The sequence below is a fragment of the Chenopodium album genome, chromosome 24, assembly GCF_948465745.1.
Source record: "Chenopodium album chromosome 24, dcCheAlbu1.1, whole genome shotgun sequence".
Classification (NCBI taxonomy): Eukaryota; Viridiplantae; Streptophyta; class Magnoliopsida; order Caryophyllales; family Amaranthaceae; genus Chenopodium; species Chenopodium album.
In genome coordinates this window covers 14,950,804-15,022,892 of record NC_137857.1, presented here as the reverse complement: position 1 = coordinate 15,022,892, position 72,089 = coordinate 14,950,804, and the positions used below count along the sequence as shown (strand labels likewise).

Here is a 72,089-nt window from a genome sequence, read left to right as displayed (position 1 = left end):
AAACTCTAAAATTATCATCTTTCGATTCAAACTCTTATTAACATTTGTTAATCAAACAATTGATAAGGTTGCAAGATTGAAAATGTAACATAATCAATTGGAGAAATCAATAATTATAATATCAATGACATCAATCAAGATACATCACATTAACATGGATTGAAACCCTAGAATTAAAAATGAATAAGTATGAAATAAGTAAAACTAGACCTAAGATCGAAAACATAACTAAAAGAAAATAATGAATAAGCTATAGAGAAAAGAAAAATATAGCTCATTAAATAAAAATACGAAACTTAAGCAGAGTTCCATGGATTTTCCTATGAAAATCTAGGGCTATAGAGAAAATAGAGTAATTCCTTAAGTATTTATATTATCCTAAACTAATCTAAAGATAAAAAATAAATTTAATTAAAATAAAAAAATAAAATATGAACCGATGTTCGATGATTAATTGATTAAAGGGATCAAGTAGAATCATAGCTGATGAAGCGATGCGATGGTGGGAAGACAAGGCACATCACAAACTATAAGCTCAAACCAGCTTTAATAATAGTGTATATGGATATGGCCAAAAAAATCAACATATAAAAGGTGTCGGTTGCCATGTAAAATTTCACAAAACAAGATTGTTAAACAACCAGTTTGGAACTGCTTTTTGTTTTCAGTTTTCTTTTTTTTTTTTTTTAAAAAAAAACAAAAAACCAAAAACGGGAAACAAGAAAAAGGTGTTATCACTTTTCTGTTGTCAGTTTTCAAAATTATCATGATTTTAATAAATTTGTCTCATTTTTGTTTCATTATATGAAATATAACATATGATGTTGAAAAAAAAAACCATAAAAACAGAAAACCACAACAATGCCAGACGAAACATTATTAAAATTTGATTTTTGTTTCAATTGAATATTTTGATCAAAAGTTTGGGGATATGGGAGATGGTTGAGAGATTTTTTTTTTTTTTTTTTTTGACAAAGAGAAAGATTGGTTTAATGTAAGAGTATGCGGGCTTTAGGGTTTTAGGGGTCATTTTGTTCACAAAGTGGTATGGGTTTGGGACTAGATCGATTTTTGATAACACTAGTTGTTGGCCCGAATTTGGTGATCTACGCTCAGTGATTAATGTATAATTATTCGTTACTATATGTGTAGATTATTTCCAATCTTATATTGGTAACTGAGTTAGGTGTATTTGTTAGCGTTGAACAAAGATGAAATTTGATGGAATAGATTGCTTTGATAATGAATTAATGTATATTTGTGTGTATTAATTAGCAAAGTAATTTCAACAAATTACCCACGATTACAAAAGAGATATAAGTCATTATTAAATTGTTAACAATAAGCGTAAGACAGCTTGTAGATTTCTTTGGATACTTTATAACTAAACTTTTGGAAAAAGAAAATGAAATAAATTGTAAATAGTTTTAAAAAAAGGTTTAGGGCTGGGGTAAATGAACTTGTAAATAACCATTAGTATTCTCCCTCCTTTGTTCCCTCCCTTCTTTATCTAATAATATTATAATATACCAAACTTTACAAAGTTAATCGATGCTTACCACCCCATCACCCTTCTTCTCAATTACCCTGGCCTCCTCACTATTTTTCATCTTCATTTACATTTTAACACTTGACATGTATGGTTTTACAACATTTAGAATCTTTTTGAAAAGTAATATTAACCTAATCCTTGATAACATACAAAATATGGTTCTCTAAAGAGTTCTTTATTTAATTTTATTTTTCTCTTTCTTAGAAGCCCCTCACAATTTTTTATTTCTTCATTTCACATTCCTAATGTCTCTTCATTTTCCTCCTCCATAACCTTTAACTCTCTACCACAATTAAACACAAAAATAGTCTTTTGATAGCTTCTCACCTCTTTCTTCCTCTACTGCCCTAACCCTCTCCCTCTCTCTCTCTCTCTCTCTCTGGCATTGCCCCCCTGCTCCCTCTTATTTTTTTTAATGTTTAAAAATTATAGGTCATACTGCTTGCTTCCTGTGGGGAATATTTCAAGCATCCCAAACTTGAGCCCCACTATGATCATGCACTTAAGCATGGTGGCGTCCAAAGGGAAAGTAGCTAGAGAAAAAGAGTCGCCAATAAGCTTTAAGAACTTTTAAACCATTCACAGGGTAAAGTTTACACCTCTTCACGATCTTAGAGATCGCTAACTCCATAGTGGTTTGGAAGTATGACTAGATATTCAGGAATGAAGGTACGAATTCAACCTAAAAGAGATTGAACCCACATTAAAATAGGCATCTACATTGTTCTTCACATATTCATGTGCACAATCTGACTAACATACAATCATTAGGTTAACCATAAACCTGTTTAATCTATGTTGGTTGATTATTTAATACACAAAGAAATATATTATTGGCAATCACTTGAGTTAAAATCATATTAACCTAAATTAAATTACTAATCATCTTATTAGGCGTGCTTTCAAGTACAAATTCCCATTAAACTTGCAGAAAAGGCGTGATCAAGCAATAACAATAATACATAAATATCAAGAAAAAATAATTTATAGACACAACAATCATCACCATCATAATAATCTCATCAACTCATAATAATATTATAAGCAAGATCCTAGGCATGATACTAACATGATTAATAACAAATCCTAGCCTGTCACTAAACATTAAAGATTAAAGCTTTATCCCTAATATGATAGAAGAAATAAGAAGCAACCTAAACATGATACTAGAAAGCATTAAAAGCATCCTAACATGATACTAGGAATATTAATAAAACCTAAACATGCTTTCTAAAGGAATAGCGTAATTAAATTACTCACTTTGTTGCCTTGATATCTTTCTATAAAAAGAATACACATGTTAGTATATTTCAATAAAATATTAAATCAAAAAATTAAATTAAATAATTAAATATAGATTTGGGACCAAACAATCAGAAATTAGCAACCTTTCACGTCGAGAACGAAGGCAACTTCGAGCTTGGCTAGGTGTGTCTAAGTCTCGTGAATGCGGTATGGTGTATTTGAAAAAGCAAGGCTTACAAAGCCGCCAGAGGAAGAAAGAATAAACTTTGCTTAAAGAGAGAAGAGAGAGATGATGATTTTTCGTGAATCAAAAACGGGGAATAACGCCCCTATTTATATAGAAAATTGTCCGAAAACGATCAGAAAAGATCGAATTCGACTCGGAGTAAAACAGCTCCCATCGCGGCGCGACAGAGCTATCGCGGCGCGACAGAGCTATCGCGGCGCGATGGCTCTATCGCGTCTGCGATAGGCCTATCGCGACGCGATGGACCAGTTGCCTCGTGATGGCGCTGATATGATAAAAACTCTGTACAGAGTCCTTTCTCGAATATATTTGGATAATTAGAGTCCGTAATTATCATTACTTAAAATCAGATTTATCATTAAAACACTTGTTTTATTCCAAATAAAATTTTATATCTTTTGTAAAATTTAATTATTAATCCTAATTCCATTGGAACTTAAAAGAAACTTCTTAATTATTTTAGAAGAGTAAAGTAAATCCTAATGACTTTAGGAATAATAAGTAATGGACCCTCTACTTGATCATTGGGTTGTATATAAAATCTGGTTTGGGCCAGTGTAGTATTTTGGCCATAACTTCCTCATTATTCATTGGAATGAGCTTATAGTATGTCGTTGTAAACCTCTTTTCGAGCCCCATCCAACTACATTATTATTGGACCCATATCATCGTTTTCATCGTGCTCCATGTTTATGATTGGTTTATCAATCGCTTTGATTCTCATGGGAGAAGCATTGATTGTGACAGGCGTTAACTATTACCTTCACTTGCTGATGAAGGGATAAAGGGACGCCCCTTAAGGTCATGAAGCCAAGGGCGTGCCAACAATAAGTTGAAAGAAGATTGAATGTCTTCCACTTGAGAAGTATTAGTGTGTTCGACAGCTCCTCCTGTAACATTCATTATGATAGTTCCAAGAGCTTGGCAACAAGTGTTTTTGTAAGCTCTTATGCCTTGTGTAGATGGAGACAAGTCTTCATCTCTTATTCCTAACATCCTTGTAGTTCAGATTAGGCAAACATTGATTGCTAACCCATTATATACAAGAGTCATTGGAACGTTCATTCTCTTGCAGATTACTGAGAGGTTCAAGGCTTTATTATGCTAATCACCTTCTGGAGCTAGATCCTTGTCCGAAAAGGTGATTAAATTGATGGGACTAGGAAGATAACTCGTGAGGAAATTGGCTAATCCCTCAAGAGTTGTTTCCAAATCTATTCCTACCTTAAGCCAAGGCATCCATCACTGCGACCCTATGCTCATGGGATGTGGCTAATAGTTTCCACACGTTCTTCTTGACCCTAGTCTTCTTTAATTGTTTTACAACGTCGTTGTCTTCTATGATTGATATGGGAACTTGTTGAGTGGTAGGAATAGGTTGAGTTATAATGGGAGGTTTCATCTTCTTCATCCCAAATGTAATCAACAGGGTAGATTGATGAAAGTGGAATTTCTTCCACATCTTTGAGGTAGACATCCTCATAATCACTTTCCTAGACTCCTTAATACTCCTTTTCTGATTTAATTTTCACCAGTTTTTTTTTTACTATCAATCAATCCTTAGACTAGATCCTTAAACTTGAAGCAATGTTCTATGGTATGTCCTTTAGATAGATGGTATGGACAGTATTATCTGTTTGTCCTTTTCAATGACTCAAATGGTCTTGGCTCGAGAGGTTTCATCTTTCCATTCTCGAAGAGCATTTTGAACACATCTACATAGGATTTCCCAATGGAGGTATAGACTTTATTAGTCCTTTTTGATGGTTCGACTACATTGAAAGAAAGTGGTTTTCTTTTAGTAGTCTTTGTGGGCGTCATCTCTTCAATGACACGCTTGTATTGAACCGTCTTTGCATGGTTGAGGGCCTCGCGACATAGGTATATTGCATTCCTCATTGTATTTATGAGGAGCCATGCCTCATATTTAGTGGCAAGTTGTTCACCTCCGGAGCAACCACTCATGGCATCAAAAAAGGTTTCCTCCTCTTCTTTGATAGCATGAGTCTTTTCAATTGGTTTGATGAGGGATGATGGATCAACATGATTTTCCTCATCAGAGATTTCCAAGGAATCTGAAAGTGGAGCACTATTGATACTTGGTTTCTTACATGTAAGGCAATGGAAGTTTATTGCTATCAATTACGTCTTGGATAGCTTCTTTCAACTTCCAACAATTCTCGGTGAGATGGCCCCTGCCTTGGTGGTACTTGCAATATGCTTGGGGTTCCAACTAGCTGTTCTCTTTTCAACTGGTGGATCTTCAAATGGTCCAATAGGAGTTATGAGACCTTTAGCATAAAGGCGATCAATGTCGTGTCATAGGTCATGCCAATAGGTGTGAAGCTTCTCCTAAATGGCTTCTTTTGTCCTTGATTATTCATAGAAAGGAACTCATTCAAGTTAAAGGTGCTAATATTATTTGAGTGGGTAGGTTTGGAAGAAGAAGGATTGTCGTTCTTCTTTCCTTTCTAGCTACTACTGGAGTTGTTAGCAGCATTTTGTCTTACAAGGTCGTCTTCAATGTCGATGCCTATGTCATAGATGGCCTTAAAAGTACTCAAGTTGCTTTGATATTTGAGATTCTTTGAGTAATTTTCTTGGAGGTTCTTGATGAACGTTCTCACAGATTCCTTTTCAGTAGGAACTTCAACCATCTTAGTGGAAGTTTCCCTCTACTTGTTGAAGAAGGAAGTAAATCCTTTGTTCTCCTTTTGGTTCAACATCTCAAGTTCCCTATGGTTAGTTTCAACTTGAATGTTGCACTTGTATCTATCAATGAACGAGTTTGTTATAGAGTCCCAAGAAGAGATCTTTTCTTTATCCAAGGAGAAGAACCATTGTTGACAAACAGTTTCTAAAGATGGTGAAAACAGCGAATGGAAAACTTTCTTATCAATACCCTCATTATTCATTATAGTTTCGAAAGCTCTTAAATGAAAGTAAGGGTTGTCAGTTGGCTTTAACCTAGGGATGTCGTTGGCATTGAACTTCTGTGGAAGAAGTTCCTTGTCCACCGAGACCCCTTGTGAGCTAATTCCCTAAAACTTGTAGTCAATGGAAATTTTGCTCAAGCTTTCTTCCATGCGCTCTAGCTGTTGTTGTTTAACGGGATTGTTGACTTAAAGAGCGAGAATTTTGAACATCTCAGTCAATTTAGTCATGTTTTGCCTTAGTTCATTAAATTCTTCTTGAGACGCCATTTTCTTAGCTTTTCATCTTTGTCGAATTAGTTTACCAAAAAGTAGAACTTTGATGAAAGTGTTGTCCTAGATTATTTGCCCTTCCTTTCTTGACCAAGTACTGTAATATTAAACCATTTTTGACTTAATGACTTGACTCAAATTGACTTTGACTTTATTGGTTTTAAAATGCAAAAAACAAAAAATAGGGTGCATATTTTGGGAATCAAGTATGGGATTCAAACAACATGGTTATGTTTGGGAGGATTAATATTAGACTTGCCCCCCTACAAAAAATGACGGAAAATACGCACACACAAGACTCTCTTAGACATGATCATAGTGAAACATATATACAAAGTGTGTACTTTAAAAGTGAGTGAAAGTGGCATGCTTGACACTTGTGTAAGACCATGGGACTATGTATCTAGACTCAATTAAGTACTAAATATAACTTCGCTGATTAACAAATTGATTAATCAGACCAGGCATGAGGACTCAAGCAGAAAAATGAGGCGCGATATTGCTATCGCGTCGCGATGGACACTTGTGTGTCGCGCCACAAGCTAGACCTTTGTGTCATTACTGAAACGTTAGCCTGAACCTATTTCTAATGTTCTACCTTAAAAGGACAACCTTGTAGTCATGCTAAGTCAGGTTTAGTCAATTTATTAGACTTTAATTACTCATATTAATTAATTAATTAATTAAGCAAAGTCTTTTTGTCATTAATTAGTTTATTTAAACTTAAACACAAGTCAAACAAACAATTAGTGTAAACACACATAAGCTAAGCACAAGCAAAGAAGGCACAAACAGTCATGTAAGCACAATATGATGCAATGAGTTTGTAACCTAACATGACTCTAGTTCTCTAAAGTTCAAGGATAAGGGTAGTTAAAGAGGGACTATGGTTATGAGTCTGGATGCATCGCGCGGAAGCCTTACCTTTGGAAGGGTTGGCGCGTACGGATGGGACCCCGCAAGTTAAACTTGCTTCCACGGTTTGGTGAATTCACAAACTCGGATATACCTTTCGTTGCAATGAGCGTTTGATTGGGTAGTGTAGGGAATATTTCAAGCATCATGACCCCAAACTTGAACCGCACTGTGATCATACACTAAAGTACGGTGGCGTTCCAAAGGGAAGGAAAAGAGAGCAAAAGAGTCGCCAACAAGTTTTAGGAACTTGTAAACCCAAAAGACAATCTAAAAGGACCATCAACTCCATAAGGTCTTGAACCAAACAGGGTCCGGGGATGAGGGTACGAATCCAATCTACAAAAGAAAGGACCCGCCCTATAAAATAGGCCTCTACTTTGTTCTGCTCGTATTCATGTGCGCTTTTCGAATAACATACAAACATCATATTGAACCTAACCTGTTTATCTATGTTGGTTGAATATTAATGCACAAATAATACTATTATTGGCGATCACTTGAGTTAAAATCACATTAGCCTAAACCAAATTATTAATTATCTTATTAAGCGTGATTTTAAGTACAAATTCCCTTTAACAATCATAAAAGGTGTGATCAAGCAATAACAATAATAAATATATCAAGCAACATAATAATAAGCAATAAGCAATAATAATGATAATAGCATGATAAGGCATAATAAAGCTTAATAATAATAGCAAGATCCTAGGCATGATACTAACAAGATTAATAACAAATCCTAGCATGTCACTAAGCAATAAAGATCAAAGCTTTAAACCTAACATGGTACTAACATGCTAACATGGTATTAGAAAAGGGTAAAGGCATCCTAAACATGATACTAGAAAGCATAAAATAACATCCTAACATGATACTAGGAATCATAAAACAATAATAAGCATGCTTTCTACATTGTGAAAGAAATAGAGAGTAAGCTAATCTACTTACTTTGAAGCCTCGTACCTCTTTCTAATAACAAAATACAAAAGTTAGTAAACTTCAATGAAAATAATAAAGAACAATTAAAGAATTAAATCAAATTAAATAAAGTTTTGACTAGTTTTGGACCAAACCCTCAGAAATTATCAATCTTTCACGTCTAGGGCGAAGGCAACTTCGAACTTGGCTAAGAGATTCTAAGTCTTGTGAATGCGGAATATTGTGTAAAAAAGCTAGTTTAGAAAGAGAGGGAGAAAGAAAGCATATATTGCTCAAGAGAGAATAGAGAGAATTAAGGATGAGAGTTGATAGAGAGAATTGATGATTGAAAACAGAGATTCGGGACCCTATTTATAATGAAAACAGTCCGGAAAAACATAGAATTTGATAAGGAATAAAACTACATGTTGTCGCCAAGAATCGAGTCTGTCGCGAGGCGACAGGGTCTGTCGCGAGGCGACAAGGTCTGTCGCGTGGGGACAGACTTGTCGTTTGGCGACAACCTGTATTAGCGTGTTTTCTTCACGCGGAATCCGATCTTTAATCAACTTGATCTACGGAATCCGTACAGAAGATAAAATACGTATTTTTAAGATAATAAAATAATGTTTTACTCCAAATAAAAGTCTATTTTAAAATAATTAAATATTAAATCTAATAATATTAGAATTAAAAAGAATCTTCTAGAAACTTCCAGAAAATTATAATTAATCCTAATAATTTTAGGAATAATAATTAATATTGGGCCCTCCTCTAGATCATTGGGCCGTATGTAAACAATTAACCGGGCGCAGTTTAGTATTTTGGCCATAACTTCCTCAATATTCATCGGAATTGGGCTTATAATATATCGTTGGAAAGGTCTTTTCAAGCCCTATCTAACTACACTATTATTGGACCTTAATTATGGAACAAACTAAACTGGTTTGGCTATTTTCAAACAACTAGAGTTTTTTTCAAAAACAGAGAGAAGAGAATTTTTAAATAAAACTAAACCGCAACACTTGACTTTCGACCACTTTCACCTAATTAGATAATGGTTCGACGTGAAAGGCATTCATCACTGGGTTTGGTTTTGGGGAGACACAAATGGGTGTCTACAGAAGCCCCCACTTTGACTGAGTTTGAAGAAACTTATGTTTCGAAAAAACGAAAGTCAAAGTATCGATAGGGACGGAGAATGATTCAAAATGTTCTGCGATTCCAAATCATTCTTATAACGCCGATACCTGTAAAACAATCATTAGTTAAACAGATAAAAGAGTTAAGAAACGCGTATCTTGCACCGTCGCGCACACGTCTCTAGAGTAACCGTTTTGTTGCATTTCATTTTAACGACCTTCTACAAGCTAGAGAACGCCATCTTGCTGTTGTTGATGTTCACTCGTCTCTTAACAATGGAGTCTTTTTTGAGGAATGTTCACTCGTCTCTGAACAGTAGAGCTTGATAGAATGAGATGTCCACGCGTATCTGAACTATAGAGCTTTGATGATATGTCCACGCGTCTCTGAACGAAAGAGCTTGATAGAATGCCCACGCATCTCTGAGCAAATTAAAAGAGCTTGATGATATGTCCACGCGTCTCTGAGCAAATTAAAAGAGCTTGATGATATGTCCACGCGTCTCTGAACAAAAGAGCTTGATGATATGTCCACACGTCTCTGAACAAAAGAGCTTGATACTTGAATGTTTGTTGCGATCGTTCGGTTGGCTGCGAACTGGAACTTTGCTGAATGGTTGTATCCTGTAAAAATCAAAAGAATTGCCAAAAGACTTTGCTGGTGTTTTTCTTAGGGTTGACCTAAGGCTTGATGTGTTTCTTAGGGTTGACCTAAGGTGAATGATTGACTTGAGGTTAACTCAATGTGACTGATTGACTTGAGGTTGACCCAAGGTTAATTAACACGACATGACTCAATGTACATGACTCGTGTGTGGTGTGCGACTCGAAAATGCAAAAAAGCAAAAAACATTTTCGTCATTTTTGTGGAGGGTACCGACTTTCTCCCGAAAAAGAAAGATGCGAAAAAGAATCGAAGTGTTTGATGGTGTATGTTGAATGAGCGTAGTCAAGTATATGAATTTGATACTATCCCTCAAGGTGCAAGGATTAATTCCTTCTAAACTATCTTAGTTGACTCGATTATGAAAGTATTTAGGTAACTTAGGCACGGAGGCTAAGTACTTCATACTTTGATACAATGATGATTATAAGTGATGAGTGATTTTGATAAAGCATGCTTCAACGTTGTGTTAAGACTTCATGACAAAGGGTTCCTAATTGGAAGTCTATTTGGTCATGTATCCGTGCAGTGTGTGAAAGTGTAGACACCCATTTGTGTCTCCCCAAAACCAAACCCAGTGATGAATGCCTTGCACGTTGTGTTATTATCAAATTAGGTGAAAGTGATTTGAAAGCCAAGTGTTGCGGTTTAGTTTTAATTGAATTCTTTTCTCTCTGTTTTTGAAAATGACTTTATTTATTTGAAAATAGCCGAACCAGTTTATTTTGGTCCATAATTAAGGTTCAATAATAGTATAGATGGATGGGGCTCGAAGAGACCTTTCCAACGATATATTATAAGCCCAATTCCGATGAATATTGAGAAAGTTATGGCCAAAACACTAAACTGGGCCCGGTTAATTATTTTAATACGGCCCAATGATCTAGAGGAGGGCCCAATATTAATTATTATTCCTAAAATTATTAGGATTAATTATAGTTTTCTAGAAGTTTCTAGAAAGTTCCTTTTAATTCTAATATTGTTAGATTAAATAATTAATTATTTTAAAATAGATTTTAATTTGGAATAAAATATTGTTTTGTTATCTTAAAAATATATATTTTATCTTCTGAACGGATTCCGTAGATCAAGTTGATTAAAGATCGGATTCCGCGTGAAGAAAAACGCGCTAATACAGGCTGTCGCCAAACGACAAGTCTGTCGCCACGCGACAGACTCTGTCGCCGCGCGACAGACATTGTCGCGTCGCGACAGAGTTGGTTCCTGGCGACAGCGTGGAGTTTTATTCCTTATCAAATTCTATGATTTTCCGGACTATTTTCATTATAAATAGAGTCCGAATCCCTGTTTTCAGAATCATCAATTCTCATTCAATTCTTCCTTAATTCTCTCTTTTCCTTCTTGAGCAATATATGCTTTCTTTCTCCCTCTTTTTCTAAACTAGCTTTTCACAAACACAATTCCGCATTCACTAGACTTAGAATCTCTTAGCCAAGTTCGAAGTTGCCTTCGCCCTAGACGTGCAAGGTTTGATATTTTCTGAGGGTTTGGTCCAAAACTAGTCAAAACTTTATTTAATTTGATTTCAATTTAATTCTTTAGTTATTCTTTATTATTTTCATTGAAGTTTACTAACTTGTGTATTTTGTTATTAGAAAGAGGTACGAGGCTTCAAAGTAAGTAGATTAGCTTACTTCCTATTTCTTTCACAATGTAGATTGCATGCTTATTATTGTTTTATGATTCCTAGTATCATGTTAGGATGCCTTCAATTCCTAGTATCATGTTAGGATGTTATGTTATGCTTTCTAGAATCATGTTTAGGGTGCCTTTACTTATTTCTAATATCATGTTATCATGTTAGTACCATGTTAGGTTAAAGCTTCGATCTTTATTGTTTAGTGACATGCTAGGATTGTTATTAATCTTGTTAGTATCATGCCTAGGATCTTGCTATTATTATTAAGCTTTATTATGCCTTATCATGCTATCATCGTTATTATTTAATATTGTTTATTATTATGTTGCTTGATTATGTTTATTGTTATTGCTTGATCACGCCTTTTATGCAGGTTTAAAGGGAATTTGTATTTGAAATCACGCTTAATAAGATAATTATTAATTTGATTTAGGCTAATGTGATTTTAATTCAAGTGATCGCCAATAATAGTATAATTTGTGCATTAATTTCAACCAACATAGATAAACAGGGTAGGATCAATATGATGTTTGTATGTTATTCGAAAAGCGCACATGAATACGAGCAGAATAAAGTAGAGGCCTATTTTATAGGGCGGGTCCCTTATTTTGTAGATTGGATTCGTACCCTCATCCCTGGACCCTGTTTGGTTCAAGACCTTATGGAGTAGTTGATGGTCCTTTTGGATTGTCTTTTGGGTTTACAAGTTCCTAAAACTTGTTGGCGACTCTTTTTGCTCTTTGTCTTTCCCTTTGGAACGCCACCGTACTTTAGTGTATGATCACAGTGGGGTTCAAGTTTGGGGTCATAGTGCTTGAAATATTCCCTACAGTTTTTGGCGACTCCACTGGGGAGGATTTCTATTTATATTCCTGAAATTTATTTAATTTTGGCAATTATTTAGAATGAGCGGATGAGACTCGAAAAATTCTAAGTATTTCATGTGCGTGATTTGATTAACATTATTGTCATATGCATTAAAAGGTCCTCATGGGAGCACCCCATGAGTCAATCCATAGGAATTTTACACGTAAGAAATTTGAGAAATATCTTTCATGACTAGAATCGAAAAGATGATGCGAAATCTGGAAAATTCGAAGAACACAGAAACTTGCCAAGGCATGTAGGAACTAGCGTCTAGAAAACAGGGCTTGTCGCCCGTAAAAAGTTTCTGTCGCCTGGCGACAGTTCTGTCGCTTGGCGACAGGAGCTTTTTTGCGGCGACAGTCCCTGTAGTCTGGCGCCAAGTTCTTCCAATACCGAGCCAGGGGTCTGCCTTCTTGCTTTGACCATTTCTAGCATTGTTGGCTTGATTTTGCTTATTGATTGAGTCCTTTTCTCACTTTTCTGAACCCATATGTGTTCTACATATGGAAATAACCCTCTGGGGGTTCCTGCTTCACCTGCCCAATGGAATATCCCACTATCATGTGCAAAGTTCAGATTTGGGTACGTGCAAAGTTTGTGAATCCACCAAACCATGGAGTCGAGTTCGATTTCATCACGAACTCGCGGAATCCTGTCCATTCGCTCCAACCCTCCCGGTAGGCTTGTGTGCAATGCATATGGATTCATAACCATGGACCTTTTTGACTTAACCCATATCCTTGAACTTTAGAGAACTAGAGCCATGGTTAGGTTGCAAACTCATCATATTGTGACTATGTGAACTACTTGTGCATCCTTGTTTGTATATATTATATATGTGTTAACCGTGTGTTTGACTTGTGATTAAGACTAAATAAATTAACCAATGACTAAAGGACTTTGTTTAATTAATTAATTAATTAATTTGAACTAATGAACAAGCCTAAAATCGAGTCATAGTTCCATTAAGTCAACCCGGATTTTTATTCCCGTATACTGCACATGCGTCAACTTGTTTTGGTCATAACCGGAGTTCTAGGAAGAACCACGAGTCGTACAACCTATGGATCTGTAGCCCCGAGTTTTATCTTTAATTTGGCGTTGGTTTCGTCCCAATCAGATTCACAGATTAAAAGTTATGACTATATTACCACAGCCTGTCCAGTTTAATGCATATACGTGAAGTCTTAACTTAGTCTTTACTTGAGTCTAGTCACATAGTCTAGCCACATGGTCATGACACAAGTCTTAACATGTCACCTACACTCATTAGTCTTAGCACACACTTTGTACATGTCACCATGACCATGTCTTAGGTTCATGCATGAGTCGTTTTTCCGTCATTTGAGTCAGGGTCCATTCTATTCCTAATTCTTCCATATTTCTTCATCTACATCATCTTCCCACTCTCCACATACTCTCCCCACATATCATTCCCTTCATTTTTTCATGATCTCTTCCCATCTATGCATGTTGAATCGAGTCTGAGTCATGTGATTGACAATAATAATAATAAAAAAAAGAGTAATGATGAGACAAAATACAAGGCAAGCTTCTCACCAAGATTTCATGCTTTCTTCTTATTTTTTTTTTTGACCTTTCCCCCATAAGTCTAGCATAGGCACCCTTTGTCTACCTTAGATTTATTACATAGGTTTTTTATTTTGTTCCCCTTAATAAAATGAGCATTTCATTTCTTGCATATGATCATTGCATTGCATAATTCAAAAAAAAAAATATAAAAAAAAAAAGAAAAAAAATCAAGGTCGAATTAAGCACAAGGTATACCAATGATTTGAGGCACCTCTTGTAGCCATATCATATCTCTCACCCTTTAAATATATAATCCTTTTCTTGATAAACCACTTTGAGCCTCGTCTAACGATAGACCTTTCATTTTTCAACCCACATCTACTAACCTTGGGATGGGATGGTGTGTAATTTATGCAATTTACAAATATGAAAGCTTTAGTGATCTCAAAAGAATAAAATAAAAATAAGTAAATGAATAAAAGTGTACAAAGGGCAAGTGTTCCAATGTCTATGATATAAAAATATCTTTGATAAGAACATGTCTCAGATTGCGTCTCTTATCGAGTGCTCGGTACCGTGCCTGAGAAACATGAATGCCAAGTGAGTGATAGACCGCATGATCGGGATTGCCCACACTTATAAAAATAAAAAAAATGCAAAAGCATAATAAAAAGATAATGCAAAAATAAAAAAAGAAAGCTCAAAAGTGAGAAAGCCTCAAGCATAAAAATACAAAGATTCAAATTAAAAGCAAGGTTGCACACCTTGGGGGGCTTATTTAAGGTCTTGAGCCTTTATCTCCTTCTTCTCTAACCTTTAGCCTAACCACGTTACAACCCTTAAAAGACCTTTTTGAGGTATACATATACTTGTGCGAGGTTCGGCTAGAGCTATGTTTGGCCTGATTCCTAACGGATACGTAGGCAACCTCACATTGAGGTGCGGCCATAATAAAAATACATTCATTTTCACATTCACACACTTACACCATGATCATATCAAGGGATTTCCAATGCTCATCCCTATTTACTTAGAGCTAGACTTGGGGGGCTTGATCCTTACATCATTAGCCTACTTAGCCTAAGAGTCATCAATATTTGACTCTTATCAAATAATACTTTTCCATACACTTAGCCTTTGCTGCCTAACTTTAGTGTCACTTCCACACACATCACAGATACATGACCAAAAGACCTTCCTTTAGGAACCCTTTGTCATGAAGTCTTAGCATAACGTTGAAGCATGCTTTGTCATATCAACATCACTCATCACTTATAATCATCATTGTATCAAAGTATGAAGTACTTAGCCTCCGTGCCTAAGTTACCTAAATACTTTCATAATTGAGTCAACTAAGATAGTTTAGGAGGAATTAATCCTTACACCTTGAGGGATAGTATCAAATGCATATACTTGATTAAGCTCATTCAACATGCACCATCAAACACTTCGCGTCTTTCTTTTTTGGGAGAAATTCGGTACCCTCCACAAAATGACGGAAAATTTTTGCTTTTTTACATTTTCGAGTCGCACATCACACATGAGTCATGTACATTGAGTCATGTTGTGTCATATCACATCGAGTGGAGTCTAACACATGTGTCAAACGATTTGAGTCGAGTCATGTCAAATCAATGAGTCAAGCAACACTAAGCCTTAGGTCAACCCTAAGATAACAAAAGATTAGCAAAGTCCTATAGTCTGAAATATAGATGCAGGCACATTCCAGCGAGCAAGAATATTCCCGGATTTTTTCGAAAAAAAACGCGAATATAGATGTATGAAACTTTTCCAAGATGAGAGAAGTTTGAGCAAAATTATATGGAGATGAAGAGCCTTAATTCGCAAAAGATTTGAGCAGATTTGGTTGTAAGGAAACGACCAAATTGAAAGTTCGGAGCGATATCGCGGCGATAGGCACTTTTGGCTTGCGCTGGTGCGGCGACAGGTCACGTGACTCCATGATGTGGTCATATAGACCTGGCTCAGCAATTTTGGGTTCCTTGGTACGCCAGTTAGCCCCTCTAAGCAATTTGACATGATTTAGTAATCGGCTCGATTACAATCACAATGAGTGATCGACCTGACAAAAGATCGTCTCACTTAGCTTAAAGCGTCTAAGTATTGGCACATCGCAAGCACTAAAGTAACGGTTCACAACGATTTCCCAGGATGGAAGAAGATTTGAAGATTCAAGAAGGCGAAGCCTTCAATAGGGGGCTTTAAGATTAAAAAGAGTCTATTACTTGGATTTAAGAAGGACGGTTTGAGATGAAGCGACCTTCAATAGCTTTCACTATGATTGGGGAGGTTATTATTGAGAAGAACGATTCAAGATGAAGCGATCTTTGATAGCTTTCGCTAAGATTGTGAAGGTTATCACTTGATTTGAGAAGATAGCACGAGATGAGCAATCTTCGACAACGCCCGCTAAGATTGTGGAAGTTGTCACCAAGATTTGAGAAGATAGCACGAGATGAGCAATCTTCGACGACCTTCGCTAAGATTGTGGAAGTTGTCACCAAGATTTGGAAAGATAGCACGAGATGAGCGATCTTCGACGACCTTCGCTAAGATTGTGGAAGTTGTCATCACTTGATTTGGAGAAGATAGCACGAGATGGGCGATCTTCGACGACCTTCGCTAAGATTGTGGAGGTTGTCACCTAGATTTGAGAAGAGCGGTTCGTGATGAGGCGGTCTTCGACGACATTCGCTAAGATTGTGAAAGTTGTCACCATGATTCAAGGAAAAGCTCGAGATGTAGCAGCAATGATAGACAGCGTTCCCTAGGATATGGAGAGTTGTCACAAATCTTGGAGATGGCGAAGTAAGGTTACCTTCGACGGTCCCTCAAGGTAATGAAGAGATTGTCTATAGCGGCGATGCACTGCCGTGGCGATGTACGGCCACAACCTAGAAGATGACGACATACAGTTATTTTCGACGATGTTCCCGAAATACTGTGGAGGATTGTCACCAAGAATATTGAAGGCGACGACATATGGTTATCTTCAACAATGGCGTTCACGAGGCACTGTGGAGGTTGTCACAAACAACAAATGCAACAGCAAAATGATTACGTTCAGAGACGTGTGCTCGACGGTGCAAGATACGCGTTTCTCAACTCTTTTACTTGTTTTAACTAATGATTAGTTTGCAGGTATCGGCGTTATAAGAATGATTTGGAATTGCAGAACATTTTGAATCATTCTCCGTCCCTATTGATACTTTGACTCTCGTTTTTCGAAACATAAGTTTCTTCAAACTCAGTCAAAGTGGGGGCTTCTGTAGACACCCATTTGTGTCTCCCCAAAACCAAACCCAGTGATGAATGCCTTGCACGTTGTGTTATTATCGAATTAGGTGAAAGTGATTTGAAAGCCAAGTGTTGCGGTTTAGTTTTAATTGAATTATTTTCTCTCTGTTTTTGAAAATGACTTTATTTATTTGAAAATAGCCGAACCAGTTTATTTTGGTCCATAATTAAGGTTCAATAATAGTATAGATGGATGGGGCTCAAAGAGACCTTTCCAACGATATATTATAAGCCCAATTCCGATGAATATTGAGAAAGTTATGGCCAAAACACTAAACTGGGCCCGGTTAATTATTTTAATACGGCCCAATGATCTAGAGGAGGGCCCAATATTAATTATTATTCCTAAAATTATTAGGATTAATTATAGTTTTCTAGAAGTTTCTAGAAAGTTCCTTTTAATTCTAATATTGTTAGATTTAATAATTAATTATTTTAAAATAGATTTTAATTTGGAAGAAAATATTGTTTTGTTATCTTAAAAATATATATTTTATCTTCTGAACGGATTCCGTAGATCAAGTTGATTAAAGATCGGATTCTGCGTGAAGAAAAACGCGCTAATACAGGCTGTCGCCAAACGACAAGTCTGTCGCCACGCGACAGACTCTGTCGCCGCGCGACAGAGTTGGTTCCTGGCGACAGCGTGGAGTTTTATTCCTTATCAAATTCTATGATTTTCCGGACTATTTTCATTATAAATAGAGTCCGAATCCCTGTTTTCAGAATCATCAATTCTCATTCAATTCTTCCTTAATTCTCTCTTTTCCTTCTTGAGCAATATATGCTTTCTTTCTCCCTCTTTTTCTAAACTAGCTTTTCACAAACACAATTCCGCATTCACTAGACTTAGAATCTCTTAGCCAAGTTCGAAGTTGCCTTCGCCCTAGACGTGCAAGGTTTGATATTTTCTGAGGGTTTGGTCCAAAACTAGTCAAAACTTTATTTAATTTGATTTCAATTTAATTCTTTAGTTATTCTTTATTATTTTCATTGAAGTTTACTAACTTGTGTATTTTGTTATTAGAAAGAGGTACGAGGCTTCAAAGTAAGTAGATTAGCTTACTTCCTATTTCTTTCACAATGTAGATTGCATGCTTATTATTGTTTTATGATTCCTAGTATCATGTTAGGATGCCTTCAATTCCTAGTATCATGTTAGGATGTTATGTTATGCTTTCTAGAATCATGTTTAGGGTGCCTTTACTTATTTCTAATATCATGTTATCATGTTAGTACCATGTTAGGTTAAAGCTTCGATCTTTATTGTTTAGTGACATGCTAGGATTGTTATTAATCTTGTTAGTATCATGCCTAGGATCTTGCTATTATTATTAAGCTTTATTATGCCTTATCATGCTATCATCGTTATTATTTAATATTGTTTATTATTATGTTGCTTGATTATGTTTATTGTTATTGCTTGATCACGCCTTTTATGCAGGTTTAAAGGGAATTTGTATTTGAAATCACGCTTAATAAGATAATTATTAATTTGATTTAGGCTAATGTGATTTTAATTCAAGTGATCGCCAATAATAGTATAATTTGTGCATTAATTTCAACCAACATAGATAAACAGGGTAGGATCAATATGATGTTTGTATGTTATTCGAAAAGCGCACATGAATACGAGCAGAATAAAGTAGAGGCCTATTTTATAGGGCGGGTCCCTTATTTTGTAGATTGGATTCGTACCCTCATCCCTGGACCCTGTTTGGTTCAAGACCTTATGGAGTAGTTGATGGTCCTTTTGGATTGTCTTTTGGGTTTACAAGTTCCTAAAACTTGTTGGCGACTCTTTTTGCTCTTTGTCTTTCCCTTTGGAACGCCACCGTACTTTAGTGTATGATCACAGTGGGGTTCAAGTTTGGGGTCATAGTGCTTGAAATATTCCCTACAGAAAGTGACACTAAGGTTAGGCTGCAAAGGCTAACGGTGTGGAAAAGTATTATTTGATAAGAGTCAAATAATGATGACTCTTAAGCTAGGTAGGCTCATGATGTAAGGATCAAGCCCCCAAGTCTAGCTCTAAGTAAATAGGGATGAGCATTGGAGATCCCTTGACATGATCATGGTGTAAGTGTGTGAATGTGAAAATGAATGCATTTTTATTATGGCCGCACCTCAATGTGAGGTTGCCTACGTATCCTTTAGGAATCAAGCCAAACGTAGCTCTAGCCGAACCTCGCACAAGTGTATGTATACCTTAAAAAGGTCTTTTTAAGGGTTGTAACGTGGTTAGGCTAATGGTTAGAGAAGAAGGGGGATAAAGGCTCAAGACCCTAGATAAGTCCCCAAGGTGTGCAACCTTGTTTTTGAATCTTTATATTTTTATGCTTGAGGTTTCTCATTTTTGAGCTTTTTTTTCTTTTTTTTATTTTTGCTCTCTATTTATTTTGCTTTTGCATTTTTTTTTTATTTTTATGAGTGTGGGCAATCCCGATCATGCGATCTATCACTCACTTGGCATTCATGTTTCTCAGGCAAAATACCGAGCACTCGATAAGAAACGCAATCTGAGACATGTTCTTATCAAAGATATTTTTATATCCAAGACATTGGAACACTTGCCCTTTTGTACATTTTTATTATTTTTGTATTTTTTTTATTCCTTTGAGATCACTCAAGCTTTTGTATTTAGAACTTGCATAAGTTACACACCATCCCATCCCAAGGTTAAGTAGATGTAGGTTGAAAAATGAAAGGTCTATCGTTAGACGAGGCTCAAAGTGTTTTATCAAGAAAAGGATTATATATTTAAAGGGTGAAAGATAATATGATATGGCTACAAGAGGTGCCTCAAATCATGGGTATACCTTGTGCTTAATTCGGCGATTTGTTTTTTTTTTAAAAATAATGCAATGCAATGATCATATGCAAGAAAATAAAATGCTCATTTTATTAAAAGGAAAAAAGTAAATGAAAATCCTACAAAGTAAAAACTTAGGGAAAATGAAAAGTGCCTATGCTAGACTTATGGAGGAAAGGTTTGAAAAAAGAAGTAGAAAAAAAGAGGTCACGAAATCTTGTCGTTGAAGCTCGCCTCCTGTCTTGTGCTTTATCATCACCCGGTCTTCTTGCCGACTGGAGGTATAGGAAGCTTGTTATTATCGATCAAATATTGGATGGCCTCCTTTAGCTTCCAACAGCTCTCAATAGTATGACCCCTACCTTGATGGTACTTACAATATGCATTGGGATTCCAGCTAGCCGTCCTCCTTTCGACAGGTGGATCCCCAAACGGTCCAACGGGAGTTATAAGACCTTTTGCATGTAAACGATCAAATGCGGTGTCATAACTTATACCAATAGGTGTGATGTTTCTCATTTGTCCTCGTTTGTTCATGGCAAGGATCTCATCCAAGTCAAATGTGCTAACGTTATTTGAATGGGTAGTTTTGGAAGAAGAAGGATTGTCGTTCTTCTTTCCTTTCCAGCCACTGTTATCGTTGATGAGTGACATTTATAGCACTCATTTGGTCCCTTTTTGGATGAATTCTACTTCTTTTTATCTCTCTTTTCTTTAGTTTTCCTTAGTTTTATTCTAGTTTTCTTCATTTTATGCTTTTTGTAGTTAGTTTCTCTATTTTATGCATTTTCTAGCTTACTTGCTATTTTTCCCTTTTACTTGCTTTTTATCCTTTGATTGTAGGTTGTGATTGATTGTCCAAGGATTTACGAGCTTCCTCTCCATAGTTTTCCATTGACTTTCATGCCTAAAGCTTGTGCAAGAAGTCTCAAGTCAAAGGGAGGTCCAAGAAGCATGCTTCAAGGTCTTGTATATGCCTTCCTCATGGCTTATACCCTTCTAGAAATTCAAGAAAGTTCCTGCCTACTTTGTCCTCCATCACCATCATCTAGGATGTGTGCACCGCATGAGCTAGGACGAAGAAGAAGAGGAGGAAGCAGCAGCCTTGTGCGGGCGCACTCGAGGAGTGTGCGGCCGCACATCTGTCGAGTGCGGCCGCACACCAGGTGCGTGCGGGCGCACCTGTCTGGGTGTGCTCCCGTGTGCACCATTCTCTCTCCTCCGAGCGCCCGCACCGGCGTGGGTCTATTTTTGGACGACTTTCCCAACTTCCTCTTTGTATTTGATAGTTATTTCTTTCCTTTTAGAGGGGGAGTTTAGATCTTGATGAAGAAGAATTAGATTAGATTCGATTTTAAAGAGAGAAAAACACTAGTTCTTAGCTTTTTAGAGAGAGAAAGTGTGGGTTTGATGATTGATGATTGAAGATTGCTTCATTTGACTTGATTTCTATCAAGTTTGTAAGGATTCTTTACTTTTTAATGCAATTTAATGTTTGATTTCATTAGTATTGTTGTTGGATTTGGTTAATTGATAGTTTGATTGATTTTGATTGAATTTGTTGGTTTCAATTTGATTTCAATTGATGAATTTGGGAATGATGATTAGTTTAGCTTTGATTTTGATGTTCTTCATGGATTGTGAGTAGTTTATTTGCTAGGGTAGTGGTGAAGCATGTATTGATGATGAATTGAGATTAATTTGGGGGAAATTGATTGAGTTGATAATGTGATTAAATTGGTTGATTGATTTTGTGCATGTGTGTGCTTGATTAGGCTTGATCACCCTTGTTATTCACACTAGATTGCATTGTGAGTTCACATTGATACGGACCATTGATTTGTGGCTTACATTTACTCGATTGAGATATCTTGTCATGTTTCCTAGCTAGTGTTTGATGTAGTTGACGCTAATTAGACCTCTAGGAGAATAGCTTGATGTACTCTCTTGGTTGCAATTTCGGTTTTCCCTCACATTGCTTGACTTGATTGGTTGATTCCCCAAGTTGATTGAACTTCATTGTTGATGCATGTGGATCCATTCCCCTAGTGCCTTAGCATTCAATTAGTACTAGCCTTTTGCATTGCCTAGCTTAGCTCTAGTTTCTACCATAAACCCCTACTAGATTTCGGAATAGCTTAACTTAGGCATCGTGCATTCGACCTCCATTCCTTTGTGTTCGACCTTGACTTACCACTACACTTCATAGGGGTTAGTTGAGTTACAAATTTTGTTTGATTGGGTAGGGTGGTAGCCCAACGACCTACCGTTCTTCATCCCATCAATCATTGGTACTATTTTTGGCTTCCCGTTGCTAAGAGGAGTATGAATGTGATTTGAATTAATGAGGTTTTCCATGGTCCGTTTTGCCCGTGGCTTAGGAGCATTGAATTCTTCATTGAATCCTTGGTGAGAATTTTGTTCGATAACCATTATCCGACTTGCTAATCCTTCTACCACATTCAAGAGCATGGCAATGGCCTCTTGTAGTTTTCGAACGTCTTCTTTTAGACTTGACAAATTTTCCTCGATATTATCTAGGAAAGCCCCTTCGTCTTCCTCAATCATGGCTACTTCATCAATAGAAGTTATACAAGTCATATCGATCATGGGCTCACCTACAGGTGTGATAAGGAGTGAAGGATCGAAGGATGTTTGATCTTCTGTGATGGCTAGAATCTCGAAAGTTTTATTTTCATCAATCAGGTCCTGAATAGCTTCTTTGAGTTTCCAACACTCCTCAGTGTCGTGACCCTTTCCTTGATGATATTTGCAGTGTTTACTAGGATTCCACTTAGGTGGCCTGGCTTCGGGAACTGGGTCTTTGATAGGTCCTATGGGCATGACCAGTCCTTTGTGGTGTAGTTTTCGAAAGCTGTTTCATAACTCATACCGAGTGGAGTGAACACTCTTTTTGACCTTTGGATTCGCTGCTTAGAGGTGTTCGTAGTATGTACTTCGTTAATGGGAGAGGAAGAAAAGGGATGATCGTTCTTCTTTCCTCTCGCACTATTATCTTTCAGAAGGTCATCTTCAATGTTAATACCTATATTATACACAGCCTGGAAAGTATTCAAGTTGTGTTGGTATTTTAAGTGCTTTGCATATTTTTCTTGAAGGTTCTTGATGAACATCCTGACAGACTTTTTTTCACTAGGTACTTCAACCATTTTTGCAGTGGTTTCCTTCCATTTATTAAAGAAGGAAGTGAAACCTTCATTTTCTTTTTGCTTTAGAATTTCAAGCTCTCTATGATCAGTTTCAATTTGAATATTGCATTTATATCTTTCAATGAAAGCACTTACAATAGACTCCCAACTACAGGTCTTTTCTTTATCAAGTGAAAAGTACCACTGTTGACATACAGCTTCTAAAGACAAAGAAAATACAGAATGAAAAGCTTTCTTGTCTATCCCCTTAATATTCATTATAGTTTCAAATGCTCTTAAATGAAAGTAGGGGTTATCCAGAGGCTTAAATTTAGGGATGTCGTTGGGATTGAACTTCTGCGGGAGAAGGTTCTTATCCACCGAGACCCCTTGTGAGCTAATCCCTTGGAATCTAAAGTCGTTGCACAGCTTGCCCAAGCTTTCCTGGATTAGGTCCATTTGTTTTTGTCTCGCAGGGTCACTTATTTGCAGAGATAAGTTTTGCAATGTTTCAGTCAAGTTGGCTACCCGTCCCTTGACTAGCCATTGTCTTCTTAGCTTTCCTTTTCCTACTAACCGGTTTGTCAAAAAGTGCTACTTGAATGAAGGTGTTGTCCTTTATTAATCGCCCTTCTCTCCTTGACCAAGTACTGTAGAAAGGGAAATTAGGGATAAGTTTTATACCAATTATTTTGACTCAAGCTTTATTCAACATGCAATAGATGGGAAAAGATTATGGAAGAGTGAGAGGTATGATATGCATGGGGAAAGAATGTAGTGAGTGGGAAGATGATGGAGATGGAGAAATATTGAAGAATGTATGTGGAGAATAGGAAGAAGATGTAGATGAAGAAATATGGAAAAATTGGGAAAAGAATGGACCCCCAACTCAAATGACGGAAAAACGACTCATGCATGAACCTAAGACATGGTCATGGTGACATGTACAAAGTGTGTGCTAAGACTAATGAGTGTAGGTGACATGTTAAGACTTGTGTCATGACCATGTGGCTAGACTATGTGACTAGACTTAAGCACAGACTAAGTTAAGACTTCACGTATATGCATTAAACTGGACAGGCTGTAGTATTTTAGTCATAAATTTTAATCTGTGACTCTGATTGGGACTAAACCAACGCCAAATTAAATATAAAACTCGGGGCTACAGATCCATAGGTTGTACGACTCGTGGTTCTTCCTAGAACTCCGGCTATGACCAAAACAAGTTGATGCATGTGCAGTATACGGGAATAAAAATCCGGGTTGACTTAAAGGAACTATGACTCGACTTTAGGCTTTTTTTTTAGTTCAAATTAATTAATTAATTAATTAAAAAAAGTCCTTTAGTCATTGGTTAGTTTACTTAGTTTTGATCACAAGTCAAACAAACGGTTAACACATATATAATATGCACAAACAAGGATGCACAAGTAGTTCACATAGTCACAATATGATGCAATGAGTTTGCAACCTAACCATGGCTCTTGTTCTCTAAAGTTCAAGGATATGGGTTAAGTCAAAAAGGTCCATGGTTATGAATCCATATGCATTGCACACAAGCCTACCGTGAGGGTTGGAGCGAATGGACAGGATTCCGCAAGCTCGTGATGAAATCAAACTCGACTCCATGGTTTGGTGGATTCACAAACTTTGCACGTACCCAAATTTGAACTTTGCACATGATAGTGGGATATTCCATTGGGCAGGTGAAGCAGAAACCCCCATAGGGTTATATCCATATGTAGAACACATATGGGTTCAGAAAAGTGAGAAAAGGACTCAATCAATAAGTAAAATCAAGCCAACAATGCTAGAAATGGTCAAAACAAGAAGGCAGACCCTTGGCTCGGTATTGGAAGAACTTGGCGCCAGACTACAGGGACTGTCGCCGCAAAAAAGCCTCTGTCGCCAAGCGACAGAACTGTCGCCAGGCGACAGAAACTTTTTACGGGCGACAAGCCCTGTTTTCTAGACGCTAGTTCCTACATGCCTTGGCAAGTTTCTGTGTTCTTCGAATTTTCCAGATTTCGCATCATCTTTTCGATTCTAGTCATGAAAGATATTTCTCAAATTTCTTACGTGTAAAATTCCTAGGGATTGACTCATGGGGCTCTCCCATGAGAACCTTTTAATGCATATGACAATAATGTTAATCAAATCACGCACATGAAATACTTAGAATTTTTCGAGTCTCATCCGCTGATTCTAAATAATTGCCAAAATAAATTTCAGGAATATAAATAGAAATCCTCCCCAGTGGAGTCGCCAAAAACTGTAGGGAATATTTCAAGCATCATGACCCCAAACTTGAACCCCACTGTGATCATACACTAAAGTACGGTGGCGTTCCAAAGGGAAGGAAAAGAGAGCAAAAGAGTCGCCAACAAGTTTTAGGAACTTGTAAACCCAAAAGACAATCCAAAAGGACCATCAACTCTGTTTAGGGTAATTTTACCCCTCCATGTGGCCCAATCAGAGGGTGACACGTGTCAGTCCGGGGATGGTCCTAAATGGACCTATCCCTGTTTGACACGTGTCATTCTGGATATTTGGGGGAAAGTCGGCCTTCAGGCCCAAATCCCGAGAAAGCCGCAATACTGCGCAGCCCATTTCTGATTAGGGTTCTGTCACCTAATCAGGGGCACAAATCCCAATGACCCTATAAATAGGGAGATTCCCCTCTTTTGGAGGACACGGTTTTTCCATTTATTACAAATTGTCCCTTTGATAGAGACAACTGAGCTAGAAAACCTAGCAGATCCCCACCTAAATTTCCGCACCTTTTTTCTCTCCTTCAAGTTACTAACTTGAACGTTGGAGGCGGAGCACCACCCAAACGGTGTCTTCGTTGATTTTGCAGGTACAGAAGCCCTCCGGACCAGTCTTCGAGTTGTAACTCTCCCAAGGGACGAAAACACCCAAAACATTTGGCGTCGTCTGTGGGGAGAGTACCTCAAGATGGTTCAAAGTTCTGTACCAATTCTCAATTCTACCTCTCTACGTCCGGGTACTCAGACGGGTACCCCGGACGACATGCAACCGGTTATTCAGCCGGTAGGATTTGAAATCCCCCAGCCTCCACCTCAGCCTCAGCCAGAGGTATTCACTGAGGAGGAGGAAGAAGAAGATGATGATGATGTGGAGACCTACACATCTAAGGATGGCTCTCTCATCTCTAAATCCATTCGTTCCAGGGATCAACTGGAGCGAAATGCAGACCAGGCGGGCCCAAGCAGGCGCCCATTTGGAAGGCCAGAAGGGGAAACCCAGAAGGCCAAAGGTCAAGCCCCAGTCACCCAAGATGAGCTCATGAAATTCATGACCTCTTTCAAAGGTGAAATCAAGGCCATGATCAACAAAAACAAGGCAGGCTCTAGAAAGAGTCAGCCGGCTAAAAAGACTCCCAATGATGGGAAGAAGAAGAAGCCGGTCAAGGACAGGCAGCCAACTCCTCACCCAAAGGAGAAGGCAGCCGCAAAACTTGACTGGTCTAAGATTTTGATGCCTCGGAGACCCCAGCCGGAGGCCAAGAAGACGTCTACCTTCGATGCTAGAGAAGTCATCAATCGAAGAAGGCAGCAGCAGTCTGAGTCAGCTTCTACCTCAAGCTTTCCAGACAGCTTCAAGCAGGCTTCTGCAAGGAAATCTCTGTCCTTGCATGAGATTCGGTCAGGCGTAAATCCGTCAACACCGAACCTCAGCTGATGATAGGGTCTATGCCATACGCACCCCAGGCGCAGTATGGGCAATATGGCCTCCAATTCATGCAGCCACCTCCTTTTGGAGGTCAGGCGGCATATACTCCTGCCCAGCCTCTAGACTGGCAACTTCGGCTAATGAGGCTAGGCGAACAACCGTCTGCCTTTGCAGCCAATATAACCGAGGCGGCCCAGCCGGCCAAGGTTAAGAACGTATTGGTGGGCACCTATGATGGTACCACCAACCCAGAAGACCACCTGATGGCAAATACCAACCTCATGTGCTTGTAGGGTTGGGACGATGCCACCTGGTGTCGTTGTTTCCCGGCTACACTGAAGGGCATTGCCCAGCAGTGGTTTGGCAACTTGCCAGCCGGTTCTATTGATAGCTTCAAGAGGCTAGCCTTTTTGTTTGCTACCAACTTCTCAATGAACATTCCTGCCAAGAAAACGAGCCTTGACTTGAGCACCGTTAGGCAGGGTGAGAGAGAAGGGCTACGCTCATATGTCAGGCGGTTCAACCTGGTCAGAATACAGATCCAGGGACTGTCTGACAAGGTAGCTTTCACAGACTTTTTCAAGGGTCTGAAGGACGGGTCGGCCTTTAAGTTCGACCTTGTCCGAAAAGGGGCATTTACGCTACAGGCGGCCCTGAGGGAGGCGGAGAGCTACATTCAGCCTACCGACCTCTGCTCGCCTGGTAGCTAGTCAGACTCCAAGAAGTCTGATAAACAAAAAGAAAGCAGGTCTGCTCAGCCGGGTAACAAAAAAGAAGAGAGCAAAAAGAGAAAAGAAGTCTAGGCGGTTAGTGATTCTGACCAGCCGTCCCAGAAGAAAAAGAAAGAGTTTAAACCGTACGTCCCCAAGTACGAGTTTAACAGAGATTGCAACTCCATCCTCATGGAGGTGAAGGATCGGCTATCTATTGAGAAGCCGAATCCGATGAAGAGTTCCGTCTAGTCGCGGAACAAAAATAAATTTTGCCATTTCCATGAGGAGGTTGGCCATGACACCAATGACTGTTTCAGTCTACAACGGACGTTGGACCGTCTAGCTGACAAGGGGCTTCTAAAGTCCTACATCTCTAAGTCCCCAACCGGGGCAAAGAAGAAGAATAAGGGTCAGTCCTCCAAGGCTGGCCCCCAGCCTACTAGTAGTTCGGAAACCGACAAGGATCCGGTCTACACTATAGCAGGCGGATTTTCATGTGGTGGCCCTACCATCCAGGGCACCAAGAGCCATCTTCGAAAGATGGATAAGGATGATGATGAGCAGGCGTCTACCTCCTCCACCTTCCCAGACGTCCTCATAACTGAGAAGGATAGGGGCAGCGTCCGCCGTCCGCATGACGACCCGGTCGTCATTGAATGTAAGGTTGCCAACCAGCTGGTTGGACGTATCCTTATTGACACCGGCAGCTCGTCGGATATTATCAGCCTCCGGTGCCTGCAGAAGCTGAAATACAATGCCAGCAGCATGCATCCGGTTACCCACCCTTTGGTTGGTTTTGGGGGTGGGATGGTCTACCCAGCCGGCAGAGTTGACTTGCCCATCCGGCTGGGAGAAAAAGGCCAGGGACGGCATATTGTCGTCAGATTCTTGGTCGTTGAGGAGTTGACCGCCTATAATATCATCCTTGGTAGGCCAACCCTCAACGAAGCTAAGGCGGTGATCATCCCGTCTCTCATGCTCGTCAAGTATGAGCGGGATGATGGCTCTGTTGGTTCCCTAAATGGGGATCAGAAGACGGCTAGGGAGTGCTATCTCTCAGCTGTGAAAGATACTGTGGCCTCAGACGGCCAAGAGAAGGAACCAATAGACCTTGACGATGTCAAGGATGTCAATCCTGCCCTACCAGCCGTTGGTAAGAAAGAAAAGCGCCTCTGCTGGTGGAGGTGAAGAAAGAGAAAAAATAGCAATCACTGACCGGGGAAAGGTCAAACGAGCTCCGTCCCCAACCGGCTGGAGAAAATATTGATCTCGTTTTGGACGACAGCCGTCCAGAGCGTACGGTGAAGGTTGGGACGGTTGCTTATGCTACTCTGGGTGCAAGCTTGCACCTTCTGCTGAAAGAATTCAAAGACATTTTTGCCTTTGAAGTGGAAGAGATGCCAGGCGTCAGCCCGGATCTCGCTGTCCACAAACTCGCCGTGGATCCCAAAAAGAAGTCCATCCGGCTAAAGAAAAGAAACCATGGCGAGGAAAGAAGTCAGGCGGCAGCTGCCGAGGTCAAAAAGCTGCTAGACGCCAGGTTCATTCGGCCCTGTAATTTCCCCGACTGGGTGGCCAATGTGGTCCTTGTAAAAAAACTGAATGGGTCCTGGCGCATGTGTGTTGATTACACAGACCTCAACAAGGCGTGTCCAAAGGACAGTTACCCGCTTCCGAAAATCGACAGTCTGGTCGACTCTACAGCCGGTCACGCCTTGATGAGTTTTATGGATGCCTACTCCGGCTTCCATCAGATACCCCTCTGGAAGAAAGATCAAGAGAAGACGGCCTTCGTCACTGATTTGGGGTTATTCTGTTATACTGTGATGCCGTTTGGCTTGAAGAATGCGCCTGCCACTTTCCAACGGATGATTAATACGGTCTTCATTAATCAAATTGGGAGGAATGTGGAGGCGTACATAGATGACATGATAGTCAAATCCAAGCAACAGGCGGATCACCTTGCTGACCTCCGAGAAACATTCACCACCCTCAGGCGGTATAAGGTCATGTTAAATCCCAAGAAATGCGTCTTTGGTGTTGAGTCTGGGAAGTTTCTCGGATTCCTGATTGATCAAAGAGGGATAGAGGCTAACCCCAAAAAGATACAGGCGGTAATTGACATGAAGTCACCCCGTTCTGTCAAGGAAGTTCAGAGACTAACTGGTTGCCTGGCCGCCTTGGGAAGGTTCCTCAGCCGGTCAGGTGATAAATGCCTTTACTTCTTCCAAGCAATCAGGAAGAAGACCAGGTTCGAATGGGGAGACGATGCTGAGACGGCATTCCAGAAGCTAAAAGAGCACTTGCACTCTCTGCCTAGGCTGGTCAGCCCTCTACCTAGGGAGACGTTGTATATGTACTTAGCCGTCTCAGATCATGCTCTCAGTGCCGTTCTCCTTGCTGAGCGAGACGGCGTTCAGCTCCCGGTTTACTTCATTAGCCATGTTCTTAAAAATGCTGAACTCCGGTACCCCGTGGTTGAAAAATTTGGTCTTGCTTTGTACATGGCATTCAAAAAGTTGAAGCCTTACTTTCTGGCTCATCCGGTGGTGATTTACACCGACCAGCCACTCAAGCGGCCAATGTCTACCTTGGAGTCATCCGGCAGAATGTTAAAATGGGCTATTGAAATGCAAAGTCTTGAAATCACTTACGAACCGAGAAAGGCAGTGAAAGGTCAGGCATTTGCCGACTTCATTGTGGAAATGACCCGTCCGGTGGCTCCGGATAATCTCAATCAGGTTTGGAAAGTGTATGTAGACGGAAGTTCAACAAATAACGGCTGTGGTGCAGGTGTAATTTATGAGTCTCCTGAGGGGGACATATATGAGTATGCACTACGGTTCAAGTTTCAGGCCTCAAACAATGAGGCGGAGTATGAAGCCCTGCTTGCCGGAATCCGCATGTGTAAGGCGGCAGGGGCAACCAAAATTGACGCCTACTCAGATTCACAGTTGGTCGTTAGCCAATATGAGGGAACATTTGAAGCAACTCACCCGGCTATGATCAAATATCTTCAGGCGGTCAAAGAGGAGGCTGGGTCACTTGAGGAATTTCATTTGAATCAAGTACCCAGGTCTGATAACCACCAGGCGGATGCCCTCTCAAAGCTTGCATCCTCCGCCTGCCATGATACGCCTCGGTCAGTTTTTTGGGAAGTACTTGAAAAAAGAAGCATTTATGAAGATCTCATTGGAGTCCTAGACCGAAGCTCTACCTGGATGGATGGCATCCGGGCCTATCTCTCAGACGGGACACTTCCTGATTCGCCACAGGAGGCAGCCGTTCTGAAAAAGCGAGCTGCAAACTTCGAGTTAAGAAACGGAGAGCTCTTCAAGGCGGGGTTTCTTAAGCCTCTTTTGAAGTGTGTAACCCTAGAGAAGGGGAAGGAAGTTCTCGAAGACTTGCACTCAGGGTTCTGCGCCTCCCATGTAGGCGGCAGATCTCTAGCCGTCAGAGCCAGACGACACTATTTTTGGCCCACTCTAGAGGCAGACGCCAAGGAATTGGTGAGAAAATGTGACAAGTGCCAGAAATTTGGCAAACTTATTCACCGTCCGGCTACTGATCTGACGGCCATCCACAGCCCAATCCCGTTTGCAAAATGGGGCATGGACATTTTGGGTCCTTACACGCCTGCTCCAGGCGGAAAGCGTTACATCTTGGTGGTTGTGGATTATTTTACCAAGTGGGTAGAGGCTGAGGCGGTAAAGAACATCAAGACATCAGACGTCATCTCCTTCATCTGGAAGAATATCATCACCCGGTAAGGGGTTCCTATGTCTATGGTGTTCGATAATGGGCCTCAGTTTGAGACGCCTCAGCTTAAGACTTGGTTGGGAGATCAGGGGATCTCAAGTTATTTTGCATCAGTTGGCCGGCCCCAAGCAAACGGCCAAGTTGAAGCCTTCAACAAACTGATCTCAGACGGTATAAAGAAGAAAATTGAAATAGCCGGTGGCTTATGGGCTGAAGAATTAATTCATGTCCTATGGCCCATCCGGACAACTGCAAAGGGGGCAACCGGTGAAACCCCATTTCTCATGGTTTACGGTGCTGAAGCTGTCTTGCCCATCGAGCACTATGAGCCGACTCTCCAAGTCATGCTACATGATGAAGAGGCAAACTGGGAGGCAATGCGCCTAGCATTGGACTCACTTCCAGAGCGCAGGGGCAATGCCGCCTTGCGTCATGAGATTTACCGTCTGAGAATGACAAGAGCCTACAACAAGAGAGTACACAGGCGCCCTTTGAAAGTGGACGACCTAGTGTTACGGAAAATGGAGGCAACCGGTAGGGCCAATGAGCTTGGAAAGCTAACTCCTAATTGGGAAGGCCCCTACCGGATTTATGAAGAAGTAAGAGACGGCACCTACCGCCTGGAAACTCCAGACGGCAGGCGCCTGCCTAGAACTTGGAACGTAGATAATTTGAAAAAATACTACTTCTGAGATTTTGTAATAATTTTTGTAAACAAGAAGTATGTTAATGAGAAATTGCTTTTTGTTCGCACTTTTGATTGTCTTATACCCCGCCTGAATACCAGACGGGTTACGTGTTTGTTTCTCTGAGTTTGATACTTGGAAATTGAATTAACGTCTGATCGACGAGAGGCCAATGGCCAGATAATTAAGCTAAGCACAAAAACGCTTAGTAGCTACACAGCCGGTCTCAAACAAAGACCAGAGGCCAATGGCCAGACGGCTGATTTTCCCATAAATTCGTCTGTCCCTACATGGACTAAGGCGTCCGGCGACACCCCTCCGGGTGCAATCGTCGCAGAGAGAAGCCAACTTGCTTACTCTACGTACCAATGCAGGCGGCCACGATTGGACGGCTGAATCAGCCATTCATAGCCGTCTGCCTGAACAACTTGAAGAATGATTAAGGTTGGAAACCCGGATGTCCATGGACATCAGTCGGCGACCGACTGCATTCCTTACTTAGCGTTTTTCGCATTGAAATTGTACACATCCTCGTTTGGGGCAAAACAGTCGTCCAATGGCTATATGAACTTCACTTGGACGGACATTACCGTCTAGGTAGAAGCAGAATCGCCTGTAAATGCACGGCTGTGCACTTGGTTTGGGGCAATCACTACTGTGATTGATTGACTTACAAACGTATCATGCCTTTTGCAGCATCAGACGTTCCCAAGTCAATCAACCAACTCCACTTGAAACCAAGCACACAGCCGTCCAGGGGCAAGGACAGCCGCATACTTTTGATAAGTTTGGCAAAGATCGCCGCATGCTTTTCATAAGTTAGGCAAAAATTGAAAATTAAAGTGCAAACACAAGCGCAAAAAAGATCAAAACCGACTCAGTCGGTGCATTCATTAATTACCCACCCTACCAAACGGCTGTGGTGGGGCAAATGTTATCCGGACCCCGTCCGGGAAAAGAGAAATTGTTCAATAAACGCGGCTCCTTAGCCGGTAAATACACAGATACTCGGCACGCAGGCCGGAAAAGCAAGATAAATGGCATACTGCCGCAGAAAAAAATAAAAAACAAAGACTTGGCACACAGCCGCTGAAATTACTGCCCCGCAGGCGGCCCCTCCTGGTTCCTCTCGCCCTCCTCTATGATTTCAACCTCTGGAGCCTCTGGAGCTTCAGGCTCAGGTTGTTCCGTCTCAGCCCAGGCGAGGAAGGACTCCGGCTCTGGCTCACCTTTCTCTCGCAAGTAGACGACTTCGTCAGCATACTTGTGAGCCAGAGCCCAGACGCCATAATCCTTTTCAGGATACAAGGCTTCCCAAGCGATCCTCATCATAGCCTCATTGTCGGCGGCCATCTCAGCAACCAGACGGTTTTGCTCCGCCTGGAGGGTTGCTCGGAAGTTCTCCTGAGCTTTGGCCGCCTCCTCCTCCATCTTGGCTATTTTGCTCTTCAGATCAGCATTCTCTGAAAAGGCTCCTTGAAGAGCCTGGAGGTTTTCTTGGGCCTTCTGGAGGTCCTCCCTAAGTTTAGGGAGGTCCACCTCCGCCTGCTTCTGGGCCGACTCTGCAGCCTCAGCCATCTGGTTGGCCGCCTGCAGCTTCGACTCTAACTCTGTGATCCTGGCCGCCTGCGTCATTTGGGTTGCTTTAGTTTTAATTTCGTTAACTATAGAGGAGTGCAAAGCAACATCAGTGGCATTTGTGGCGGACTGCTTGGCCCGTCTTACCTCATCCCGTTTGCGGGTGTAAGGACGCTTGAGCCCGTCTACCCGCAGCAAGGCCTACAAAAATAAACAAGGTTAAGGATGCAGGCGGGGAAAGGGGCAGAAACAGTTATTGAAAAATTGGCTAAGTAGACTACCTCAGCCAGAATGGTCAGAATACGTTCAAGATTGAACGTCTCTATCCCTGGGATAGCGTCCTTATCCTGCTTGCCTACAGCATCCAGCATGGCCCTGGCATGCTTCTGGACGTCTGGCCAGCGAGGCGATTGATCTGCACCACAATCAGCATCAGATTGAGTTACTAAAGCTGCGCCTATCTGGTTCCGACCGTCTGAGGATGACGTCTGCTGGGAGTGTGATTTCACTCGCAACGGCCATCCCAGTTCAGGCGGGGATTCAAAAGGGTTCTTACCTGCAGAGCCGGCCAGGCGAGAGCCGCTGGCAGCCGTTGAGAACCCCCCGGTTGCAGGAAGAGGGTGGGCCAAGTCTAGGCCAAGGGAGCCTGACACCTGCTCCTTCCTCCCTCCTATTCTCATTTGCCTCCCAGACGGGGCAACAGGAGTAGCAGAAGAGGCGGCCTTCTTTGAGGACTTACTAGGGTTAGAGACGGGGGTCTCCTCCCTAGCCCGTTTGAGATTCTTCTCAAATGTCTTGTCCACCTTGCCTCCCTGAAAAATAACAACTTAATGTTAGCAGACGAAGAAAGGAAACTTTGAAAGTAAACCTCACAAAACAGGTCAAGCGTTTACCTTGGCCCTGAGGTCTCGCACCTGGGCCTCCGCCAAGTCTCGGCGGATCTGTGCTGAGGACCGTTTGGGGGTCTTCTCTTCAGGCAACATGTTTAATGCTTCTTCTGCAAGATCAGACGGGAAAACAGTTAGAACATTATCAAAAAATATATTTCCGACACAAAAGTACTACAGATGGAAGTAATTCAAGCGCATACGTCTATCAAACATGTGCCCTAGCCCGCAGGCGGCTAGGAAGCACTCGTCCCTGAACCAGGCGCTTTTGGGAATCCAGTTCTTAGGAACCTTTATTGTTTCCCCGGTTGACAGGGTCGCGTCTGTGAGGCCGAAGAGATCAGCCTCAATTATTTTGTCGAAGTCCTCATCCGGGATTCGAGGAAGACAACACTTCCGACCCATAAGGTCGGGCTTCTTATTGTACTGGCGGAGCTCGTAGTTCTCCCGCTTGGTGGGAGCCGTCAGCAAGTAGAACCTGTGCTTCCAGCCGTCAAATTTGGAGACCTTATCCAAGGTCATCATGTATTGAGGGAACGTGGTCAGAGTATACCACGCTCTGTACCCGCCTGGATTGCGGCTGAGATAATGCATCTTGGCGAATGCTTCCCAGCCGGGGTGAACCCCTTGGAATTCACAGGCGGCAACATACCCCAGAATATTTGCCCAAGAATTGGGGGTAAGTTGCCAGACTCCGAGGCCATAGCCTCTCAAAATTGCCTTCACCGCCTGGTGAAGGGGGAAGCGAAGACCCGCCTTGAACGTCGCTTCGTAACAGCCGAAGTAGCCGTTTGCGTTGCGTTCAGTGTCTTCCCAGGAAATGGTGCCGTCTGGGGGAGGCACCCTTATTTTCCACCCGTCTCCCATTGGGTGCATCTTCAAAAAAATTTCAAGACCTTTTTCCATAAGGTCAATGTCTTTTGAGGAGACGTGGATTTTAAAGGGATCATCTTTCTCCTTCCACGTCTTCCTCTCTTCTTCCTCGCTATCCTCAAGCAGGGGAAGATCATCGCTGCTTTCAGAGGAAGAGACGTCAAGACCACTTCCCGTCTCCTCCCCAGATAAAGAAATAGAAGCTGAGGCGGCCTCCTCACCGCCTTGGTCATTGACCTCCTCCCCGCTTTGGTCGCATTCCTCCAAAAAGGAATCAGGAGGAGTTAGGGGGCCACACGGAGGGGATCTCTCCGGAGCCGTCTGGTGTCCAGAGCCAGACGTCTCCCCCTCAGGCGTTTGGTCGGCTGAGCCATCACTTCTATAATCTGGATCTCGTGCCGTCTGCATAGTCCGAGCCATTGTGTCCTGCACAGACGCGCAAATGGTCGGAATCCAAGCATGAAGGTGGTCCCAACACCCTGAGACGGCACTACCAGTCCTAGACTCAGCCGTCCCTGGTGAACGGCTGGATTCTACCCTAGGTTGTGTCGTGTGTGTTGGTGATGAATCCATTTATTGCAAGGAATATATACAAGCGGAAAAATGAAAAAAGAGCTGAAAGAGTCAGAGACGGTACCTTTAGATTTGATATCTGAAGGTAGACGGGTTCGCCTGTGTTGGTGCGATTGAGTTTCTTCGAATTTGCGTCTGACTCAGACGGATGACTTCTGTCCTCTCTTTCAAGATTCTCTCTAAGTTTGCTCTGAAATTTTTGTGAAGCGTAACAAAATTATGAGGGTAAACGGCTATATAAAGAGGGTAAATGAAGGGGTATTCCCGTAATTTACTCAGAAGTTGAATAGTAAAATTTAGGCGGTAAAATTACCACCACTCAAAGAGTGACGCGTGTCACAGATGCCACGTGGCGTGCCACGTCACACCTGTGAGGGGCAAATGTTTAGGGTAATTTTACCCCTCCATGTGGCCCAATCAGAGGGTGACACGTGTCAGCCCGGGGATGGTCCAAAATGGACCTATCCCTGTTTGACACGTCTCATTCCGGATATTTGGGGGAAAGTCGGCCTTCAGGCCCAAATCCCGAGAAAGCCGCAATACGGCGCAGCCCATCTCTGATTAGGGTTCTGTCACCTAATCAGGGGCACAAATCCCAATGACCCTATAAATAGGGAGATTCCCCTCTTTTGGAGAACACGGTTTTTCCATTTATTACAAACTGTCCCTTTGATAGAGACAACTGAGCTAGAAAACCTAGCAGATCCCCACCTAAATTTCCGCACCTTTTTTCTCTCCTTCAAGTTACTAACTTGAACGTTGGAGGCGGAGCACCACCCAAACGGTGTCTTCGTTGATTTTGCAGGTACAGAAGCCCTCCGGACCAGTCTTCGAGTTGTAACTCTCCCAAGGGACGAAAACACCCAAAACAAACTCCATAAGGTCTTGAACCAAACAGGGTCCGGGGATGAGGGTACGAATCCAATCTACAAAAGAAAGGACCCGCCCTATAAAATAGGCCTCTACTTTGTTCTACTCGTATTCGTGTGCGCTTTTCGAATAACATACAAACATCATATTGCACCTAACCTGTTTATCTATGTTGGTTGAATATTAATGCACAAATAATACTATTATTGGCGATCACTTGAGTTAAAATCACATTAGCCTAAACCAAATTATTAATTATCTTATTAAGCGTGATTTCAAGTACAAATTCCCTTTAACAATCATAAAAGGTGTGATCAAGCAATAACAATAATAAATATATCAAGCAACATAATAATAAGCAATAAGCAATAATAATGATAATAGCATGATAAGGCATAATAAAGCTTAATAATAATAGCAAGATCCTAGGCATGATACTAACAAGATTAATAACAAATCCTAGCATGTCACTAAGCAATAAAGATCAAAGCTTTAAACCTAACATGGTACTAACATGCTAACATGGTATTAGAAAAGGGTAAAGGCATCCTAAACATGATACTAGCTAGAAAGCATAAAATAACATCCTAACATGATACTAGGAATCATAAAACAATAATAAGCATGCTTTCTACATTTTGAAAGAAATAGAGAGTAAGCTAATCTACTTACTTTGAAGCCTCGTACCTCTTTCTAATAACAAAATACACAAGTTAGTAAACTTCAATGAAAATAATAAAGAACAATTAAAGAATTAAATCAAATTAAATAAAGTTTTGACTAGTTTTGGACCAAACCCTCAGAAATTATCAACCTTTCACGTCTAGGGCGAAGGCAACTTCGAACTTGGCTAAGAGATTCTAAGTCTTGTGAATGCGGAATATTGTGTAAAAAAGCTAGTTTAGAAAGAGAGGGAGAAAGAAAGCATATATTGCTCAAGAGAGAATAGAGAGAATAAAGGATGAGAGTTGATAGAGAGAATTGATGATTGAAAACAGAGATTCGGGACCCTATTTATAATGAAAACAGTCCGGAAAAACATAGAATTTGATAAGGAATAAAACTACATGTTGTCGCCAGGAATCGAGTCTGTCGCGAGGCGACAGATTTGTCGTTTGGCGACAACCTGTATTAGCGCGTTTTCTTCACGCGGAATCCGATCTTTAATCAACTTGATCTACGGAATCCGTACAGAAGATAAAATACGTATTTTTAAGATAATAAAATAATGTTTTACTCCAAATAAAAGTCTATTTTAAAATAATTAATTATTAAATCTAATAATATTAGAATTAAAAAGAATCTTCTAGAAACTTCCAGAAAATTATAATTAATCCTAATAATTAATATTGGGCCCTCCTCTAGATCATTGGGCCGTATGTAAACAATTAACCGGGCCCAGTTTAGTATTTTGGCCATAACTTCCTCAATATTCATCGGAATTGGGCTTATAATATATCGTTGGAAAGGTCTTTTCAAGCCCTATCCAACTACACTATTATTGGACCTTAATTATGGACCAAACTAAACTGGTTTGGCTATTTTTAAACAAATAGAGTTATTTTCAAAAATAGAGAGAAGAGAATTTTTAAATAAAACTAAACCGCAACACTTGACTTTCGACCACTTTCACCTAATTTGATAATGGTTCGACGTGAAAGGCATTCGTCACTGGGTTTGGTTTTGGGGAGACACAAATGGGTGTCTACAGGTAGATAGTCACTACTACAAAAGGAGCTCTTTTTCGACGTTGTTGCTTCGACGCCAGGGCTAGGTCGTCAACAGTAAATTATGATATCCGTGTTTCCTCGACGCTTTTTAGTGTCAAAAGTTATTTTAGACTTTTTAAAACGTCGAGAACACTTACATGTGCCCCACATGTGAACTGAATTAGGTGAGTCCACAGATCATTATACCGCCCAACATTACAAAACCCCCTACTCGTCAAATTCTTAACCCTGACTATAATGTATTTTTTTCCTTCATTCGATCTGAATTCCACAGATTTATGGAGTCATGGTTAAGATTTCGAATTCAGATTTTCTTTCTCCTTGTGATTCTCATCTTTCTATCACAAAAATTTATATTTCTTGCCACAAACTCTTGTCTTTCTCTCAGATGTGATGGTTTCCATTGAAAATTGATTTGCAATAGCTATCGCTCTTGTTCTCCTCACATGTTACATTTTTACATCACTCTTTGTTGATTTTTAACTTCTAATAGTACTTCTTTCAATTTTTATGTGAGATTAATTGATATTTGCAAGTTGCAATTACGCAAATTTACTCGTTTTAAAACCCAGGGTTGTAGATCTTGCTGAATTACTATTTCTTTATCAAAATTCTTATTAGATTCAACAAGTTAAGATCTTTTTTTATTACGGTATGAAAAAATTAACATTGGAAAATTTTGTTTATTAAAGTAAAAAAAAAAAAAATCAAATTACTGTTACTGGAGCAGAGTCGAATGGTTAATGGGGTAGAGAATATATCGTGGTGCTGAAAGAAACTCCTTAATTGAAAGAAGAGCTTGCATCGAACTCAATGGTGAGATACTGATTGCTTTAATGTTTTTTCTGGTTTTAAATGATTTTGATGATAACGTTATGAAGTTGTTGGCTAGGCAATGCAGTTGGTTGCTAATTAAGCACAGCTGATCTTGACGGAGTATACTAGTTCTCAATACAAACTAATGAAATAGATTATATTGGTCAACAGTACGAAATAGAGACACGAACTACGGTAAATTTTCTCACAACATGGGAATTATTAATCCATTATAGCTAGAAAAGTGATGAGCTTTTGTTTTGCTTACTGTTGTTTTTCAAATATTTTTATTTTATCAAGCTCTTAATTATCCTTGCTATTGAGTTGTATAATGGTATTGTATTTGCATCATGTTGCTGTCAACTTTTGGTACTATTGATTGGTAATATTTGTAATTTATCAAGTTCTTAATCCTTGCACTGGAAAGTCCATAAACGCATTTCTTGTCCCAATGTGTTTTTACCATCATAAAATGCATCTACTACGTATACTACATTCATTCATTCTATGGAAATTTTCATAAGCAGAAAAGGAAGAAAATGGAGGATATAAACCCCTTTATATCTGTCTAATATGTAACTATTTTTCACCTAAGTTTGATTTTCTTTCTTCTTTCCTTATTCTTAATTAAAATTTCAAAGGCAAGATTTTGCACTTTTGTTTATCAATTTCCCTAAATACTGCATCATGCCATCTTGCTGATGTGATTCTTAAAACTTATCAAGTTCTTAACATTCTCCTCATTTCTCTCTCTTATTCCCTATTTCTATTTTGTCTTTTTAGTTTTAACTAGCATAGGGGTGTGTGCTTGATTGTTTGGTTTGTGCCTTGGTTGGAGAAAATATCCTCACTCTCAGCATTGATCTGATATTGGTGTTTGCTAGATTTTCTTATAAGTTGCTTTAATACTTTGGCAGTTGGTCTCGGCCTTAAGATTGACGAGAAAATTCTGAAGAATCCATATATAAGGAAGGAGCTCGGTACTCATTTTCCCGTTGTTTGTTTCTATCTTTCTTTCTCTCCCTTATATTTTCATTGAATTTTATTTGTGCATTCCTAGAGTACATATGCTGTCCAAACTCTAATAGTTATGAAGGTTTGCAGCATATTATTGCCTTTTCTAGTAATTCCTTTAGTCTTTTACATCTTTAGCATCTAAAAAAGTAGAATGAAGATTTTGAAAATCATACTAGTTATTTTAAAACATGATTTGGGAAAGCACAAGTTGAGCAAGATAACTTGGCTAATCCTAGAATTATTTCAGGATCTCGTGATTGTAATATCTTTAAATCATTTTTTTTTGCAGTGGTTGTAATTCAAACTAAGAAGAGAGATACCCAACCCTTCTACATTGCGTAGCTAGGCTGTGGGGTTTGTTAACTTGGGTTCTGTCTACTTTAATACAAATTGCTAGATCTACTTTTTCTGCTACTGTTTTAATGTCTTCAGCAATGTTCTTTAGCTTTTCCTTGGATGCTGTTGTGTTGATTAGAGCTTGGACCATGTCTTGTGAGTCTGATTTGATATTAATATTGGAAAATTTCTTGGAGACTTCTTTGAGTGCTCTGAGCCACTTAAATGATTGTTCTCTCTAAATATTTTTTTATTTATTTAATTATTTTAGTCCATGTTTCTCTTGATTTATTCTATTTCTTATGTCAAATCAATTTGAAAGTGGTGCTTAGCCTTACCTTTACAATTGCAATGAGACTATTCCTACTCTTCACATTCTGTTAATGATTCATACTTTGCACTTATTCATTCCGAAATATACTCGGAATGCATATCCATGCCTCTTCTTTTTAGATTTGCTATTACACCATCATTGATCGCTTGTGTTGCATCCTGCATATACTCCTGATTTGATGCATATACTTTGAATTTATTGTGAGGGATAGTGTTAAAGAAGAAGTGAATGCTTTGCACAAAAAAAATGATACACTATCTCAAGAAAATGAAAAGTTGAAAGATCGGGTCGGACACAATAATCTTCTGCTTAAAGCGCTTGTTGGACAATTTTCTCAGATTGTAGGTGTAGTTCGTCAAGGGAATGCATCTCCGGATCTTTTAAACAAAGCATCTGAATTCTTAGGAAAGGCAAACCATCAGGTAACAAAGTCACATTTCTCTTTATAACTGAAATCAGAGCTAAAATCCAGAACTTAATTCAGATCTAAAGTTCAGAACTGAAAATCAGATTTGAAATCAGAGCTGAAATCCAGAACTGAATTCAGATCTGAAGTTCATAACTGAAAATCAGATTTGAAATCAGAGCTGAAATTCAAAATGCTTGTGTGTGTGTGTGTGTGTGTGAAATTCAGAGCTTGTGTGTGTGTGTGTGTGAAATTCAGAGATTCTTGAGTTTATCACTTTATGCCAATGTCCTGCAACGATTTTGCGCGGTGCGATTAAATTAAATGGACAGAAGGTTGTTTTGGATAGATAAAGCTCAAGGCTTGCGTACAAACGTAAATGGCTTTAGGTCATCACTCTCCAATACTCACTACAATAATAATAATGTGCCGAAGGTTCTCTACTCTATACTACTCCCATTTATACTACTACTACAATGCATAAGTTGGCAACAAGGCCTTAATTACTACTAGTACTACTCTTGTCCTCTTTCCACTTTAGCATAGCACACTACAAACAAATAGCCTAAAGCTCCTTGTCTCCCCTGCTCCCCTGCTGCTTGCTGTCCTCTGTTTCTTCTTGCTGTGGCCACGGTTTATTGTTGTTGTTGGTTTGTTCCTGTTGCCTTCTCTGGTTCCTGCTGTAGGTGAGTGTCACGGGTGGTGGTGGGAGTGGGTTCATTGCATGCCCCATTCTGCTTTTCATTCTATTGGGAGTGAGAGCCCATTTGTAATCAAGAATTTAAGTGTATTTTTATTCATGACATGATGTAAGTTTTTTCCTGGCCTTTTTTAGCAATGTATAGATCCAGATTATAGAGTTCTAATATTAAGCTATAGGTTATTTCTATGTGACAGTTGGTATTTTATTGCCCCTTTGGTAACTGAAGAGTTTGTTAGTTGATATGTTCTGTTCTCTTGTTACCAGTTCTCTTATTTTATAGGTTAAGATTCATAGTTCTCTTATTTTCTTGTCTGTTTATTTTACTTAAATTCTCCTTTCACTTTAAGTATTTTTTTTATAGGATTCGTTATATTCTGACATTATTAAGGACACAACACTTTTTTCTAACCGAAATGTTGTAATGACAGTTGGTAAACTAGCTGAGTTTGGCATTGTATGTGTGGGACCCGTGTACATTAGGCTGTGTCAATTACTATTTCCACTATGGTAATTCTGGTTGTGTTTATTTAATATTTTGGTGGTGACAGGCTTCATATATTTTTATGTTCATTAAGTCATTTTAGTGTGAGATGGTTTGTACTCTGGTATATTTACATGTTTGTGCAGTTCTTTTTATGTCTGCCCTTTGGATCTTAGCATTTGTAATTTGATGAAAATATCCAAATAAACTTGGGAACTATTATTGTTTTGGTCATGAATAGTCATTGGTCAGCAGCTGGGAATTACTTTTTAGTTGATAATGATATTTCAACACAACTCTATATGAACTATAAGCAGCTGTTGATGTGTCAGTAATCTTTCACGCGATTAGGATGCCATATCCTTAAGAATTTAGTTTATTAGGAGAATGAATATTAACTGAAAGAGGGTCCTGTAAGTGTGTATATAACATGTTGAAAAACTTTGATGCTCGATGTTCATGGATTTGGGGTTAATAGCATATTACTAATTCTGACAAGTTTCATTCAGTCTCAATAATGTGGCATTCTGAATTAATCTATACCTATGAGACGAATTATTGACCCATGAGGTTATTCAGTTTAGTATATATATATATATATATATATATATATATATATATATATATATATTAATTGTGTTGATGTTTTCTTTTATAAATTTGGTAATTAACTACGTACTCTTACTATTGTTGATTAATTATTGTTTTTTTTTTAATCTAGCTATATAGAATATTTGTTTATTTTAATTTTAATGTTATTAATCTAATATATATAAATAAAGTAGGCATTTTCGGAGAGCATTCGGCGCGCCACATAAGCAAAGGTATATTTTTGACCAATTAAAAATTAGAATTTTATTTTATTTTAGAATTAAAAAAATTCACTTGCCACCTTAATAAAAACGACGAATGAGATTTAAGAAATTTGCCACGTAGGTAAAAACAACGAATAATGATTTATGAGGATTTAATTTATTTAAAAAACTAAAAATTATCTTTTAAAAAAATCATCTTTAGATATAGGATTTATATATCTAAGATAATCTTTATAGTGTTTATGATAAGAAATAAAAATTATTTTTTAATTGTAATTAAATTAAAATTTGTGATGCCTATCACTATAAATTGACGCATTCTATGAAACACATAAAATCTCATATCAATACAAAACCAAATCAAGCGAATTTTGTGTCCGTTTTAGGTCATCAATGGTTGCGTAATTCTTAGTTTAATTTTTAAATTCATGTGTTAAATGTATATATTTGTGATTATTGTTTACATTGTGTTTATTTGGAAAACTTAATGATTATATTTTTATGTTTTGTTTATTGAATTTTGTTTTTACATGTAGATCTAATTAAATCAGAGAATTAAATTCATTCAAAAATGATTGGAAAATCAAAGTACGAAGAGGTATTATATCTTTATAAATCGTTTACATTATAAACCTTTTTAGTTTTTATTAATTAATTTTATGATTAAAACAATTTTTTTTGATTTAGGTAGCATAATCAAGCCATCAAATTAACTTAATTTTTATTTTTAATTACAGGATGATTGCGTTCATGCCTCAATTAAAGCCAACTTTGTAACTTTTCGTCCAAAATAAATTGAAAGAAAAGTTTACTCCATTAGATATTTTTCAATCGTTACAAATAAGAAGCAATATCGCACGCATTGTAAGTGACAACAAAATAATGATTTAATTTTTTAAAATATTTTTGTTCGGGCAATTGAGGATGATGATGAAATTTCAATGCATAGATCTAGATTTGATTTTGTACAATTTTAATTTTTAGATCAATTTCACAACAATTTTTCACTTCCGGTAAATATATATATTGATTTCTTTTATAAGACTATAAAGATTATTTTATATAAATTTTATTTTTGCTAACATGTTTTATTTATCCATTTTGATTAGATGGAAGAGATATGAGTGTGAACGAAGTTGGTGATTCTATCTATATAGAAATAAATAGTATACATGATTTTATTATTTTTTAATATATTTATCTTTTAAAAAACAATGAATAATGATTTAGGATTTAAATTATTTAAAAATAAAAAAATATAACGTTTCATATTAAAGATTTTATCCTAATATGTAACAGATAAAATATCACATTTACAAATTTATTTTTGAAAGATATCATATTTACAATTTATTCATATTTTTAAATTCAGTTTTCATATAATTAACAACCACAATAAAATACAAAACAACAATAAAAAAAAAATCGAATTATAAATTACATTTAAAAAAAAAAAACTTTTGTAATAGGCAATAACACTTTAATTAAAATACTATGTGTTTTTTTACTTTTAGATAGTAAAATAAATCAAATACTTTTTTTAAAAAAAAACATAGAATCAATACGAAAATATATTTTCTTGAGATTTATATATAAAAAACCCGTGCATCGCACGGGCTTTCATATATAAATAAAGTAGGCATTTTTCGGGAGCATTCGGCGAGCCTCATAAGAAAAGGTATTATTTTAACTAATGAAATTTTAGATTAATAATTTATTTTTGAATAATTTTAAAATTCACTCTCCACCTAAGAAAAAGTGACAAATAAGATTTAAGAATTTTGCCACCTAGGTAAAAATAACGAATAGTGAACAATTAAAATTTAAATTATTTAATAAACTAATAATTATCTTTTTTACATATACGGATGTAAATCTTTGATCGTAAATATCTTTAATCCCTCCGTAGCAAATATTATAAAAAATAGATATTAATAATGTACTCATCGAAACGAATAAAACTAAATCTCATATCACTACGTTTTTCCTTATATATAGAGAGAAATTTAGAAGATTCCCCCTAATTTTTTTAATAATTAAAAAAACATTTTGAAACAGAACGAGTATATAAAAAAAACGCATTTGCAAAGGCCTTATTTTAACCAATAAATAAAATAATTTGTCATTTATTTTTTATTAAAAAATTAAATTTTCACCTAAGAAAAATTAAAGAATAAGGTTTGGGATTTTAAATTCAAGCGCCACCTAAAATAAATAAACCTACGAAAGATAACTTTAGTGTTAAAATTAAAAAAAAAAAATTATCTTATGATACTAGGAATTTTATCCAAATATCTAATGAATGATTTTCATATAAAAAAATCTTAAATTAATAAAAAGATTTACTAGAACCGTGCATCGTACGGGCTTATACTAGTTTAATTTAATTTATGATAAATTTAAATAACTATAATGTATGTATGATGGTAATAATTTAATAAAAGGAAAAAAAAAAAGCTTAAAAAAAATCTAGATGCTTTTTAATGTCTACATATTTTGCACATTTTCAAATTTCAAAGAGTTTCCCGCCATACCATAGGCGGACACGAATAAACGCAAGACAACAAAAAGCGTCGCTAAATTTGGGTATGTGGACATGTAAAAGCATCGCTAAAAAACTACACACATTTGGGATAATGCGCGAAATATGTATTTTTCGACACTTCGTATATCAGTTAGGGCATATGAAAGCGTCAATATTCTCGACGCTTTTTTGTGTCCCTCAAAATTCTCAACTCACGTATTTTCGATGCTTTTTAGCAGCGTTGAGAAACATTTTTGCGACGCTTTTTAGCGTCGCAAATAAGCCGGTGCGTGAATTCCCAGAGGGTTATAGCCATATGTAGAACACATGGGTTTAGAAAAGACGAAAAAACTCAATGAGGAAATAAATCGAGCAACTAGTACTAGAACCGGTCAAAGCAAGAAGGCATATTTCTTGCTCGGTATTGGAAGAACTTGGGGCGGGACAACAAGGACCATCGCAAGGATATGGCCCTATCGCGCCGCGATATTGCTATCGCATCGCGATAGAGCCATCGCACTGGGATGGGCTGTTTTCTCACCGCTAGTTCCTATATGCCTCAGCAGCGTTTTTTCGATTCTAGTTGTGAAAGATATTTCCCAAATTTCCTACGTGTAAAGAGCCTATGTTTCTGACGCATTACGGATGGTCTATCCAATGCAGACCTTTTTATGCATATGCCACAATGTTAATAAAAAAATACGCACATGAATACTTAGAACTTTTCGAGTCTCATCCACTCATTCTAAATTATTGCCAAAATAAATTTTAGGAATTGAAATAGAAATCCTCCCCGGTGGAGTCGCCAAAAACTGTAGGGAATATTTCAAGCATCCCAAACTTGAGCCCTACTGTGATCATGCACTTAAGCATGGTGGCGTCCAAAGGGAAGGAAGCTAGAGCAAAATATATAGTCACCAGCAAATTTTACGGACTTGTAAACCGTTCATAGGTTAAAGGTTACACCCCTTTACGATCCTAGAGATCGCTAACTCCATAGTGGTCTGGAACCATAACTGGATATTCGGGGATGAAAGTATGAATCCAACCTAAAAGAGATTAAACCCCCCTAAAATAGGCCTCTACTTTATTCTTCTCATATTCATGTGCGCTTTCTAACTAACATACAATCATTAAGTTAACCCTAAACCGGTTTAATTTATGTTGGTTGATTATTAATGCACAAACAAATCTATTATTAGCGGTCACTTGATTTAAAATCATATTAACCTAAATAAAATTATTACTTATCTTATTAGGCGTGATTTCAAGTACAAAATCCCTTTAAACTTGCAGAAAAAGCGTGATCAAGCAATAACTATAATATATAAATATCAAGCAACAATAATATATAGACACACTCAAGGAATAATAATATTATTAGCAAGATCCTAGGCATGATACTAACATGATTAATTACAAATCCTAGCATGTCACTAAACATCAAAGATTAAAGCTTTAGCCCTAACATGATATAAAAATAGGAAGCAACCTAAACATGATACTAGAAAGCATTAAAAGCATCCTAACATGATGCTAGGAATATTAATAAATCCTAAACATGTTTTCTAAAGGAATAACGTAATTAAATTACTCACGTTGTTGCCTCGTATCTCTTTTAATCAAAACAATACACACGTTAGTAAACTTCAATAAAATATCAAATCAAACAATTATATTAAATAATTAAAATATAGATTTGGGACCAAACCCTCATAAATTAGCAACCTTTCACGTCGAGAGCGAACGCAACTTCGAGCTTGGCTTGGTGTGCTAAATCTCGTGGATGCGGTATGGTGTTTTTAAAAAAGCAAGGTTTAGAAAGCCAGGGGGAGAAAGAATAAACTTTGCTTTAAAAGAGAAGAGAGATATGGTGATTTTTGGTGAATTAAAAACGGGGAATAATGCCCCTATTTATAGAGAAAATTGTTCGAAAATAATCAGAAAAGATCGAATTCGACTCGGAGTAAAACTGCTCTCATCGCGGCGCGACAGAACTATCGCGAAGCAATGGACTTATCGCCTCGCGATGGCTAATATGATTAAAAAAAAAAAAAACAATGTATGGAGTCCTTTCTTTAGTATAATTGGGTAATTAGAGTCCATAGTTATCATTACTTAAAATCAGATTTATCTTTAAAACACTTATTTTATTCCAAGTAAAATTCTTTATTTTCTAAAAAGTATAATCATTAATCCTAATTCCATTAGGACTTAAAAGAACCTTCTAGATTATTCTAGAAGATTAAAATAAATCATAATTATCAATAATAATTAATGGACCCTCCACTTGATCATTGAGCCGTATATAAAATCCGTTTTGGGCCCAATTTAGTCTTTTGGCCATAACTTCCTCAATATTTATCGAAATTGGGCTTATAATATATCGTTGGAAAGCTCCTTTTGAACCCAATCCAAATAAACTATTATTGGACCCTTATCATGCACCAACTACATAAAACACAAGCAAGGAAATCAAAGTAGAGAGTAGGCAAAGGAGGTAAATCTAGGAAATAGGATAAATAAAAGAAAAGAGAACTAAGTAGAAAAGGATACAAACAATCCGGAAATGTGGGCAAATAGCCATTAAAATGAACCTCAATCGTGGCATAAATGCCACTCATAACACTACAACAAAGGTAAATGGTTCAAAAACAAAAGGCGGCTCAGAGTGGAACAACCACCACAACACCGACGCCAAACCACACAAAACGGTGTTGCAATAGTAAGGGTGCAACAAACAACCACTTCTAAGAAAAACGGTGAACTGGGATGTTACAACCAAGGCTAGACCGCAGTCCAAACTCTACCACAAAAGACATGAAGGAGGCAGCAGCGACTAGCGGAGCACTACCACCAAGAAAGAACCCTCTTGCGCTAGATCACCGAAATCATACTGGAGGAGACGGAAATGGAACATCGACCATGAATTTGAACCACCGTCACAAGCAAGGTGGAAGACAAGTGGTTTTGCGTGTGTTTCAACTAGAAGTTGTTAACAAAGTCGACCGATAATCGTATCAACGAAAATTAGGGCATGTCGCAATTGGTCAGATCTGGTCAGAGATAGACTCGTCAACGATCGAGAAGGAAGGCCTCTTACTTCGATTGTCGGCGGTATGCCTGACGGCGCAAAAGAAAAGCTGATTTGTAAAACCTAGGGGTTGACCTCTGGTTTTTGAGATTTGTTACTCGCGCGTGTGAGGCGCGTTAAAGAATCCTGGTGTAAGAATTACTTAAGGAGAGAGTAATTGATAAACATTATTAGAAACCAAACATAAGGTATTGGTATAAACCATATATACTTAGTACTCCGTCCATTTTTTTTAAAATTAAATGCATCACTTTTCATTTTAGGGTGTTTTTTTTTTAAATTCATCATTTCTATCTATGGTAACTTTAAACTATATTTTATTATTTTTCTCTCTTCTATATTACCCCACCCAAAACATTTTAGCATTTCTCTCTGTAGACACCCAAATGTGTCTCCCCAAAACCAAACCCAGTGATGAATACTTTTCACGTCATTTGATTATCGAACGAAATGAAAGTGTGAAAAGTCTGGTGATGCAGTTGTTTTTATTAAAACTCCTTTCTGTTTTCAAAACTCTACTCTATTTATGAAAATAGGTAGTCCAATTTAGTTTTTCCATGATAAGGGTCTAACAATAATGTAGTTGGATTGAGTTCGAAAAGAGCTTTCCAACAATATATAATAAGCTCAATTTCGATGAATAATGAGGAAGTTATGGCCAAAATACTAAATTGGGCCCGAAATGAATTTTATATGCGGCCCAATGATCTAGAGGAGGGCCTATTATTAATTATTATTCCTAAAGTTATTAGGATTGACTTTAGTTTTCTAGAATAATCTATAAGGTTCTTTTAAATCCTAATGGAATTAGGATTGATAATTAGATTTCAAAGAGTTTTATTTGGAATAAAACAAGTGTTTTATGATAAATCTAATTTTAATTGATATAAGCGGAGTATACTGCTTAATTGTACTAAGAAGAGGTTTCCGTGTGCAAAGCGCGTTTTATCTTCTAATCAGCGCCAAACGACAGACCCTGTCGCGATGCGTGATGCCTGTCGTTTAGCGCTGGATCCTGTCGTTCGCGACAGAAGCCAGTTTTAATCCGTGTCGAAGTCGATCTGTATTCTATCGTTTTCGGACTATTTTCCTATAAATAGGGTCCTTCATCCCCGTTTTCAATCATCAACAATCATCCAATTCTCTCTCTTTCTTTCTCTTAAGAATTAGCTTATTCTTTCTCTCTTGCTTTTTGGCTAGCCTTTTCAAAAAAACACCATACCGCACTCATTAGTTCTAGACACACTTAGCCAAGCTCGAAGTTGCCTTCGCCCTAGACGTGAAAGGTTGATAATTTCTGAGGGTTTGGTCCCAAATCTTATTTCAATTACTTAATTTAATTGTTTGATTTAATATTTTATTGAAGTTTACTAACGAGTGTATTTTGTTATTAGAAAGAGATACGAGGCGTCAAAGTGAGTAATTTTATTACTCTATTCTTGTAGAAAACAAGTTTAGATTTTGATTATTTCCTAGTATCATGTTAGGATGTTATTATTTCTTTCTAGTATCATGTTAGGGTGCTTCCTATGCTTTCTAATATCATGTTAGTATCATGTTAAGGCTAAAGCTTTGATTTTTATTGTTTATTGACATGCTAGGATTTGTTATTAATCTTGTTAGTTACATTCTAGCTTTGATTTTTATTGTTTAGTTACATTCTAGGATTTTTTATTCACTACTAAAAAAAATGGAATAGAGAACGGTTGAAATAGGCCTTACCGAACGCCTCAGAGGCGTTCTTCTGCTAAGCGATGTGTAAAGTTTAAAGAACGGGTATAAGAGGCGTTCTATATGCAAGGGAAAAGAAAACGGGTGAAAGAGGCGTTCTATATGCAAAAGATAACCGTTCTCTTTCCTTGTTTTATTTGCTTATAAATAATGATTAAATGAGAACGGTTAGCAAAGATAACGTTCTCTTTGTCAATTTTTTTTAAAAAAAAATAATTTTTTTTTTTTGCATCACGTAAGTTGCATATATACTAAAATTACTAATCTACATCAATCAATAATTAAATAAAATTGCATTGCAATTGTAATAGTCAAGTCAGATGCCAAATTAATTATACTTTATATTCAACTAATTAAATCTAAAGTACATTTTGATACAATTCTCTAAACCTAACTTAATAATTATCAATGTGCTATCAACATCAGAAAGCACCAACTTGAATTCCCTTAAAATTCGAAACTACATAATAATTTAATTCAACCGTAGCGGTGCTTAGCTTCCATCAACTTAAACCACCAGCGCACTTCCACCAACTTGAACCACCATCGGTGCTTCCACTAACCTCAACCACCGCAGCGCCCCCACTAATAAAGCATGCAAATAGTGAAGTTGCAACAAACACCCACAAATCAAAGATGAAAAATAATCAGAATTTAATCCAAACAATAACATAGAAATAAATTGATAAAAGTTATAGATCTAAATTAATAATTGAGATCAAACAAGCTACCTCCATAATGTTAAACACCAATCAACTCACAACAACTTATGACCATAAACAGAGCAAAACAAAGATTCAATGATTTGATATTTCGCATATCGCATTGTATCGGAATTGGGGTTTGTAAACAAGTCTCGTTGTAATCAGAGGAAGAAGATGATGGATTTTTCGCACAACGTATTTCGTAACATCAAAAATTGATCTTTCGCACATCGCATTTTTCATTCGTATCATCAGCAGTGATGCTTTGATTTTAACGGGCGTCATCTCGGAGTTTTTAGAAACTAATGGATGAAGGTAGAAGAGAAAGGAGTTAGGATTTCATAGGAGGGAAGAAGTGAGAGAAGCGGAAAAGAAGAAGGGAAGTTATGAAGGAGAATGAATGTATGACGGCTATCTTAAGAGGAAAGAGCAGTTAGGGTTAGAAATTTGGGCTTTTTGGTATATGTTAGATTTTTCTTTTTTTTACAAAAAAAAAGGAAAAAAAAAAAGAAAAATAGGAATGTTAAACATATAGAACGGTCAATTAGGAGGGGCGATCTATATGGTAATTGTAAAATTTTAGATATATAAAAAAGAACGGTTCACTAAGAAGTGCGTTCTATACAATAAAATCACAATTTAATAAAAATAATAAAATAAATCATATAGAACGGTTAACTTAGATAGGCGTTCTATCCTAGAGATCGCCTATCTAAGGGTTTGTTTGACATCATTTTTTTGTTTTCAGTTTCTAGTTTTTTTGAAAACTAAAAACCAAAAACTAGAAACAAGAAAAAGGTGTTTTCACTTTTCTGTTGTCAGTTTTCAAAATTATCATGATTTTAATAAGTCTAAATAATTTATGATTCATTATGTGACATATATAATATACTTTTAAAAAACAAAAAACCAAAAAACAGAAAACCACAACGATGCCAAACGAACTATAAGTTAACCGTTTTGTACCTTGCGTTTCTTATTCTAGTTTTTGTACTAGTGATTAGTCTTGTTAGTATCATGCCTAAGATCTTGCTAATATTATTATGTTTTAATTGTGTCAATAATATCATGTTGCTTGATATATATTATTGTTATTGCTTGATCACGCCTTTATGCAGGTTTAAAGGGAATTTGTACTTGAAATCACGCCTAATAAGATAATTAATAATTTGATTTAGGCTAATATGAATTTTATTCAAGTGATCGCCAATAATAGTTATATTTGTGCATTAATATACAACCAACATAGATTAAGCAGGCTTAGGGTTAACCTAATGATTGCATGTTAGTCAGAAAGTGCACTTGAATATGAGAAGAATAAAGTAGAGGCATATTTTATAGTGCGGGTTCAATCTCTTTTAGGTTGGATTCGTACCTTCATCCCCGAATATCCAGTCATGGTTCCAGACCACTATGGAGTTAACGATCTCTAGGATCGTGAAAGGGGTGTAACCTTCACCCTGTGAACGGTTTACAAGTTCCTAAAACTTGTTGGCAACTCTTTTGCTCTTGTTTTCTTCCCTTTGGACGCCGCCATGCTTAAATGTATTATCACAGTGGGGTTCAAGTTTGGGATGCTTGAAATATTCCCTACACTCTCTCTTTCATGGTCCCCACTTATATAATTATATAAATCAATCTCTCTCACATACTATCTATTTCATTAGCCACATTGTATTTTTATCAAATAAATAAATCACCCATTTGCCCCACTAGCACAATATAATATTAAAACAAATAACTTTCCTAAAATTCCGTGTAAATGCAAGTGATGCATTTAAAAAAAACGGAGAGAGTATATAATAACACATAAATATCACACAAACCAATAGCGCCACATGTCACACTTACCATTTAACTTTTTTTTTTTTTTTTTTTTTTTTTGTTATAAAACATTCATATTTAAATTGTCGATAAAGTTAATTCATTATATGTAATCAATATTATTTATTGCATCCCACTAAATTAATTTTAAGATTATATAATGTTAAACGGTTAAATACTCTAAGCATTCCGTAGCATGACTTAGGAGGTGTTTCATTTTCTTAAAAACACACCTCTGAAAAATAATCTATAAGACTAGTTCTAAATCCATAACTCATACTATACCTAAATTTTGTGAACCAAACACCCTCATGATTTAATGAATGGAAAAATTGAACTAATCCCACCTTTGCATCATCTTCTAAAAACAATCTCATATTTTCAACATTTGAAAGCAATCCCACCTTTAACTCCCATCTGCTCAAAATTATACCTTGATTGATTTATAAAATTCGTAACTGATTATAGAAGGTGACTACTACCATGTGTCACCTTCTAATTGGTTATGTTAATAATTCATTTAAAAAAAAAAAAAGAATAAAAAATTGATTACTAATGAGTTATTTTCTTTTTATAATCTCTACAATAATCCGTAGGACCACACTTTCACTCAAACGATTAAGCATCAGTCAATTTTAAGCCAAATTAGTGCAAACTCATATTATATTGCTTCAGATGAAGCTTTTTATTTAGGCGATTGTTAATAAAATCTACAATGTATATAGTGTTAAGGCGTGTACTTGTGTTTCTTGATTCTTAGAAATTATATGTAAGTGCCGTTTGACTATATTTATATTAATGAGATCACTTTTCTTCTTGTCTAAAAAAAAAATAATAATAAAAAATAAAAAATAAAAAATAAAAAAATAAAAAAAAAAAAAAGGGTAAACTTTTGCCACCTTAAAGGTACATGGTTCATTTTATTTAAATTGAGTACAGAAACCTCACTGCGTACATGGAAACAATTCCCTAAACACAATCCTTCCCTATTCCTTCTCTATGTAATCTTGGTTCAACTAAATACTTGTTTTTCTAATTTTTTTTTTTTTTTACATTAGAAACCTTCCTTGACAGTTCAACCTTTTCTAGATACATATTGCAACCTAATAAGTTAATCGCTTTATCACTTGCAATGTTGCAAAGATAAATCTACAAATCCTAAGTACCATTCTTCTCACGAAGGATCGAGCAAAACAGCTAAAATGTTTGCATCTACATCAATGTGGGATATCGAGCTGTGTTATTGATGGGGAATCCCAATGACTCATAATAATCTTTTTCAGCAACAGCAACACGATCTTGGAACATTGTCCATTCTCTTCTGCACCTTTCCTTAACCTGGCACATGAAAGGTAAAACTAATGTACTTGTATCGACTTTTAAAACAACAAAACAAATTTATGAATCTTTATGAACTAGTGTTCATGTGCGTTCAGCATGCCTTGAAGTGAGATGCTTGCATGAGAGTGGAAAGTAAAAAGAAAACAAGAACTTACCCCTACCCATGGTGCCTTTCCATTATTGTCTTCACCCTGTCCAAAATAACATAAAAGGAAACAATTTGTGATTGATGTAACAAGATAATTCAAATAAAGCAATAAAGAAGAGAACTACAACTTGCCTGGTTACCAAGAGATGGAATCCCTTGATGCACTATCCACTGCGAATCTATGACTCCAATCTTCTCGTGAGCCGGCTGGAGAGAGAGATATAGATCAAATGACGAAATTGAATCAATGTAGTAGTCAGGAAAAAAGATGCGAAAATAATCAGAAGACCTCAACACACTTCCGCAAAGCAAAGTCAAGGCCCCATCCATGCACCAAGTCATTCTGAGAGTACACCACAATAAAATTATGATCATAGAAAATTAAAAACAAAAAACTGCAGATTACTGAACAGATACCTGAATCATATGCCAAACACAGCGCCAAGCATTTCTTGTAAAAACAGGTGCCATGATTTCAATGAACCTGGTCATAAAAGAAGCAGGGTCTTGTAAAAATTAACCAGTAACAATCCAAATAATGGGCAAGAATATATAACTACTATATTACATACGCAGCACAAGGTGGCAACACAGGATCAGGACACCATCCAGGCTTTTCTTCAGTCACTCTGTATATGCAGCACATAGAGTATAAGCCACTAAGTCAGCATAAAAATCTTAAAGTGTAATAGATGGCCAGGAGAAGGATAAGTTTAAACTAATCTTACTTGTGAACCTCACTGTCACCTCTTCTCTTTGTCATTTGCCATGTTAGGCCTTTGTCAGGCTCTAACCCAGGCTGTGAAATCTCCAATCCATACTTCTTTGCCAATTCAACGTATCTACAGCATAACGAATGGCAATTACAGATATAATCCACCTAAATAGCATATAATTGAGTAAAATATTATTGTCAAAGAGCTTACTTCTCAGCATCAAAGTGTTCAACCCCAAGGTCTTCATCCCAAATAAATATGTAATCGTAAGCAGCTACCACATCTGGATGCAGAAACCTTTTAGCATACCACCTACAACAGCAAACGAGGGAAGAAAAAGATAAAAAATAAGAACTGTCATAAAAGTATAGCCTATAGAAGGTAAGTCTTTGGGTTCACTGATGTTACTATGTTAGTAGAATACATTCAATGAAAGGGACCAGTTAATTATAAGCCTTCAATCATTCCCTTTCTCCCCTCTACTTGAATGGGATAGACCCAACTAGGTCTTTTCTAGAATTTCCTCATTCTCCTAACTAGGACTCCAAAATTTTCAAATCCCAAAAGACTAGCCATGCCAACAGATATAACTAGTAATAATGTTGGGAGAAAATACAGCTGTTATAGCAATATAAACCATCTTATCATTCAATTATGATTTCTCAGCAAAGGCAAAGGTAAGCATATTATTGCTTCAAACAGGTCTATTTTTTTTTTCAGGAGGAAGGTAAGCATGACAAAGGTTCTATTATAATGGTTAAATATCCTTTTCAGCAGTGGTAAAAGGTAAGCATATTTCAGCATTTAAATATTCAAAGTCCAAAAGCCAGTACATAAGAAGGAATCATTGATTGATTTTAAAATGACACCATTTGCACAGTAAGTTAGCAACATACTCAATGTACCAAGGCAGACAACTGAGAAAAGGCAATACCTTAAAATAGTATAAATCAATAATTCCCCTTAGAAAAATAGAATATATCAGTCATTACAACAAAAGCACAGTTTCAATCACAATTGTAGAACTACTTCTGATGAATCACTAAATAGCACCCTCTACTTTTTGATAAGGTCGATGCCAAAAGTATATTGCTTACCATTTAGTTTGCTTACGGGTGCTGACATGGATAGCTCGCTTTGACCACTCAAACTCATCCCATTCAGTTGTCCTCCCATCATAATGAAAGAGGATAATAGTAAAGTTCTCTGAAAACTGCAGTACCATATTAGCGCAGGATAGGTATAAGAGGTATAGTAGGTTAGATTAACGCTTTGTTTGGATAGCAAAGTAGAAGAGAAAGGAAGGGAAGGGATAGACAATGAGAGGAAAAAGGTGAGTTCCATTTTCCTTCCAAATGTATCCAACTTTGGAGGGATTATACTTATTATAGAGGGAGGGAAAATGGATCACTCCCTCCCCTTCCTCTTCCTTACCCCAATCCTTTATCCGAATAAGGGAGATGGGCAATCTCTTTTTCTCTTCCCTCCCTCCCTTTCCTTCCATCTCCTTCTATCCAAACAAAGTGTAAAAGAGTAGCCTAACCTTCTTGATGCATGCATCTACATTGGCTCTTTGATCATAGCCAACGGTAAAAGTAACAAGATATTTAGGTTTACTCGTCAGGTCCTGCAAAATTTCTTCAGTGAATAGATGTCCCAAAAAGCACAACGGAGTAATGATTTAATTATTAAATTGTTGTGACAGTTCCTTCAGAAAATCAGGAAGCCAGGACAACAGAATAATCATTCAAAAGGAGTGGATATATTGAAAAATAATCAGAACATCAATTAGTTGCTACTAATGTTGGAGTTTATGCATGAGGCCAAATCCATGAAGTGAATTGGAGCATCATAAACCTTTTCATTACAAAAATGAGAAATGACAAGGATTCCCAAGCAAGGACAGGCCGTATTTAAAGCTACTACAAATCAAATGGAAATATATAAAATATTATGATATCATTAGACTAGGATAATACTCTAAATTGTCTATGACCGACTTCTGCTGACTTAAGATAATTAACGGATTACAATACAAATGATGATAGGTTGATGTTTCCAATAGTACAACTTTTCATTCTTCATAAGCAACATATACAAGCTATATGATTCATTATACTAAGGAAACTTGTCAGATACCACCTTTTATAAATGACTTTTTGTGAGAAATAAAATCACCTTATAAAGAAAATTGGCAAGAACCCCATTTTAAAAAAATGAATAAATAATTATAATTGCCACATAAAACTATTGGTCAAATTCCAACCATTTCTACTTTCCAACTTTGACCACGCCCATGGGAAGCACTTGACACAACTTCCATCCATTTTCATCCTTTATTTCGCCTTCCCCCACGATATTTCAGTCACCTATGCAACTCTTCATTCTTCAATAGTTTCTCACAAGAATCCTTGGGTTTTATCTAAAAAAACTTCTTAACCTAAATGTTGCACTAAACTCTAATTAACAATTGTCAAAAACTTGAAATTTAGATAATTCTGAACCTCCAAAAAAAACAAAAAAAAAAAAAAAAAAAAAAAAAAAAAAAAAAAGTGGAAATATGTGATTTGGGAGATGTTATTCTAAAAGGAGATGATGAAGAATGAAGTGAGTTTACAGAGATGGAAAAATGAAAAGGTGGTGGCCAAACAACAAATGCAAGCAATGAGGCAACAACCTAACCCATAAGATTTAACAAAAAAGTAACTAAAATAGAATATGATATATTTTCTGGGTGGGTTGTATCTTGATCTGTAACAAGGATTAAGAATTTTGTGGTTCTTGATCAAAATCATGATATGTAAATTTTGTGATACCTGGGATTAGCTCAATTAAAGCTGGATAAATTATAGAATTTGTCCTTTATTTATTTTAGTGAGTTGTTGCCAAACTTTTGGGGGGGAGTACAATTTGGGGTTGACTCGGTTGAGGCTGTTGTTGGCAACAATCATAGGTTATGTGGATACCCTTTGGGAAGTAAAATGGAGGGACTAAGACTATGTTCATTTGACATGATCTGATTTCATTTCATTTCCAGATTTGACCAACTTTTGACCTAATTTGTACACCAATCCATAAGATGAAAATTTATAAAATGTGATGTCATTAGATTTATACTAACATGTACTTTCGAATATGAAATTTTCATAATTTTTTAAATCAGGAAAAATTAAGATATTCAACAATAAATAAACGCAAATAAGAAGATAAATTTGATCAACTAGTTTAATCTAATTATTTCTGAAATAAGTTGACATCATTTTGTATAGGTTGAACTGAAAATAGCCTAATTTGACTGAAGGGAGGAGAGAAACGACTCAAAAAGGAGTGTGAATATGGATGACCATCTACATTGTCGTGACTGGAAAATGATGCCATTGGGAGTTAGAGAGAGGAGAGGAGAGAAGTTGTGAGGTAAGAGGAGGAGATGATGTAGGCGCAGAGTTTGAGGAAACCACCTGGCTGAGGAGAGTGGGATGGGAATTGAAAAGGAGTCAACTTCTTTTTAGAAGGTGGTTTCTCACATAAAATGAGGTTTTTGACAAATTATCCTAATATTGACAAACCATTTCATAAGGAAAGCTTCCACTTAATTAACACATGTAAGTGCTTAACATCACAATAAACAATAAACAAGTTTCCATATGGACCACATACACTGATACACCAATCATATTTTGAGAAAATATATTAATTAAAAAAATATTATTAGAAAAGAAAGCTTTTCATCATACATTTTTAATACACATAATTACCTGGGAATCATACTTCTACAAAAATGTGTGACTCCACAAGATAGAAGACAAACCTCCTCAGGCAGACCCCAGAGCCTACGTTGATAGAAATCAGTCTCGGAAACAACAATTCCTGGGGGTAGTCTTTCAGCGCCTCGTGGATTTGTCGGCAGCCAAACCTGGAATCTCATGACAATTAGATAATAGCATTAGCATATAGTCAGGGGCCTCAGGGTTGTACTTGAATATAATTGTTTAGCAATTGAAAACTTCCACATTAAGGCAAATGATGCAGCCAGAACTAAGTAGTTTACAGCCTAATTTACTTGGTCTTGGATACTATTTTCGTGCAAAAGCACTGTCCACAAGCCAAACTCAGCCATTCTATGAAAATTTTGCAATTTCCTGTCCACAATGAGTACTTGAGTTGAACCATACAGCATAGCCATATTAGCCAACACCATAGAAAATGTGGTGGACTAAGCTACATAGAACATTAGCATAACAATAGTGATAAAAATATCATCTTTCACACTTCCAAGAGCAGCCATACTTATGCAAACCTCTAGACACAATACAGCTGACAAAATAGTTGCAGTTTTCAAAAGGTTCCTTTAACAATAGCAGGAAGTAGATTGCTGTTCTAGCTGGCAAATAAGAAAAGGAAGAAGTTTTTCACCAACTCTAATTGTGCAGACAACACTTTGAATGAAATTTTAGAGGGAATTCTGAACAAAGGTAGAGGTATTTATAATTTACACTTCCACCTTTTTTTTTTCTAAAATGCACCATTTTCCTTTTTAGGAAGTTACATATTAATTGCACCATTTCTATTTTGGGTATGCTTTTATACACCTTTTGTTAGTGTTCACACACCAAATACCCATCCTACCCTTACATTTGATATTTACCTTTGTTGCTTCACTTTTACTCTCTTTCCTTTGCTTGTAATCCTATGGACATCATTGTTATTTTATTCCTTTCTTAATCTTTGTGCCCAACCCAAATAGCGCAATTAAAAAAAAAAAAAAAAAAAAAAAAAAAAAAAAAAAAAAAAAACAAACAAACAACAAAAAATTAAAAAAAATAAAAAGTAAAAAAAAAAAAAAAAACCAGAGGACGTACATCATATACAACTAGCATTTGGGGCAGCTAAATTATCTAAAGGACATTGTGGTTAATAGGCTATTAAATTAAATCAAATATCAGTACCTGGAACTAATAGCTTTATTTCACATTATTACTGTGGTAGCAGCTTGATTGAATCTATCCTTTTCCCTATTTTATTTCATCCTTTCATGTCTAGTACTTATCAATTTCCTTTAATGCTTGAGGCATGGTGATAATGAGATTACTATAGAGCAAATTCCCGTAAATCTGAGGAAAGCCTAGAGGTGATAAGCAACCAGCCAAACAACTATGTCAATAAGGCACTAATATCATAATAATGGATAGTTGTATCCTAATGCATTTGAATCTTATATTTTTGAATCCTTAAGCAATTTCTCTAACATATGTTACATCAGAGATAGGTTATATGAATGATATGATATAAACATAGGATATTCACTGTTGAAATGGAATCCTAGGAGGCTCTTCGGGGATCATATCATAGGATAGTGTTCGATGCTAGTATCACTTAGATTACAGGCTTAACTACTTGTATCATAGGATGGTGCTCATGCTATTATCACATTGATAAAAGGTTTAATCACTCATATTATAGGGTGGAGCTGAATGCTAGTATCATTTTAACCACTCACATCATTCTAATCATATCACAGACAGTAGCTTAAGTTATCGTGATTAGGTTAACCAGTCATACCACAACCATCAAAAACACTAAAGACTAAACACACTACAACAATAACCAACCACTAAAAAACACTTTATCTAAAATTTCTTCCAACCTTCCTCAATTTAGACCATTAGTGATCAATTTGTCTATTTAGGTCTGATTAGGCTGGTGGTTGTGGTGGTAAAAAGGTTTTTTTTTTTTTTTTTTGTTACATTTAACCAAAGAGAAGTGGTTCCATGGTAGCACCTGAGAGAGTCATAACAACGGTGAAGGGGTGTCCTGGTGGTTGGTTGGTTGTGGTGACAATAAGGGGAAATGGAGGGGGAAGTGATGCCGCTAACAATGGAGATGGAAGGGGTAATAAGTGGAGAAGAGCCATGCAGAAGTGGAAAGGAAGAGGATGGGAAAGAGGAGGAATAGTGAGCTAGTGATGATAGTACCGAGGAGGAGGTGGTGACAGTATTCACAAGGTTTGTATGGCTATTGCTGTATTTACAATAAATATTGGTGCGGGGGGCCTTACCCCTGCATTGGGAGTTTGATATATGGTCCCTAATAGATTGGTTTTAAAATTTTGTGAATAAACTTTAGCAACAATAATAAATCTAGGGGTTCCATTCTCCAGAACTGCAAGCAAAGTTATCACTATCTAAAGCTGGTAGAGTGACGTGTACATCAATAGTTAATTAGTGACACTCCTAGAATTGTAGCAATAGGGCATATGTCATGACATATCATGATAAATACATACCGCTGTGTCATTTTGATCATGTGATGGGCCAACCTTTCTCCCTTTTAAAGTAGACCAAACATTCAACAGGGCTTGTGTTGAAAGGCCAGAATATTTATCTTCAATGTAAGTCAGATCAATTGAGGGAAAAAGAGGAGCAGGAAGGTTCATCTGTTATAATAAAGTTAACACCATATAAATAAAAGGTTGTTACAAAAGTATATGGAAGTTGAAACCTGAATAAAGAATAAAACATTCAGGTAGATCACCACATGCCTTTGTCAAGGAGAGTGTAGGAAAAGATACTCCTAAGAAGAAACCAAAGACAATCCCCACAAAAGTAGTTAAAATAAGCCTCATCACACTGTTTAATTGTCTTAGGTTCCCACTGCAAACAAAGAACAAAGAAAAATAATGATCAATTAACAATAGATAATTATACAAATGCTCAGTGATGAAAATTTTCAGTGTAAGAGATTAACCTGCGGAAAATTGTTTTCATTTTTTTTTTTCTATAAAAAGTCAAGCCTATAGAGTTGCAACTGCAGAAGCTCTATCCTCACAGCTATGTTCAATCAACATGCTCAGGCCCCTATGTAACTGCAAACCAATGGAAGAAGACGATTATATTCAGAGACAAAAGCAAACATAATAGAAGAGGAATGAAGCACAGCTAAAATTGATAGCTTTTACCCCTCACTGCCACAATAACCATACTAATCAATTACAAATATCGTATCTCAATCAGATATTTTGTCAGAGGGAAACAAATTTTTTCTGTAACTCCTCAATGCATGCCCTGACCTCTGATGCTATTTTTCAGCTATTCCATCAAAAAATAAATAATATTTATCACATAGAAGATAAAGTGAATTAATCAATCAATCAATCAATCAATCAAAGCCTTAATCCCAAAAGTGGGGTCGGCTAACATGAACCAAATTTGATTATTCCGTGTAGTCATCAACATAAATCTTTCTCCTCCATCCCTTACGATCCAAAACTTCATCCTCACGTAAATCCATGCACTTCATATCCTTCCTCACTCCTTCCAACCAAGTCATCTTTGGTCTCCCTCTTCCTCGTTTAATCCCTCCATGGTCCCACTCTTCCACTCTTCGCACCGGTGCACCCTCGGGTCTCCGTCTTACATGTCCAAACCAACGCAGACGATTTTCCCTTAATTTATCTACAATGCCCGCCACACCTACTTTCTTGCGAATAACCTCATTTCTGATTCTATCTCTTAAAGTGTTTCCACACATCCACCTTAACATGCGCATTTCCGTAACCTCCATCTTTTTAATATGCTCTTTCTTAGAAGCCCAACATTCTGTACCATAGAGCAACACTGGTCTTATGGCAGTCCTGTAGAATTTTCCCTTCAACTTTAAGGGAATGCTGCGGTCGCATAACACTCCCGTGGCCGCTCTCCATTTAAGCCACCCTGACTTAATCCTGTGGGTCACGTCTTGATCAATGTCACCATTCTTCTGGATGATCGACCCTAGGTACTTAAAACATTCACTCATGGTCAAATCCTTTCCATCCAAACTCACCACTTCATTGCTTGTCCCCCTCTGAGTGCCAAAACGACATACCAAATATTCAGTCTTACTCCGACTTAGCTTAAACCCTCTAGATTCCAACCTTTGCCTCCATTGCTCCAACTTGACATTAACCCCATCCTTAGTCTCATCCACCAAAACGATATCATCTGCGAACAACATACACCATGGAACCTCATCTTGAATTGGTCTAGTTACTTCATCTAGAACCGTTGCAAAAAGAAAAGGGCTTAATGCAGACCCTTGATGCAATCCGATTGTAATAGGGAAATCTTTTGTCAACCCTCCGCATGTCCTCACATTTGTTGACACATCCCGATACATATCCTTAACTAGGTCTACATACCTTCGTGGGATACCTTTCTTCAACATTGCCCACCAAAGTATCTCTCTTGGCACCTTGTCATATGCCTTCTCTAAATCAATAAAGACCATATGAAGATCTTTCTTCTTTACCCTATAAAACTCCATCATTTGTCTTATCAAATGGATTGCCTCCATAGTAGATCTCCCAGGCATAAAACCAAATTGGTTATCTGAAATGCTTGTGCATGCCCTCAACCTTTGTTCAATCACCCTTTCCCACAACTTCATAGTATGGCTCATAAGCTTAATTCCTCGATAGTTAGAACAATCTTGAGCGTCTCCTTTGTTTTTATAAACCGGGACCAAGGTGCTCTTCCTCCAATCTTGTGGGATCCTTGTAGCCGTCCATATCTTGTTGAAAAGGTTTGTTAACCAATCAATACCAATCTTACCCAAACACCTCCACACCTCTATCGGTACCCCATCAGGGCCAACCGCCTTCTTAGGTTTCATCTTCCTCAGTGCAATCTCCACCTCTACTCTCCTAATCCTTCGCACATACTCCATGTTGATTTCTTCATCACTCATAGAGGTATCTCCTATCACAACTCCATTACTTCCATTAAATAATTCATCGAAGTACCCCTTCCACCTGTCCTTGATGCCCTCCTCTTGCACTAGGACCATTTGGTTCTTATCTTTGACACACTTCACCATGCCAATATCCTTCCTTGCCTCTTGTCTTCTCTTTGCCATCTTATAAATGATCCTTTCTCCCTCCTTGGAATCAAGCTTTTCATAAACCTCCTGATATGCCTTTTCTTTTGCTTGGCGAACAGCTGCCTTTGCCTTACTCTTAGCCTCCTTATACGCTGCAAAGGTTTCATCACTCCTACATTTTCCTAAGGCTTGATAGCATTCCCTTTTTTGCTTAATTACTGCTTTCACCTCTTCATTCCACCACGAAGTATCTCTCTGTACCGAAGTTCTTCCCCTTACTTCCCCTAAGACCTCTTTGGCCACTCTTAGGAAACAGTTCTTCATTCGTAACCAAGTCATGTCCGGATCCACCTCTCCATCCCAATCCGCTTCTTCAATTACCTTTTCTGTAAAAACCTTAGCTTTTGCATCCCTTAGGGTCCACCATCTTATCCTTGGTTCTTCTTGTCTAACTTTTTTCTTCGCCTTCTCTTTCAGACGAATAGTTGATTAAGTTAAATTAATGATTAAGTTAAATTAATGCAAAGAAAATTTCAAATCCCAAAGGTTATTCATAATTGGAAACTAGGCCAATACGTAAAAAGATTAAAGACAATGTCTCATGTTACCCCCATATCCCCAAAAAATTGATGGGTAATATCACAAAATGAAGTTCATGTAGTACTAGTGCACCAGAATTGCAAGTGAGACTATGAGAGGGACTGAGGAAGAGCAAGAGCAAGAGACATCTGTTCAAGCATAGGTCATGTTTAGCATTCAGTACTTTTTAAGCCCATAACAGAAATCCAACGATGACAGCTGTTCCGTTACAGAAGGATCAAACCTAAGTCTTCTAGGACTGATAGAATTACGAAGTTCATTAAGTCAATGCACCAAACAGATATTAGTAATCAATCAAGCTTTCCTCTAAATTCTTAGTTAATTTGAGAAATACTAATTCCTAATTCTAGTTACTTAATTCGTATTATTTTCAAGAATAATTCTCGCATATGTGATATTATCAGATTAAACCAATTTGCAATTCAATCAATAATCAGATTAATATCAATTCGCAATAGAAACCCAATTAAAATAAAAAATTGGACAAAAAAACTCAATTAACATACTGTTATTCTAGCCCCTAACTTGCTGCCCCGCAACTCAATTAACTAACACCACATCATTCTAGCAACCACCCACAACGATTGCCATGACAACCAACCAGCAGCAAATTAGGCTCAAAAACATAATAAAATCAGAGCAAACAAGAATTCAATTATAACTAGCGAGCCTCAATACCCTCTAATGAACCGAAATTCAGAGCAAAACGATAATTCAATTAACAACAAACCCCCCCCCCCCCCTCTCTCTTCATGAAATATACTTGTATATATTTTACAAATAATAGTTAAAAAAAATGGGTCGAAATAACTAGAAATGGGATTTTTACATTGAAAATCATTAGGGATTTTTGCATACTCAATCAATTTTGATTGATTTTTAATTAATTGACTTCAATTAGACCATGGAAACCAAATTAAAATCAATAATTGGACCCAAAAAAAAAATCAATGATAACCCTAAAATTCATAGTCGACAAATTACAATAAGCGAAGGGTGGAAGGCATTTAAACTTACCTGGGAAGAGACGTGGTGGCGCAGCGGAGCTAAGGAAGATGAAGAACGACGGTGAGGAGCTGAGGGTTGATTCTCTAAAATTAGCTCTTCTGCGTGTATATTTCAGAGTGATTAATTCTTTTTTTTTCTTTTTTTTTTTTGTTTTGTTTCACAAAAATAAATGATTAAGGGGTTTTTTGAGGAAAAGTATGAGGGGGCGTTTGGTTCACATAGTGGTATGGGTTTAGAATCAGGAATGGGGTTAAGGTGGTATGGGGTTGGAACTTGATACTTAATACCATGTGTTTGGTTCAATTTTGGAATGGGATCTCATTCCCTTACATGTTGTTTGGTTAGAAATTAATTGGAATGAGGAATCAACTCCATTTTTTTCAATAATCTTTATTTTAATCAACTAGCAAAATCAATTCTCTAAGAGCAATAACTACAAAGCTTCTGTTAAATTTTAAACAATCACATTATTATTTGAGATAATTATTTAATATTAAAACTAATACTCAAAAACCCTGTTTAAAATTCCAAGTGAACATTTATTCAAAGAAAACAAATTCATAATCCATCACATTTGGCAATTTGTCATGAAAATAGACAAATTATTTCAAGCATTACGACTCAAAAGGTCAAGCACCACCTCCTTTTTCCATTCATCATTAGGACTTGAAAAGAAAATCTCCATTTGGCTAGGATTTGATGAAAACAAACTAGCAGCTCTTATAACTTCAGCTTGGGTAATTCCAGGCAAACTTCCAATCTCAGATAATAGCCTTCTCTTTTGTTCAACAATCTCTTGTTCACGCTCTTGTGTTGTACTCATGGCAGACGCAATAGTAGCAAGATGATTATTCATATCTTTCATAAAACCAACTGCCATATTGTCAACAGATGATACATTTTCAAATCGAGTAGCTCTCTTTTTCTTATTAGTCTTTGGAGTCTTTTCCTTTTTCATTCTCTTAGCAGGAGGGAGGTTGGGGTTGAGTGTAATCTGTAGCTAAACCAGGTGAACAAGTAACAGATAACTCTTCATCGTCACTATCATTATCAAGGTGAACAACGTCCTTTTCAAGGTTATGGATAGAGTCCTCAGGCAACTCAGCCGCAAGACCATTAGCTCTATCAACACCAAATATATCATCTAGCTTGCTAAGGTAAGGAAAAGGAGTCTTCCATAATCCTCCAGCTTTAGGATGAGTCTAAACATTAGTTATATATTATATTAGATTAAGTAAAATGCAAGATTTTAAAAAATATATAAAGAAAAAAAAAAAGAAATCAGTTACCTTGCAAAAATCATCATAAGCTTGTCTCTCACATTGTATTGTACTAGTTTCTTCATCCCACTGAAACCCGGATGTCTTGTTCACCATTTCAGCAACTATTGCATACTTATCTTTGAACCATTTGAACTTTGATTCAATGTGAGGAATGGCTTTTAAACCACATCCAGGAAACTTATTGTTCAGCATAAGCTCCAACTGATTCAAGTATCCATTCCTAAACCCTCCTTCTCCTTTCCATTGTTGGTCACAACTTAACTCCAACAAACAATCAATCAAAGCTTCTTCCTCCTCTTTCTTCCAGAAGCGCTTATTCTTACCTCTTCCACTTTGAGAACTTTGACCATTTGCGGCCATCCTAATTAATCAATTAAGTAAGAATACATAACCAAATATTTTATTTATGATATATAGGAAGCAATATCACATAATGAAAGCAATTAAAAGTTAAATAAAAATATCATGTCCCTTGATTAACATCAAACACAGATGAGAAACAAAAAGTCATAAAATACAAAGATCGTTTCACAAAACACAAGGACAAGACTAAAAAGAGTCATTATTCATTAAAAAAAAATCATGTTTCGTTATTTTGCCTAGCTCTCCAAGCATTAAATAAAGTTTGCGCTAAATTATTCCTAAAGCCGGTCCAAGCATTTGATGGTTGAACTTGAGTAATGTATTCAACATCATCACCAATATCCTCATTCTCATTCTCATCCTCACTCTCATCTGATGACTCATCAACCTCAAAATTTGTGGGCATGTGCTTTCGAATTAGATTGTGTAATAAAGCACACGATGTAACAATGCGACCTTGTGTACGAGTTGAAAAAAAAGAAGGGCTTCTAAGAATTGCCCACCTTCCCTTCAACAAACCAAAAGTTCTCTCAATTACATTCCTAGCTTTAGAATGTTTCATGTTGAAGTACTCCTCAGCACTTGCTGGTACTCGATCCCCCCATTCATTCAAGTGATAATGATGCCCTCTATATGGTGCAAGAAACCCCTCACAATTAGTGTAGCCAGCGTCTACCAAAAAGTAACAACCTTGAAAATCATAGAATAGATTGAAGTCATTATTAATTGTAATAATCAAAATTGTTATATTATCATATGGTTATTTTTATCACATGGTTTACCTTGAGGCACCTTTAAACCATTAGGCCTCGAAATTGCATCTCGTAAAACACGACCATCATGTGCAGAGCCTTCCCATCCAGGTAAGACAAAAACAAATTCCATGTTAGGTGTACAAACACCTAAAACATTCATTGCAAGGTTTCCTTTCCTTGTTCGGTACCTTCCTCTATCCTCATTTGGAACATGAACTTTGATAAATGTACCATCTAGAGCTCCTAAGCAATTCTACAATTATAAAGAAAATACACTAGATTTATTTACATAGGATGTATGTAGAACATTGCTTTTAATCAACTGTAGAATGAGCATTCTTTTTATCATATTTTAAAATGTTAAATATACCTGGAAGCATTTCCATCTACTATCCTCGCAATCTTCTGTAATAGGTGTGGGTTTTTTAAGCAAGTGATGATGTAGCTTTAGAACCGCAAGGAGGCAAAGGTTAAATTGTCTACTAACACTTTCTCCACTCCTATAAAAGTAGTTCCCTATCGACCTATTCTTTTTATGATGAGATACTGTATACAAAAACATAGCTACAATCTCCTGTAAGCTCATATTTCTAGTCCCTCTCAATCCACCAATATCGCTTATCATCTCACAAAGTACATCAAAAGTATGTCTGTTCATATGCAATTCACTCCTACAAGCAACATCACTATCTCTAATCAACGAGTTCAAATTAATTAATCTATTACGTTTCTTATCTCTAATTCGGTGTATTTTATGTAGCACGAAATACATGAGAATCATGAAATTTATTATAACTAATAAAGTTACAAGTAGTTCTGTTTGTCGCTTTCTCTTCCTCCTTAACAAGGATAGTCCACAGGACTCCATTTCTGTAAAAACACAACACAAAAAGGATTACCCTATAAATTGATTATTAGTATTTACTCATATGTTTTCCTATCATATATAGGACCTTTGGTGGGAGCAAAAAGAAAAATACAAGAGCAAAAGCCAAAGAAAGGCATGCAATCGGCAATCCACAAAAAGAAAAGTCAACAAGTAATATGTATGCTAATGAAATCAATGATAGTTCACAATAGTGGACCTGCAATAATGAACACTCCATTTCATACATCAGAACTATTTCACAATTATATGTCGGTAATTTATTTTTTGAGATAGTAAAAAATCTACTAAATATAAACAATTACTATGATAAAATTCAATAAATTTCACACGGAAGATGACTACTTTGATCACAATATATAGCTAACCAGAATAATTATACAACAAATTTGGGGAAAAAGTGAATAAAAAATTGGGGAAATATCATAAAATAAGAACAAGATTTAATTAAATTTTTTTTTTAAAAAAAGAAGAATTACCTGGATGAAGGCTGAATTATTGCTGCTCAACAGCTCAAGGATGAATATGGCGGCAGAAGTAGGAGATGGACTTTGGCGGTAATTTCCCTGTTTCCCTCATTCTTCCCTCCTTATATTTGATACCTAGGGGAATGGAATGGGCCAAACCCACCTCCCCCCCAAGATTTCCAAACCCCATACCTCATGGGTTTGAGATATGGGTTTGAAACTCATACTTTTGACAACCAAACATAAGGTATGGGTTTTAGTACTTCTAAACCCATTTCTAAACCCATACCTCAAACCTATATTCCGCGAACCAAACGCCCCCTGATAGTTCTTGTTTTTGACGGAGAATAAGAGTATAAGACTGATTGATAATTCTTGTTTTTTTTTTTTTTTGCGGCAGTAACCTTTTTTTTTCTTTTTTAAGGAATAAGGGGTGTTTTTGTTTTTTTATTATACTAAGGGTTTTTTTTATTTCTTTTTAATAAATATTAAAAATAATAGTAGCGACTACCGTGTTAGTTGCAAATTATTACAAGAGCGTTGCAGATTAGCGACCGCATAGCAACTATTATAAATTCGGTTGCAAATTTTGTGACTACTCGTGTAATACCCGAATATTTTATAATTTTATATATTATATTTAAAAAAAAAATAGTTATTTTTATTTATTAAATAACTTTCCTAATCTCATTTTTTTTTTAATTTAGAGTTTAGAAAGTTTTAAAACCCTATTTTACTTAAATATGGCTCTACAATCATAAACTATTTTAAACCCTATAAATATTCTTAACCCTTAAAAAATATTTTATATTAAAAAAAAAAATAGCCGGAGCCGCTGTTCCTATTTCTTCTGCGTGGGATTCATTAATCAAACCCACAATTGATTCTTGTAAAAAGTTTCTTTTTATTCTCTAATCTCCATTTCTTTTTATTATTCTATAAAGAAGCGCCACCATAATATGTTTTGTATAATGATCAAACGTCGTGCGTTTCAGCATCGCTCGATCTTTTCTTGCTTCTGTTGTAATTTATCTAAAGGTAATCACACTATCGATTTCCCGGAGTTATTTGATTATACATTATCGTTTGTATTGATTGTATTTCGTGTTATTGTATGTAAATTTCATGATTTGTTCATATAGATTTATATATTTGTGTGATTAGTTGTGTATATTTCGTATTATATGATTTAATTGTCGCATTAATTGATTGTGTTATAATTTCTAGGGTTTCTAATGTTGTTTCTATAGGAAGTATTGTTCTATTGAGGTTTTAGGGTTATTAATGCAAAGTATTATTTTTGGGTTGAGATATGATTATATTTGGGTTATTAGTATGTGTTTTAAGAGTTGAGATATTATGAACCGAATTGTTATGTTATTTATTTGGGAACATGTGCCATTGTTGAGATTGTTTATGAATAATTATTTGATCGATGTGTGAGATCAAAAGGTTGAGAATTATTATATTTTACTCTTGGTTTGAGGCTCGGCGTTATAGACCTAGTCCTTGGTATGTTGGTAATGAGATAATGATCATGAGTTAAGAATGAGGTACAATCTTTATTATTTATTTTTCTATGGTCTCCTACAGTGGGAATTGGCCCGTATGTGGTCTGGTTCAAGGTGTTTTCTGGTATTGAGAGTATTCAAGTTTTTATACTTGTTGGTTTGTTATTCGAATTACCCATGTCCAAGGCTAGGTATAGAACAAAGAGCATGGCACACTATTGGTTATGAGTAGAGTAAAGGATTATTATTATTATTATTCGAGGTTGAGTTGATAAAGGTTATTTTCAGAGTACAATGTGTTATGTAGTTTTGAACTACATTATTTAATTGAGCTAGTAATGTTAATTATCTTATTATACTCTGTATTCTGATATGTGGTGATTACTCAGCTTTTTGCTGACGTGTGTGTGTTATTTTGTTGTGCTACTTGTGTTTGCGGCCATGTCTTTTTCTTATGGTGGCCCTGCGACGATCTATTTTGGAATTTGTCCTTAATGGTGAGCAGTCAAGTTTGTCTAAACAGGTTAATCAAGTGATCGTAGCTAAAGGAGCTCAAGTGATCGATTAGTATGCTATAACGATTTTATAATTAAAGTTGTACAAATAGCTCACCTAGATTATTGGGTTGTAATTATTGGGATTTTGTAAGCCTTAACACTTGACAGGTTGTCAAGTGTGGCGGTAATACCTCTGATTTAGGTGTATGCTTCCGCAATTTTATTTAAAGGTTTTTTATTTTCCTTTATTTATTGTTTATTATTAGCTAGTAAAGGG

The 72,089-nt window shown here is 37.2% G+C and overlaps 2 protein-coding genes and 1 long non-coding RNA gene across 6 annotated transcripts; 1 reads left to right on the top strand and 2 right to left on the bottom strand.

Annotated features, from left to right (window-relative positions):
- Window positions 1-38,760: 38,760 nt before the first annotated feature.
- Window positions 38,761-44,530, top strand: LOC145611632 (uncharacterized). Of its 3 annotated transcripts, none has more exons than XR_014106419.1 (7): window positions 38,761-39,412; window positions 39,498-39,607; window positions 40,330-40,409; window positions 41,438-41,521; window positions 43,475-43,513; window positions 44,041-44,102; window positions 44,242-44,530. It is a non-coding gene; the product is annotated as an uncharacterized LOC145611632 (long non-coding RNA). The 3 variants fall into 3 exon arrangements; XR_014106417.1 differs by having other exon boundaries at window positions 39,489-39,607; XR_014106418.1 differs by having other exon boundaries at window positions 39,489-39,607; window positions 43,472-43,513.
- Window positions 44,531-54,271: 9,741 nt separating this feature from the next.
- Window positions 54,272-66,198, bottom strand: LOC145611075 (uncharacterized). Of its 2 annotated transcripts, XM_081666308.1 has the most exons (16): window positions 66,060-66,172; window positions 65,549-65,658; window positions 62,331-62,448; window positions 62,125-62,236; window positions 61,870-62,019; window positions 59,395-59,499; window positions 57,130-57,213; window positions 56,684-56,799; window positions 55,797-55,898; window positions 55,599-55,712; window positions 55,443-55,499; window positions 55,288-55,354; window positions 55,160-55,213; window positions 55,003-55,077; window positions 54,878-54,913; window positions 54,272-54,719 (listed from the first exon to the last, which is right to left on the bottom strand). In XM_081666308.1, the coding sequence occupies exons 3-16, from the start codon at window positions 62,348-62,350 to the stop codon at window positions 54,594-54,596; spliced, it is 1,218 nt and encodes a 405-aa protein (XP_081522434.1). In that variant the 5' UTR covers window positions 62,351-62,448; window positions 65,549-65,658; window positions 66,060-66,172; the 3' UTR covers window positions 54,272-54,593. The 2 variants fall into 2 exon arrangements, with proteins under 2 accessions (XP_081522434.1, XP_081522433.1); XM_081666307.1 differs by lacking the exon at window positions 65,549-65,658 and having other exon boundaries at window positions 66,060-66,198.
- Window positions 66,199-67,012: 814 nt separating this feature from the next.
- On the bottom strand, window positions 67,013-69,826 carry LOC145610598 (uncharacterized). The gene is made up of 3 exons (XM_081665909.1): window positions 69,817-69,826; window positions 67,340-67,694; window positions 67,013-67,252 (listed from the first exon to the last, which is right to left on the bottom strand). The coding sequence occupies exons 2-3, from the start codon at window positions 67,691-67,693 to the stop codon at window positions 67,013-67,015; spliced, it is 594 nt and encodes a 197-aa protein (XP_081522035.1). The 5' UTR covers window position 67,694; window positions 69,817-69,826.
- Between the last annotated feature and the right edge of the window lie 2,263 nt (window positions 69,827-72,089).

Bases quoted from the DNA above. Each gene is read 5' to 3' on its own strand.
- LOC145610598 (XM_081665909.1), bottom strand. From the start codon at position 67,693: ATGGCCGCAAATGGTCAAAGTTCTCAAAGTGGAAGAGGTAAGAATAAG. The intron at 67,253-67,339 runs GTAACTGATTTC...ACTAATGTTTAG, and splicing joins CTTATGATGATTTTTGCAAG to ACTCATCCTAAAGCTGGAGG.
- LOC145611075 (XM_081666307.1), bottom strand. From the start codon at position 62,350: ATGAAAACAATTTTCCGCAG. The intron at 62,237-62,330 runs GTTAATCTCTTA...CTTTGTTTGCAG, and splicing joins ATGAAAACAATTTTCCGCAG to TGGGAACCTAAGACAATTAA. The intron at 59,500-61,869 runs GTATGTATTTAT...ATGAGATTCCAG, and splicing joins ATGATCAAAATGACACAGCG to GTTTGGCTGCCGACAAATCC.